Source organism: Gymnogyps californianus, chromosome 2, assembly GCF_018139145.2.
Source record: "Gymnogyps californianus isolate 813 chromosome 2, ASM1813914v2, whole genome shotgun sequence".
Lineage (NCBI taxonomy): Eukaryota > Metazoa > Chordata > Aves > Accipitriformes > Cathartidae > Gymnogyps > Gymnogyps californianus.
This window is the reverse complement of record NC_059472.1, coordinates 132,419,668-132,491,756: the sequence shown is the minus strand read 5'-3', so window position 1 is coordinate 132,491,756 and position 72,089 is coordinate 132,419,668. Positions and strand designations below refer to the sequence as shown.

General features: G+C 39.7%; 1 protein-coding gene across 4 annotated transcripts; it reads right to left on the bottom strand.

Moving 5' to 3' along the window:
• Positions 1-22,681: 22,681 nt before the first annotated feature.
• HYCC1 (hyccin PI4KA lipid kinase complex subunit 1) lies at positions 22,682-71,791 on the bottom strand. Of its 4 annotated transcripts, none has more exons than XM_050890990.1 (12): positions 51,576-51,738; positions 50,643-50,722; positions 49,639-49,740; positions 44,322-44,501; positions 41,246-41,326; positions 40,714-40,829; positions 40,275-40,370; positions 35,464-35,580; positions 34,624-34,711; positions 33,955-34,114; positions 26,060-26,274; positions 25,044-25,119 (listed from the first exon to the last, which is right to left on the bottom strand). In XM_050890990.1, the coding sequence occupies exons 2-12, from the start codon at positions 50,691-50,693 to the stop codon at positions 25,105-25,107; spliced, it is 1,221 nt and encodes a 406-aa protein (XP_050746947.1). In that variant the 5' UTR covers positions 50,694-50,722; positions 51,576-51,738; the 3' UTR covers positions 25,044-25,104. The 4 variants fall into 4 exon arrangements, with proteins under 4 accessions (XP_050746944.1, XP_050746943.1, XP_050746947.1 ...); XM_050890989.1 differs by having other exon boundaries at positions 25,055-25,119; positions 25,980-26,274; XM_050890987.1 differs by lacking the exons at positions 26,060-26,274; positions 51,576-51,738 and adding an exon at positions 71,759-71,791 and having other exon boundaries at positions 22,682-25,119.
• Positions 71,792-72,089: the final 298 nt, after the last annotated feature.

Genomic DNA, 72,089 nt, shown 5'->3' with positions numbered 1-72,089 from the left:
ATGACGGGCCCCGCTGGGTTCCAGCTCGGTGTGTACGGCCAGCGCTCACAAAGCCGCCGACACCAGGCAAACAACAGACAACCACAAAAGACCCCGAAGGGCCTGCCGAGACATCAGAAGATATTTTGAGTGACAGCGCAAACTGTTTTGATGAGAAATGACTTGCTTGGGACAGTAAGGAGTTGTGTATCAGACCTTGCTAGACTGCAGGTGTCTATATGTCTAGTCTGTAAGCGCTGCTGTGGATATAGTATTGCACATTGTATATTTTGTAGAAGGTATTATTTGATTTATTTTAATGGTAATCAACGCATTTATCTGAATCGTATTTTAGCATCATTGTGTATTCGCTGTAAGAGAATCAATAGTATAAGTGAGATCTATTCAATCCGCTATTTTTGTGGTCATACAGACCGGTATATAAAATGAAGAGGATAACGACCCTTTTAAGCTTGATTGGGTGTATACAAGCAATACGGGTGCCACCGCAACCAAAGACGAATGTGTGGGTCACGTTAGCGAATTTAACGGTACAAGATTCGATTTGCCTGTCTATTGCATCTTCAGGGAACCCTTTTTCAACGTGTCTTGTCGGGGTCCCGGCGGATACCTGGCCCAACACTACCCAGTCCCAGCATTTGTGCTCCAGTTTCAACGCCTGTGTTGACAACTGGGACGGGTGGAGTGCTCATTTACCCCAATTACCACAGGAGCCACAAGAACTTGAAATCCTGGGTTCAGTTAAAATGGATAGCTGTTTGCATTTCAATTATTCAGGGCGCAATCAAACGACGGCGCAAAATATCAACTCGTCTCTGTCCACATATAGAAATGATACAACCTGGTGCAGCTATACTAGCCCGAATATTTCCAAATCAAGCAACACGCTCCCTACAGTCCTAAACATTAACGCATTAATCAGTTTTCTGATAAGGTTGTATTCTTCCTACTCAATAGGGCATAAGGCCCAGTTCACAGAGGAGGGCTTCAGCATTTGCAGAGCAACCAGCACTTTGAAGGCTGAAGAAACATTAAAGCACAAACATTTTCTCACCAGCTGCCTGGCAAGTTGCAGTGTCCCTGACATCAAGAAACTGGTTTGTAACTCATAGGGAAGGTTGTGCTTGCCACAGGAATGATATTGGTATCCAGACTAGCTTGTCTTGAGTTAATTCTGAAAGCCTGCAGCTCACACACATACATGTATAGAGACACTTATGCATGCATTATATGTACAGAACTGTAGGTTTATCAGAATTAGTTTAAAATGAGCCAGCTTGGATATAAATACCAACACCATGTCCTGGTTTCGGCTGGGACAGAGTTAACTTTCTTTTTAGTAGCTGGTACAGTGCTGTGTTTTGGATTTAGTGTGAGAATGATGTTGATAACACGCCGATGTTTTAGCTGTTGCTGAGTAGCGCTTATCTTAAGCCAAGGACTTTTCAGTCTCCCATGCTCTGCCAGCAAACAGGTGTGCAAGAAGCTGGGAGGGAGCATAGCCGGGGCAGCTGACCTGAACTAGCCAAAGGGGTATTCCATACCATGGAATGTCATGCCCAGTATATAAACAGGGGGGAGTTGGCCGGGAGGCGTGGATCGCGGTTCGGGAACTAACTGGGCATCGGTCAGCGGGTGGTGAGCAATTGCATTGTGCATCACTGGTTTTTTTCCTTTCCCCCCCTTCCTTTTTTTTTGTTGCATTCATTTTCATTACTATTATTATTATATTTCATTATTACTATTGTTAGTATTATATTTTACTTTAGTTATTAAACTGTTCTTATCTCAACCCACGAGTTTTACTTTTTTTCCTTTGCTTTCCTCCTCCTCACCCCACTGGGAGGGGGGAGGGGGAAACGGCTGCGTGGTGCTGAGTTGCTGACTGGGGTTAAACCACGACACACCATCACTGAGTATGTATGTTTATGCATGCATGTGTGTATATATATACACATACATATAGGGAACCTCAGCTGCAGCTTGGAAGTACTCAGTGTTTCAGCTACCTAGAACCACATATGCAAATATTTGACATTAGAAAATTCAGAACATTTTGATTGGAGTGATTAGGTTGATACATAGGAGTTCTGTAGTAGAGGCAGGAACAGATAGTCCTCCTGAATATTCTGATTCCAGTTTCCACAACAAATTTTAAAAAAAAGTTTTTCATGCACTTACCTTACAATTGTGGTGAATGCTATACCAGAGTCCAGTCCAAACTTTGAAAAAGCCAGAAAGTGTGTGGTGACAAAAATAGTCAAGGACCATGGCTCTATGATTGCGTGCTTGGTCGAGAACAAGGATTCTACATTAAGATTGTACATATAGGACAGTGTGTGGCATCTCTTATGACATTCTTCTATGGGATCTTAACCACGTTTAACTTCCATTTTTAATTAGATCTCAACATTAGAAAAAAACCGCAAATTCTACCTTGTGCAAAATCTGGTTTATCTATCTCCAAATCGCATAAATCCAGCCTTGCAGCTTCCAGTCCTCGGGCTGTCCAAATACCTGTCCCAAGAAGACATTACCCTGCATTAGAACCCATGGAGTAAACTGTTAGATCAGTGAAGGTTTGTTCTCTTTAGGTATTGCATCAGGCATTTGCAATTTTTTTCTCCCCTTAGGGCAGCTGAAGTTTTCAGGCTGTCCTGTTTAACTGCATCTGTGTTGCAAGTCACTGACATAGAAAGCACATCTTAGGCCCAGTGTCACAAATGAATCCAGTTACAGAAAGAAGAACAAGGTTACTAAGAGAACAGATTTTAAGATTCTACTTCCAAGTCATAGCGAGTAGCTAAAATAGGGCTAAAAGCCAGGAGCTCCTACTGGTCAGTTTTCAGTTGATCAATACTGGTTTTTAATAACTAGCTGCAAAAAGACTAATTAGCAACTTTAGTGTGCTATCCAACATTTCAAAGTGTCTAATGCTATCATGTAGTAGCATGCTCTAACACTGGCTGCTGAACACAGACTCACCCCTCTTGACTCCATACCCAGCACTGATTATGACTAGCAAACCTCAGCTTCAAGATGTAAGGTAAAGTCAGGATTTCGCTTCCTGTCAGCGATAACATGTAACTTCCATTGCTGGGCACAAGCAAGAAGATATTAAACCATGAATGGTTTGCTTTTCTCCCACTAACAGTAGATTTAGAGCAGTAACCAGTGGGAGGAGTGTGTTCAAATCCTCCAGCACACGTCATGGGAAATACACACTATCAGTTTTCCATTTACTATTTTGGCAGGCACAATTTTATTCTTTTTCAAGCTGTTTATATTGGCCACCTCAGTGTTTTAATTATTTCACACATACTTCAGCATTTTAATAAGTCTGTGCTTCAGCAGACATAGGGGATGGAGCCCCCCCAGATTTTAGAGTTTTCTTTCACCGAGTATGATACCTTAACATTTACAAGCTTCATTCACATTTCAACAGAGCATTCATCTGCGTGCTGTCAAAGACTGTGTGTGGCATTAAATGATATATTTTAGAGAGATTATAAATCCTAATAAAAGGGGATCAGGAATATCTACAGCAGCTGTAGAGATTTGCAAGAGAAAAATGAAGGCTGGTATGAAAAGTATGAATGGAAATGTGTGCAAGCACCAGCAGGAACAGCAGAATAGAGGGTTAAAAGAATGGACTGTTTCATTAACACAGAAAACCATGCCCAACAGAAAAATTAAGGAATTGCTCTGTTTATGTCAAGGCCAAAGACCTGCACTTTGAAAACAGCCACAATACAGACGACCTGTCAGCAAAAGACCCAGCATCCTGACCCCAGGAGGATGGTAACAAGGCTGCAGCATCAGATACACCTTGCCTTTCAGGAAAACACACATGTTGAAAACAAGGAAAAACAGGCAACAGGCAGCAACCTGGCCTATCATTTATGGAGAACGAAGTAAGCGGGATTCTGAGGTAAAAGACGACCACGTACCAGCTGATGCCTCCTAAGGGATATGAAAGATCTGTCCAGAAGCTACTTTGTTGTCCCCAGTCAAGGGGAACCTTGGGCATGTAGTGAGGGCTTGGCAGTTGGCATCCCTGCTCCTTTGTGTCAAACACAAGTGATCCTGGCCAGGCCACTTGGACTTGTATGTCTGGATGCTCATGAATATATGAGTGTCGGAGTGTGAATGAATTAAATCTATAGGAGAATGAGTGTGAGTGGATAAAATGAACTTGCTTCAAGATTTTGTGAATAAGTACCCCCTTCCCCTTTTGTAAGATCTCACACTGAACTTTCTCACACTAATTTCTCTGTTACAACAATTTCCCGTTGTTATACAAATGAACGGTCATTCGTGTTGAGGACCATATTGTAACTCCCCCACAGAGGGGCAGAGATATTCATGACTTGATCTAACTCTTGTATTCATTCCTCGATGTGGCATAATAACAAACTGTATGTCAGTTTATCTACAAGTATATAGATGATAATGTTCTCCCGTTTCTTTTCTAAATGCCTGGTTTGCTCAACAAAGAGGGACTTTGTACAGCATTTCATGCCATGGAATTTAAGCTTCTCTGAGGACACCTGTGCACTACTGGAGTAAAATAATCATAAATCATAGTTGAGTAGTTATCGATAAAGAACAGTTACTCCATGGAAAGCCACATGAAAAATAAAGGATTGGAGAGAAGGTGAAGGAGGAAGGGTGAAAAAGTCTGCTTTAAGTCCTTAAACAATGAAAATGAGGAAATAACATGTTGGCCTGAGACAAGGACAATATGGACTTGGCCGAAGTCATAGTACGACTCAAAGTTGGTAGGATGCTTGAGTAATGCCTTCCAACACCCCACACTAATCTGGATCCATAGTGCCAGAGAAGGAGACTGCTAGAAGGGCTCAGTTACAATGAGGCTGGGCTGTAGCATGCAGAAATGGAGATCTGGATGTGTTGTTTCTTTCACAAGCTTCGATAGGCTTCACATATCAAGTCCTCTAAATGACAAGATGAGGGCAACAGACTACACTGCCTTTTGCACTCCCCAGTAAAAATCTGGTGGAGAAATAAATATCCTTGTCCTTCTCTCTCACCATAGTAGCATTAAAAGCAGCTACAGTATGTACATTCATTTAGCTGGTCACCCAGAGGTCAGTGAGGTTCAACATCCTTATGTTAAGTACTGCAAAAACCTTTCTCTCAGAGGACTAAACATTAGATGCTACCTGGGAGCCAGCTGTATTTGATCTTGGACAGTTATCACAAAAAGAGCTTAGATGTTTGTTCTGACACAATTATATATTTATTCTTTCAAATTTAGTTAGGGCTTTTGCAGAAAGCAGAAAGTCTACTGGTAGCTCACCAGCCAGTTGGCTTCTGCTGTCCCCAGAGATAACCATGCGCTGGTCTTTCTAAATGTTTATTGACAATATTACACTTGCTAGTTTAGCCAAGACTGGTAACATGCTCACCGCTGCATAACAGACTCCCTCACAGCAAGTGAAGGAAAAGAGGGCAGGTGCCATAAGGAATTGATGCTACTTAGAGATCAATGCCTGGCAATATTAACCAAAGGCCTGATAAATGTGAAAGCTTTCAGAAACTAAGTTTGTTTCCAAACACTCAAACATTTTACTATTGATATCACAAACTGGATTTTCTACCCAAGTAAAATGTCTTAAATCCAGAGCAATCTCACAATTGTCTTCTCTAGAGTGTCTCTAGTTTCACAGAGCTCAAGAGCAGAATTTCACTCCACATTTGTTCTCTTACAATTGATGTTAGAAGGCTTGCGAGGCTTCTGCCTTGATATATATTTGGCACATACTTTATCTCAAATCAAAAGATGAGCACCAGGGAGGGGGAAAGCCTGGTTTGCTAAGAACCGTATCTGCCAGATGATAAACAGTATGTATTTGTGGGGGGAAAAGTGGGCTAAATAAAACCTAAAAATAGGTTTAAACCTCATTTGCCCCCTCACACAGCTGGACCATTTGTCACCAGGGTAGGTGACCTGAGGGATACTCCCAATCATGCTGGCTACCAAGAGGTGCTAGAGGCAGGAGATGACCTGACTACAAGGGACCGCAAGAGGTCCAGCCTAGCCTGTGGTGACTACAAAAGCGGCTCCACTGGCAGTGCTCAGGACCTCCCATGCTATGTCTGATCCCTCACAGCCGACCACAACAACTTCTGACTTGCCAGGCAAGACAGGTCATAGCAGTCCAGCACAAAGAATAATCGACTTTCTAGGTCATCTCCAAGGATAAAGAGTCTTAACTCAGGCATTATTAAATTTCAGAGCCCCAAAATTACACTGTTGAAGTCTAATTAAGCTGTGAAAGCAGCCAAGCACCGGGTACTGACAGTAATTCAGCCATGCCACATGAGCTCAGTCTCAGTTCTGTGCAAGACTGCAGCATCCATAGTAGGCAGCAAGGCAGTAATCAGGAGCTGGAAGGAAGAGGTGCATGAGCCACTGCCAAAATGTAAAGAAGCTCCCATCCAGCTGTGTAACAGCTGTGTTTTGAAGCCATCACAGAGGTCTTTTCATTAGAAAATAAACAAGCTTATTGGACAAACCCTATCACCATCCTTAAAAGCCCCATGAACCTGCCTGCATAGAAGTACGATGCAAAGAGGCCAGCCCAGGCATCACTTGCAAATGAAGTCCAAACTACCAAATCTCCAAGAATATGAGGCACATGCTAAGGAAAAGGTTTGGGGTGTTTCTCTAGTGTAGCGGTTTAAGCCCAGCTGGCAACAAAGCACCACACACCCACTCGCTCACTCCTCCCCGCCGGCGGGATGGGGAGGAGAAAATAAAACAAAAGGCTCATGAGTCGAGACAAGGACAGGGAGGGATCACTCACCACTTATGGTCACAGGCAAAACAGACTCGACTTCGGGGAAAAATAAATCAATTGAATTTGTTACCAATCAAATCAGAGCAGGATGATGAGAAAGAGAACCATATCTTAAAAATACACCTTCCCCTGCTCCAGCATGGGGTCCCTCTCATGGGGGTCAGCCCTCCATGAGCTTCTCCAATGCGAGTCCTTTCCACGGGCTGCAGTCCTCCATGAACTGCTCCAGCGTGGGCTTTCCAGCGGAGTCATGGCCTTCTCCGGGCCCAGCCACCTGCTCTGGCGTGGGGTCCTCCAGGGGCTGCAGGGGAATCTCTGCTCCACTGCTAACCTCCATGGGTGGCAGGGGGACAGCCTGTCGTCTCACCACGGGCTGCAGGGGAATCTCTGCTCCGGCGCACCTCCTCCCTCTCCTTCTTCACTGACCTCAGTGTCTGCATGGCTGTTTCTCTCACATCCCACTCCTCTCTTCACTGTAGCTCCTCTTCTTCTTCTTCCTCCTCCTCCATCTTCTTCCTCCACCCTTTTTCTCAGCAGTCTTTCCTGTTCTTAAATATGTTATCACAGAGGCGCTACCACCGTCGCTGATGGGCTTGGCCTTGGCCAGAGGCAGGTCTGACTTGGAGCTGGGGAAGCTTCTAGCAGCTTCTCACAGGAGCCACCCCTGTAGCCCCTCTCCCGCTGCACAAACCCGACACATCTAGCTACAGAGGAGAGGGGTACCCTGTCATCTGCTGATAGGTACATGTTAAATATTGTTTTGGTTAACTAATTGCAAGAGATAAATCTGAGGGAAGCTAACCAAAAGACGGGCACTTCTAACAGTTGTCTTGTGAAGTTTATGTGAAGCACTGATAGAAAAAAAGTCATGGGCAGATCTTTGGCCATGAGGGCCAGAATTCAGCTACATGCACAGACATCTTTGGGAGCTGGCAAGAGTGGCCAGCAGATGGAATAGGAGATTATTTCCTTTTATGAATTTTATATCGAACACATAGAGGACAATGGAAAAGACACATACTAGTGTTTCTGACATATTTTTCCTTGTAAAATTCCCATTTAGGAACAAAGCATTTGAAAATGCTGGCGTTTCTGTGTAAGAGAAGTTCATGCTCCCACCCAGCCCTGTATAGATGGCAAGTGTTTCTCAGATTGCAAGGTCATGATTAGGTCTGGCAAGTGAAATACAAAACATTAGAAAAACAGCGCTGCTTAGCAGGAACACCCTTTTTCCTGGCCAGGCCAGTGAGAAGAAACTTCAATTATGGAATCAATGTCTTGACACTGTAACTATAAAATACCTTTAATTAGTTCGGATCGGTTCCCTTCCTCCAGAGCCAGGTTTGCACTACAGTCATAACTCTGGTTTGTTCTCACTCACCTCAGGGCAACTGAGTTTCTGTTAAAGCAGAGGGAAAGCAAAAAGTTTGATAAACGCTGCTAGAAGACTCTATATTATCTGAAAGCATGCAGTCCATCATGCGACAAGAAGAAATAAATTCCTTTTACCTCAAGCCGTAACACTGTGATGTCTGTGTAGGCTCTCAGTGGTATTAGTGCTGTTGTGTCTTGTTTTCAATCTCTTCACCTGGGATATTGCGTTTCCCTCCTTCACAGGAATCATAAATAGTAGTTGTTCCATATGCAGAAGGACTCTTTATTTCTTTGTTCTCTGTCACTGCAGCTTCCAAGTAAGTCTACAAACAACTAGATGGAGGCAGCCACCACTAACCCAAGAACAGCTGTCAGGAAGAGTTTACACCCGTGTGATGCTGTGAAAGAGAGGTACATTGCAAAATACCATCTGAGTAAAACGGAAAAGGCGGAATGGTATTTCTGCTTCCACTTGACAAAGCAGACCCATACCATAACTACACAAAGACAAAAGCAGGAAGTGGGATGTATGAACACTTACATTTTCAGCTCAAATACCAATATTTCTGGACATGCTGCCCTGAACAGTCTGGTGTTTGAGTAGATACTAGCTCTTGGATAGATTTCTGTACTTTCAGAAATAAAAATACCTCTCCAAAATTACATTCATCTTGACCTTTTGGAGCAGAGAGCCCCAGAAAGATACCCATTGGGCCTCTGCTTTTCTGCTCGTGGCTTCCTATGAGAGCCAAGGTGAGGGGGAGCAACCCAAGGCCAAGAGCAGCCAAATTAGAGAGGGCTCTTATGCCACAGAGGGCGTACATGGCTGATACACCTTTTGAGCAGCCACCATATGACTGAAAGGCGAGCTCCAGAGATGCTCCAAAACCGGAGCCACAGCACCAAAAGACCAAGCGCAGGACCAAGCAGAGCAAGCCACTACAGAAAGCTCAGAGCTCGCGTGTTGAAAGCTCTGGTTCCACAAGGTATCTCAATGCTGATCTGAAAAAAAAAGTTTGAAAGCCATTGACTTTCAAGTAATAATCTGCATGCAAGAGATGCTTATTTATGAAACTATGTACCCAAAGAAGGAAGGCTAAGGTAGGTGCAATAAAAACACACACTCTAAGACAAAGGATGACGTGCTGCTGTCACGGGCATGAACATTGCCACTCTTACTGAATTCAGAAGTCAAGGTGTTTGCTGATAGAGAACAGAACATCCACCTTCATTTCAGGTAAGTGGAAATATTGTGAAAGGATACCAGAGCCTCCCATTAAGTGGTGTAAACAGTGACAGAAGAAAGCAATACTGTATCTGAACTACGCTGTGCTCATGTGGCTAAGTTAATGAAATGTGTTTTTCTTGCTTTACATTGCACATGCTGCAATGTCTTCAGTGAGATTCTGATCTATTGAAATCAGATCAATGCTGTGCTGTCCTTTTGGAGCAAACCTTTCTGGCTGCAGCTATCATGAGGAGAATGTGGCATCAAGAGCTCTGGTCTAAATGGGCAAAGCATTAATTATCCTTTAATTTTCCTTAATTTTCCATCCATGCTTTTGAGTCTTCAGTGTAAGCTAGTGCAAACATTTAGACAGGTACCTAACTCCCTGTTTTCCAGACACAGGTGGATAAATGAATGTTTAAGTGGTGTGCTTTCTCCTCTAGTTGAAGGTAGCTGGATGCTTTCTCACCTTCAAACAACCAAATGTTGTAAAGACTCGACTCCCCTTGTCAACAAAGTACCTCATGTTACTCACCAGTTTTTATTTAGTTAATAGGGAATAAAAATGATTAAACACACTGGCTGCAGTATGCACAGTCTCATAAACTGGACTAATAATGGTTTTCCCAGCACCACAAAACATCACATTTTTGCATGATGTCCAATATTGAGCTCTCTGAAGCAGAACAAAAGACACGATTGATCTGTGTTGGAAAGTGCCTCCCTTTCACGATTAGCCTAGCTTGCTTCATTAAGCCTACTTCTCTACCATGCTGTATTGCCCTTCATGCCAAATACAGACTGTTACTTTCTGGTTTATCCTCACAGATGGAAAGTGCTACACGGGGGAAAGTTAGAAGAATGTCTGGCAATATATTCTGGTGCATATTCCTTATTGTCCTTTTTAAATATTCCCGTAACTACATCATTATCTCCAGTTCCTCGTGGCTGCAGGTTGCGGCCCCAGGTTCTATTGCACCAAACAACTGGCCTCTCAGGTTTAAGGCTTTGTCTTCATTCCCACACTCATTTGTGGTATCTGCACCTACACAGACCAGTCCTCTGGCCTGAAAATCCAGGAGAGGTGAGGTAGAGGAACGATTTCTGTGGGACACTAATTTGAAAACCATGCTTAGTTTCTAAGCAGTATTTTAAATCAGGCACAAGTATATTATCAAATTGGAAACAAACATTTGAGAAAAGCAGTCCTTTAGACAATTCTGCATTTTTTAGTGGGCAACCAAAGCTGCTATAGATTAAAAGTAGCCAATTTCCAGATACCTGGAGACATTAAATCAGTTTGGGACAGCTCTGCTTATCTTCAAGAAGTCTACAGAAAAATTGCACTTGGCAACAGCTCTTTTCTCAGTAATTCTGTGCCTGCTCCTAGGGGATATTTCTGCCACTTCATCTATTTTACTTTGTATTTAAGTCTATTTACAATAAGTAGCAATAATTTAAAAAAAAATTCACACACTAATACAGCACATGAAATGTATGTTAGATTCTGGTAGGATATTTGGCCTAATTTTAATTCCTACACTTTGAATGAAGATCAGTTTTATGCAAGACTGAAACTAATCAGAGTTCTGTAAGGCATTTAGCGCAGGGGTATAGCAGCTTTCAGCTCTACCAGTGCAGTGATCAATAATGTGACGCATTACTGTTATGCCAGAGCAAGTGACATATGGCCCTGTAGCTGCACATTATAATTAACCACTGATTTACAACAGAAAGAGGATAGACTGTTACATTCAATTAACTCGCCTCCCTTTCAGCTGACAGGCAGCTGAGTGCTGAACACTTAATATACTTTTTGGAAATTTCCTTCTCCACAAGCATTATAATTGCTGTAATTAGCACAGATCAACTGTGACAGCAAAACTCTCATTTCATCTGTACAATGCAGTAGCTTAAGAAAGTTAGGATTTATCAGTTTTATTAAGTAGCTAACCAGCATTTCTCTTTTATCATACATTCTCATATAGTTCCATGTCGTTTTTTTCAGATAATTCAGTCATCTGCTATATAACTCTACAGAAAAAGAAAATTTTCCCAAGAAATATGAATTGGGATGAGTTCAGTTGATGACAGTCACACACACCTAAGAGGTACAGCGATGTTGGAAAAGTGATACAGGTGCTCCATGTTTGCTGTTGAATGAGAGTCGGTATTTTCTGTCATGCTGTTTCTAAAAGCATTTGCTGTATATTAGTCCGTAGGAAAAAGGCTGTCTGAGCACCTTGAACCTCCTTTTTGACTTCCTTCTGTTTTCCATATGACTGTCATAGGTGCTCAGTGTTTTATTTGACTTGACATTTTGATTTGCCTGTCAGAATAGTGTAGAGGTTAAAAGAGGTGACTGGCAAGGCTAGGGGAGTTTATGCTAGCTAATAACTTGCCCACTGAGCAGATATTGAGAGATTTGAGCAAATGTGGTCAAGTCAGATCACTATGGGACATCTTCCTTCTGAACTGCTAGAAGGACCCACAGAGTGACTTCAGGACTGTAACCCTGCTGTGCTTCACATCATCTGTTCAGGTAATGAAAGCTGCAAAGAAAAAGTTTAATGCAAGTATTTCCGTAGAGCACAGCACAACAAACCACATGGAGGCTTCTCTTACATTTGCTAGAAGCCTCAAGGAAATGTAATCTGCTGTGACAACTGAAAGCTTATAAAGGAGATCAGCCACTGGCCTTGTGAGTCACTGGATTGTTCTTCTTGGCATAAGGAGTCCACTCTATTCAGACCACGTACCATGGCATGTAAATGAACCGGTGGGGTTTGCCCTGGTGTCTGCGGTGGGAATGGTGAACAGCTCAGGCTGTGCACTACCCAGGACGCCCGACCTTTCGTTGTCAATTCAGAGAAGCAGTTGTGACACTGGCTGTAGGAACGCAACCTTACCGGTACATTTTACTTTAGCCTTGGGATGTGTATCGCTATGTCCTTGTACTGACTGGCCATGGGGTGGCAATGTCAATCTTCTTGAAAACATTTTCTCACACTTGCTGGTCTCAGCCCCCGTTCCTGCTCCTCCCCCTTTGTGCTTTTTCCCTTGTTCTGTTTTTACAGTTAAGGAATGTATATTAATGTATTTTAATTTCCTTTGTATTTTAATTTCCTTTGCATTTTAATTTCCTTTGCAAGAGTTAAACTTAGTTTTGTCTTCTGGTAATTCAGTCCCTCACAAAGACTTTCTGATCCCACTAGACTGTATGCTTTCTTCTGCTCCCCCTTCATTCAGTTCCTTACAGGTGCTCAAGCACGCTTTTAAAGGGAATTATATTTCAATGCCAGCTTTCCATATAAGATTTCTCCCCTTCTTAAGGTGCAAATGCTAGAGACTCTGTCCTTTGACTAAAGTTTCTTTGAGCTTTTGTGGGTTTTTTCGCTTTCTCTCAGGCCAATAAACTTCACTGTCCAGCCATCTTCCTTTCTCAAAATTCACCCTTTTGAAATAAAAAGTCCTTTCATTCAAGGTCTATTTTTAATTGTTTGTCTAAAACAATGACAACAAAGTTATTTTATATAACTCTCTCTTACTTCAATGTAAGTCTTGCACAGTGGTACAATGAAGTCTTGTGTAGAAGTACCAGAGCCCCAGCTGAACAAGGTGGTTTACGTGCCAGAAGGGCACTCTCACCAGCAGAGTTCCCACCTAGGGCTGATTCACTTCTTTTCCCAATTTCTGGAATCCACTGCCCAGCAGTATGCAACATAAAGATGCTCAAAGCCTGAAGCAGCACACCCTATTCTTGGTTCGGAAACATTTTGTGGAACAAGCGTGTCAGTTATGACTTCCAGAAGCAATAAGGACCTGCAATTATTGATAGAATTTGTCCTCCAATCTCTAGCAAGAGAATTTAAGTCTCTCCTAATGACAGTTTCTGTTAACATTCCTCTGTGAAGATTACAAATGTCTCCCCAAAAGATTATAGCAGACTCGTAACACTATCCCACTAAAATGGTTTTACTGCTCTTTTCCCAAGAGATTTTAGCTCAAAGACCATATAGTCACTTCCTATTTTTTTAAACCTACCACATTGTTCGTGTGCTGCACTAGTCCACCAACCTTACCTTTACCTGTGCCTTTTCTCAGTCCTGTGGCTCTCTCCATGCTCATACTCCACTTACAAAAGCTATTACAGTGTATAATTTCTGTAGTAAACAGTTTTGCATGCTGCTGCATGAGTGGTCTCAGTTAGTCCTGTTATGCAAACTCCTTGCATTATTAAAAAAAACCCTTCTAAGTTGCATCACACGGGCCAAATCAGTGAGCCAATTGACAATTTTTTTTATTGGGATCTCTTGTAGAGTCAGATCTGCACCTCGTTCTTGCTCTTGGTGGACAGATCAGCTATGTCTCACCACATGGACAGCTTTGTTCCTCCATCACGCCAGACTTGCCCTTTCCATGTACCTTGTGAACTGCAGGCTCCTCATTCTCCTCTTTGGTTGGTATCTGCAAACCTTGAGATGTCCAGCTTCCAACCCTCCATCCTTATTGATGCCACCTCCTGTGGCAGGTACACCTGCCCTGATTGAGAGCAAAACTTCTCGCCCAGTGAAAAGAGAAGAAAAAAAAAAAACCCTAGAAGCCGCAGTTTGGGGGTCGAGCCGCCCCGCCCGCAGGGTGGGGTCAGGTTACGGCCGCCAGGTACAAACTTCGGTCAAGGACTAAAGAAGAGTTGGCCCTCGGCCAGCGAGGACTAACATCACCTTATTAGGCCACAGATCAGATTTGACTAGGGTATAAAGGCAGCCCTGCCGGGGCGGGTAAATGGAGTCGGTCCTCCTCGGAGCAGCGGGTCTGCAGTCAGGGACTCTCCCCTTGGGTCAGGATGCCACCCAAGGTGACTCCTGCAGGTTGAGAGCCCTCATCTTTTCGGTGAGTGATAGGCGCATTTGGGGTTATCATTCTAAAGCTTAAGAATGCTTAAGTCAGTTGTGTGGTATTAATTTCCCCTTACATCATTGAACCTTCAGTTTACTAATGTCGTCGGAGTTCTGAATGCTTTTGATTGAAGAATAAATTTCGTTAACACCTGTTGACTGTGTGATCCTCCGTGACACCTTCACACCTTGTAAGGTCAGATCTGACCAAAGGCTGTAGCCTTTGCACCCTCTCTTCCATAAACTCCCTCAGATATCCAGTTGGTGGCTAGTACATTCACCAAGTTCTCTTAATTCCGTTGTCTCCTCCAGTTTAAGGGGCACCTCAATAGCCAGCCTAGTGGCCACCCCCTTTAAGAAAGCAAAAAAATTCTTCACACCCGCTCACTGTCTCTCCTCCTTTTCTTTAACCGTCTGCCAGAAACAGTCCAGAAGTTCCTGACGTTTTGGCTTCAGGTACCAGTCACGCATTTCTTGACACCAAAGCATGACAAGAAAACCATCAACGCTTAAACCTACGTAGCAGAGCGCAGCCACCAGTACTGCCCACAAATGCTCTTCTAGTCCCATGTTAGGTTGTTTCAGCATTAATTTCCTGTATTTGTTAGTGTGGTAGTACCAGTGCTCAGGTTTCTCTCCAAGGAGGAGACAGAGGCACAAGTTTTAGGCAGAGGGAGGGAAGGGGCAGAACACCATAGCACAAGCCTTGCCTGATGGGAAGATGCCTGCCCTTGCAGCCAGGTGGGAGCCGTGAGATAAGAGGTTTCCTCCAAAAAGCTCTCCCCTCTCTAGTAAGCTCTCAGCTTTATGTCTCTCTCATTTTGTGCAGCTTCTTCATTCATTCAAAACTGCCTACAGAGGCAGGCAGCGAGGAAGTGTACTAGACATTTTGAACTGCTTTTAAATCTTCTGGTTTAGCCTCCCATTCACCTCTTTTCCCACAGCTCAGTACAAAGTGCGCTTTATACAACGTGTTCCTCCTTTCAAGCGTGAAACAAAACTATCCCTCAGTACTTGCGCTGTACAATGCCTGCTCTTATTAGAGTAGGAAGGAATAATTACAGGGATTATGAATGTAGTACTGAATGTCAAGGCGTATTAAAGCTGTTCAGTATCTCAAGATCAAATAAAGATTCTTCCAAGGCACAGCTTTTCTGCCTGAAATTAAATTATGGCATCAAATACCTTATAAGTGGATCTACCTAGTAACTAATTTTGTTGGCATATTTAAGAAGTTACTCATCTCACCATTACCAGAATGCGTCAAAACTCTTCGTGCTCGCAAGCATCACGGAGTTTTTTATCCAATACTGCTCCTAAGGTACAAAAACACTCTGTCATTCATCAAGAACAGAGCACATGAATCATGCTGCAGTATGTATCATGCATGCCAGGCTTTACGAAAAAGATGGATCATACAGTGTGGGATCTTGGAGAAATCCATTGCTCAGTAATTTCTTCTTCAAGTTATTTGTCTATAAGCACATTTTATTTTGGGTAATGATGCCAAAGCAGTGAACTAATCCATTTAGAAGCTGGATCACAGTGTTTCAGGAGATTGGCAGCTGAAGCGCTGCTTGGGCTCAACGCAGCATCCAGTCCGAGACTTCTGAAATTGTCTCTCCGGCTGGCCGTTTGCAAGGTCCATCCAGCCTCCTGCTATCCCACACCACAGAGGTCTGCCCATGCAAAGGCTGAGTATTGGAAAAGCCTTTGAGCTGGTGACTGCGCTGGCCTCTGTCCTCACTCCTGTGGCCACACGTAGAACTGGCTGCCGTACAAATGCCTCAGTACAAGGCTGGCAGCATTATAACACATCCGATGTTGGTCAGGAAGCCTGTCTTGGGCAGAGACTGAAGAAGTGATGAAAATCTCTCCTCGGCCCTTCACTGAGCTGGGGAGGACCTGAACACCTGAAACACATTCAGGCTCATGCTAGATTCAAGGGCAATGCTTTTGTAGCACGGCTTCTTTCACTGGTAGCAGGAAAAAAGTAAGTTCTCATGGATAACCAAAGAAGCTTAAAAGTTACGAATTTGATGTAGCATGCGAGGCAGTCGAGAAGCTCCTTCCCAGGCTGAAGAGTTAAGAACCAAGCCTCAGATTTGTCAGAGGATTCAGCTAGAGCTGAACAGGTATCATTCAGTTGTAAGGAAGCTTTAACAGCCTTGCTGCTATTCTACCTTTAAATTGAAAAGCTGATAAAGCTATTACATACTTTCAAGTGGGATCCTGAAGCAAGAATGGCAGAAACAGGAATGCTATAGAGAGATTTGTGCTCCAGTTCTTTCCTTCTTCCCTGCTTTAGACATTTAGAAATACAACTACTTCATGATTACTCAAATAATCCGAACAGATGCAGTTTGAATCTTAACTCCCAGCATCTGTCCACATTATTTCAAGCTGATCTTTACATCCTGGCCAGCAGAACTACTAAACCAGACCTGTTCTTCCTAGACATCTGCCTGCTTGTAAGGCCTTTAGTAAAAATAGGAAAGCTGCTGACATTCGGCGCTAGGCTGAAGTGACTGATGCTATGCTAAAGCTTATTTTGGCTTTATGCAGCAAGAAGGAGGACGTATGGATTCAGTTCCACAGGAAGCAGTAATAAGGCAGCAATGCTAAGCCGGTGGTTCAGGATGAGAAGGAAGTGAGAGATGGGATGAACAGTTTTCGGGTGTCAGAGAGGATCTCGCTGTCTCAGGATGTGCTGAATCAGTTTGACAGTGCCTGTATCCTTCTCCAGTCAATACAGGGAGAGCTGAAATTAGTAGCTTAGCTAAATAGCAGTTGGATTGGTTTTCTTTAATGGCTGAAATGAGGAATATAAATCCCAATGAACTAACAAGTGAACAATCTTCTGGGGAATATCAATGCTGTTACCTTGCAAAAGTCTTTCCGTGTTGTGATTTATTATAGCAGATTTCTCAAACACCAACATTTTAGGGGCAGGACAGTCTGCTGAAAGCTGACATTTGGTATGACAGTTGGCTTGCACTTGATTCCAAAATATTATCGTATATAATGTTATCCCAATTCAATTATTCAATCTGAACTATTAGCAAAATCTGAACTGCAGGTTATTAACAATAATGAAACCACAATGCATTTTAACAGCAAAAAATCAAAAGAAAAAATATGAATAGTCATTTTTTTTAAAACATATTTAAGGAATAAGTGCAAGATCCTTTACATTTATATTCAAATCAATTTACTCTTGGCAGATAATATCACAAGGAAAATACACCAGTGCCAGTACAACTTTTTAGTGCCTAGCTATGTTTATTTTAGATGGTATCATAGGTGATTGACATCAGTGTTGGTCCAGGTCTTTGCCAGCTTCAATAGTCTCCGGGACAGTTCTACAACCTCCATACCTTGACTAGCTGAAGAGGAAACCATATGTGTATATATAATGTATATACACACACGTATATAACATATATATGGTTTTATATGTATGTTTTAAATGAATCACTGTTCTGTTACTACTTTGATAGGAATCAAAGATGGTGTTCAAGTTTCATGCATAAGCAAAGTATCTTTTCAGAGAAAGCACTGAATGTTTGTTCATCACTTTGGTTCACTATTTGTATTGCAGAAACATCGGGAAATCCTATCCACACTGAGGGCTCCTCGTGCCAATACCTGACACTCCTTCATTTACTTTGTTGTGTGTTGTGGAGGTAAAAGCTGGTATTTCTTCTCACCTCCTCTGAAATCTGTCCTCTCACACTAGAAAAATGTACCATTATAGTCCAGACCAAGAAACACTACACAGAGGACTGCCAGTATTAGTCAGCATTAATGAACAACTAGGTAGCTTGTCAGAAGTACGGCGTGACTCAGACTAACTTCCACAAGTCTGTCCGCACCATTAAATTTCAGTATTGTTCCAGCACATTTAGAGTAACAGAGGATTAAACACAACCTCATTTTAGGAATCAAGTCAATGAAGGGAGCACTATACAATGTAAAGGCTTGTTTCACAAAGGTTTCTGGAGTCACAGTGACATTTTTCCCCGCTGTCCTGGATTAGCAGATATATTTATTACCTGGCAGCTGTGGATTGGGAGAAAACCCCTATACTGAAGTCATCTTTAATACAGAGGTAGATTAACATAAAACATGAAAAATAATTATTAGAAGCTCAATGCAGGCAACTAGCTGTAAAGTCTGTAGAAACAAATGTAATTTCTGTAACTGGTTACTAATTGCCTGTATTATCTTCAAACGTACCTCTCACCATGAATTGTCCAGCAGGCTCTCAGGTACTGTCATCCTCCATTAAGGGCTGTATTTTGGGGTACCATTACTTACTTTTGTACTCCCTACCACATTTTGGGAAGGGAGGAGGTATTCAAATTCACATTGTCTTTCACTAATCAATAACAATTCCAACCTGAAACCATGTAAGAGCCCGTTCTAAGCACTGCCTTTCACCCACTGTTACTGAAATGGCAAATCTTACACACTCACAGGACAATCACAGCATCAAATCTAATTCGTACCTTTTGGAAAAGAAAACTTCTAGCTTGTTCAAGTGAAATGTTAGGAATCTGAGATTTCCTTTCTCACCCATTTATATGAAGGGAAATTGAGTTTTAACCTGTTCTTTTGAATGGGCAAAGGCTGACATTTGAAAAAAATGAAAAATGCACAGTGAGATCTCCCACTGCTGCCATCTAGTACAGCTCTGCCATTCATCCAGGTTTCTCTACAGCATTGCACCAGAGACTACATTTGTAAGGGGAAAGGAAAGAAACCTTGAACAAAATGCAGGATCACAACCCTGGACCTGCAGAACAGAACTTGCCTTGTGCAGGGTATCTGCTCAGTAGATGCCCATGGGAGACCATCCTAGAGAGAAGAAGGGCCCAGGAGAGCTAGTTGATGTTCAAGAAGCATCTCCTCCAGGCTCAAGAATGGTCCATCCCAACACACAGAAAATCAAGCAGAGGCAGCAGGAGGCCTGGATGCATGAACAAGGAGCTCTCAACTAAACTTGTACGCTTCTTTTTCATGTCGAAGAGGTGGAAGCAAGAGCAGGGGACCTAAGGGGATTATAGATGCGCTAACCAAGCACACACAGATGGGGTTAGGAAAGTCAAAGCCCAAATGAAGTAGAATCTGGCAAGGGAGTTGAAGGGCAACAAGAAACGCTGTAGCAGAGGTATCATCAACAAGACAACGACTAGGGAAAAAGAGAGCTCCACAGCTGAGTGGGGCAGAGGACCTGCTGACAGGAGATATGGAAAAGGCTGAGGTACTCACTGCTGCCTTTGCTTCTGTTGTTACCAGCCACAGCAGCCCTCAGAGCAGACGATTGCCTCAATTGCCAGGCTCAAAGGGCTGTGACCAGTGGCACAAAGCCCAGCTGGAGACCTGGCCTCACTGGTGTACACCAGGGGTCAATACCTGCACCAGGACGGTTTAACATCTTCATTAATGAAGATGGGTGGTGGGACAGAGCTCACCCCTCAGCATCTTTGCAGATAACACAAAACCAGGAGGAGAGCCTGGTACCCCAGAGGGGTCCTGCCATGCACAGGGACATCAACAGGCAGGAGACATGAGCCAACACAGGAATCTCAGGAAGTTTAAAGGGCAACGCCAAGTCCTGCCCCTGGGGACAAACCACCCCCGGCACCAGCACACACAGGGGCCAGGCACCTGGAAAGCAGCTCTGCAGAAAAAGCCCTGGGGGTCTTCATGAACAAGGGGGACGTGAGCCAGCCACATGCGCCCTTGCAGCAAAGACGGCCAACAGCCCCCGGGTCACCAGCAGGTCACAGAAACACAGTGAAGACGGCTGGATAGAAGATCTAATAATAAAGACACATTGCAGATAATGGCTGTGTATCAAACCACTGTTATATCAAGACCATCAAAACCACCAAGTTGCCCAAGTAGCGCTACATTACTGACAGGACAGTCATCTACTTCTGCCATCAACCAGTTTACCACTGATCTGCTTGAACTCACCTTTCACCTGTCAGTCAGTGCTTCTCAGTTAAGTGCTTTAGGGATGGTGTCTTTAGGCACGGTGTCTTACCTGACCAGGCTGCATTTGCAGAGCCTATGCTCTGTAAAATGGGTATTCAGCATATTTTAAGTAATGTGGTCAGCTTTACTGTGACTTCTAGATGTGTAGAATGAAAGCTGAACAAATATATTGCTATCTAATGTGTATTTCAACAAAGCCTGTAAAGAGGCGGCAAAGGTTTCTGCTGTACAAAGTATTTACAAAAGCATACAACTTCAAAAAAATCAATTTATTTTACTCCCCAAATTATTAAACGCTAAAACAAGACAATCTTGTAGTTTATACATTAGGAATGTAAGTTTTCACGTACAATTAAGAGAACACTTCACTGTAAAAAAGGTGAAATACTGCATTACTAAAACACAGAACGGTGTCACACAACAAACTGAAGAACATGAGAAAGTGTGGCATGTTCATTTAAACTCAGGTTCTCAGGTGAAGACAGACATCTATAGACTGATGCAGCTATTCCACAGACTTTGGTGAATATTAAGAAATGTACACATCTAGTTGTAGAAGTAGAATTATACAAATACAAAAGGCAATATATTACACACCTATATACAGCACTGTAAGCCTCAAACACTCACAAAAGATATCACACATAGTAATTCAGTTAGAAATTTCCAGAATCCTCATAGAAATCAGAAGAGACCTCCTTAGAGAAGTGTGGCTAAAATAGCTATATATTTCTGTACCTGTCAAATCTGTCAGGTATTCAAGGTAATTCAAGGACATTTCACTCCCTTCAGAAAAGTCATTGCAGCTCTACAGCAAGTGGTTAGAGGCCATACGCTTTTTGCACAAATGTTATGGATTCTCACAAAAAAAATAATTCTTCTCAGCTTCAGAGTTTTGAAGTGTTGCTGTTCAAAGCCATCACGGGAAACAGTGCCCTTTGATTTAAAACAGTGAGGTCAGTTGTAGATGTCAGCATTAAAACAGCTTCTCTTATTATAATTTGAGATAGTTCACTCCTACATAACATTTTTCCTGCAGAATGGTGCAGCTGTGTATGATGTTTGGAGTGTATTCATCAGAACTACCCACTCCTGGGCAGAGTACAATATGGAATGTCTTCATAGGTTTTCCTTACACTGTTAGAAGACCTCTACTTCTTTAATATACATTTTTCATTCATCAGTCTAAAGTGATCAGATAATGCTCAAAACCCAAGAGCTTGACAATTTTAGAAACACCATGAGAGAATTAATATATCTGCTGCCTGCCCTACTCCCCCCCCTGCACCATGGATATTTGGACAACAAATAATTCTGCCCTCCCTCTCCCCTATCCTGCTTGGTTTTGTGGTTTTTTTTTTCTTTTCCATTTTTAAGAAAAGAAAGAAGCACAACTGAAAGTTTTATTACTCACATCAGGAAAGAAATTCTTTAGACTCGATCCGTATCAAGGTGTGATGTCAGTTCACAAAACATGCTTATTGTGTAAGATGCTCCAGAGACCAATACATACATATTTATATAAAGCCACATATGTATAGAAACAGCAGCCTTTAGTACCAAGAACCCTTCCTTTTATCATTTTCTTAGAAAAGTATGAAGCTTTATGCAATTTCAGGTGTAACAATGAGCCCACGTCTTGGGTTCAAGCCAGACCACAGTTAGAATAATTAGCTGGATAAAATAAAAGGATAAACTAACTTTAATTTAACACTGTTTGACTTGTAGCCAACAGTATCGTAAATGTTGTTACACATCTACATTTTATGGCATTTTAGATCCTTTGAAATTCTAAGTATTTCTAGCTAAAGTGACTAAATCTTCCCAGTATAATAAACATCTTTTATACCAAAACCCAGCTTGAAAATGTCTATTGTGAAGATAACAATCACAAACAAAACAAAACCAGTAGAATTACTTAAAAATTCTAGTCCCTTAACACTAACTCACAACTAATACCATCACAACAAACATTTGTCAATTGCAAATTTATTTATCTATTCTAGTTTATGTTTCAATTTAAATTGCTGTAAAGTGTTTCCAAAGTATTCTTAAATGCTACACTGCAAGAGCAGATCAGGAGGCAGCTCTAAGTTCTGCATGTTATTTCTTCATAACATCTAGAATAAATTTCAAGGAAAGGAAGAGCTCTACATTCAGTATGTGTAGTGCTAGCTGATGTCTGCTATCAGCTGCCTAAAACCCTTCTATTGCTTGTGGTTATGCATGCTCCAGCAGCCACATGTGTTAGTCCACCTCAAACAAACGTGCTGTCTAATGTGTATTGCAGAAAAACCTGTAAAAAAGAGGCAAAATTTTCTGCTGTACAAAGTAATTACAAAAACATACAACTTCAAAGAACCAGTTTATTTCACTGGCCAAAGTATTAAACACTAAACAGGACAAACTTGGAGTTTATACATTAGGAATGTAAGTTTTCATGTACAATTAAGAAAACACTTCACTGTAAAAAGGTGAAATACTGAATTACTAGAACAGTGTCACACAACAAACTGAAGAATGAGAAAGTGTGGCACATTCATTTTAAATTCAGGCTCTCAGGTGAAGACAAACATCTGTACACTGATGCAGCTATTCCACATACTTTGGTGAATATTAAGAAATGTACACATCTAGTCTGCAGTCTTAGAAGCAGAATTATACAACTTACTTGTCTATCAACTATGTCTCCTCATCTCTTTTCGTTAATTAACCAGCCTATTAATTGCTATAAACCTGAGTAACATTAGCTGCTTAGAAGTTACTTGTGCTTCAGTTTAAGTCAAAAAGGGATAGCTAAACTTACCTCCAGGCAAATAGGAAAGTCTCCCAGAATTTTAGTGTTTGTTTTATTACAAGGTTCTTGACAGTAAGTGATCACTAGCTGCAGAAATCTGGACAGTTGGGAATGACTATGCCTTAGATCTTCATCCTATTTCTCCATTTACAATAATATATTGTCTGTTTATCAGCTAATCACTGCTACTGGAGTGGTTTTGTCAGCTATTGCTTCTCCAAATTTCTGCATAAGTAGTTTTAATGTCCATTTTTAATTAAAATCTTAATGTTATAAAAGTTGGTATCAAACAAGGTCACTGAACGAACCGAAGGTTAAAGGTTAGGTAACCTCGAACAGGCTGCTGTTTTAGAATTTCGAACTAGAAAAATAAGATATAAAAGACTAGTAATTACAGTGTTAGTTATATTTACATTATAATTTCCCTTTGTGCTTGCAAGATACTGAAAGTACACATCCTTTGGTAGTATTAGTCTCAAGTAAGAAGTTCATGTTAAACACATTCACACTCCCGATTTGCCTGAGTCAGTGCAAAGGGCTCATATCTTATTTCCTACATAACATTGTTACATGAGCACATCTCTTCCCCATAAATAATAAAAATACTGATGACAGTGACTTTTCAATGAGTAGCCTTGTGCCTGATATTTAAGAATCTGAAAGAAAGACAGAGTCTGTCACACAATTTGTAAGTCTAAAGATAACTACTATAGCAACTGATAAGAACTCCCATCCACAAGTACTTATGCTGTATGACTTTTGGCCCAGTTTCAAAGACGTATAGAAAAACCAAAATGCATCTATAATTCAGACTCATATAGGCATAAAGAAGTATGAACATTGCAACGTGTACTACCTACCATGACAAAAACTGCCATAACATCCAACACTGAACTGATGCTTCTAGTTTTAACCTTACATGTAAGCACAGCTTTCTCATGGCTAACATAAGAGAACATTTGTTCTTACAATGCTGTTTCAAAATTGCATGCCCATACTGTGAGACTCCTCTTAAATAAAACAAGTATTTGCAGTTTTGCCTATGCCAAGTGGTAGTGAAAAAGTAGAATCTGGGAAAGAGGCTCTATTTGTTCCCATACTGTGCATTTGTAAAAAGCCACTTGGTCAGTGGCTAAACAACCAATCAATGCTTGTTAAATTGGTGAAGCTGTAAACTTCACATGAAGCCGTAAGCAATCAGGTGCATAAATACAGTAAGTCAAAGAGGAACTTTCCACGCTATTAGAAGTTGATGTAAAATAATTACAACTGTTTTCTATTCACTATTACTGTCAAATGTGAGCCAAATAGGAATTTATGGGCTTGAGGTTTAAGAAAGTAATGTATAGCATAATAAGGAGCTTAATGTACCAATGCACCAATATCAGCATAAACCCTCAATATTTGATTTTTCATACTTGCCAATTTAATATCAATCTGTTGACAAAGTTATGCTAATACTAGGAGGTCGCTGCTGATTAGCTTGTTTGCTTAAAATCGGAAGATCTGTTCTTTCTGTTCCATATATCAGTTTTTCCTCCTGAAGACTGCAAGCTGAAAACCTGTTTGCCTCTGTACCAGATACACCACCACGATTATTTGGAACTGTGACACCACTGACCTGTTCAAAGGATTTACTAAACACAGTAGTGGTCGTTCTGGCCAGACTATGGCTACCAGGCTTAGGTAGGGACTGGCTAGTTGTCAGTGTCAGTCTCTTCAGAGAGACAAGCTCTAGATTCTCACTCATGGCTCTCTGAGTTTGTTTTCGTGACAAGTGTTCTCTGCAGGTTTCTCCTTCTTTTTCTTTTCCTCCAGCTTTGCTTCCTCCAGACCTTCGTTGGTTCTTCCCTAAAAGGTTCTTGCTGCTCATGTTGCTGCTGTTAGATAGGGCAGACTGACTTGTACTAGAAGCAGCCCTAGAGTAAAACCCTTCATCAGTTTCAGACACTTCTATCAGTTCTTCTTGAATTGCTAAATCAGTATTACCTGCATGGTAGAAAAAGAAATAAAGAATTAGCAACTGACTTTCTCATATTTATTGATTTTATGTATTACTAGATTTTGATATTCACAAGCATGAAGCCATACAGCAACAGAACAGAAGACAAAACACTTACCTATTCCATTACATTTTGGAATTAAGGTTCATTAGGATATAAAGTTACAGCAAATAATGCTGCATTAACTAGATCAAAAAGCATGCCCACAATCTCATTTTGTAGTGATTTTGAAAAAAAAAAAAAAAAGCAGTCTTGTTAATTCATGCAGGAGATTAGAAATTTACAAATTAGAAGATACCACACAGAACAAAAAAAGTGTAAATCTTATTTTGAGCAAGTGTTCCAATACATGATTTTGCAAAGCTCGTTAATTATAAAAGGTATGTGATCAATGCCCCAGGACACCCAATGTGGCACCTGCACGTTTAGCAACCCAAGAATGCTTTAGGACTGAAAGGTCACCTTCTGCATCATAGGTCTGGTGGTATGAGTGGAAACTCAAGCACAGCATGAGATCTCCAGTATACTGTGAAAGGTGGAATTTGGGAAATCTGAGGTACACAGCGAGATACTTTTCACATCCATTTTGATGGATTCTTCATACCATTGATCACTGGATTTTGTAAACCCAATAAATATGCTTAATAAACTCAAAGGTATGTTGAGTCTCACAGTGTATTTTCTCCAGATTAAATAAATCTACTTGTAAGTATGTCGTCATTGACTGTGGCACAGAGGAAGCTGTGTGCAATACATGCATTTGTGTTATTACACATGCAAATATATTAACTGCATACTTTAATTCTCCAAACATGCAGCAGTGACCCTTTCAATCAACAGTGGTACCTTAGAGTGCAGCTACAAGTGCTCTGCTAAAACTGCACTCTGCCAGATGAGTTTATTCCATCCTCCATCATTTTTCTTACAGATTTTTGCCTCCTGATTTCTGGCATGCCTTTGCTGTCAGTTCTAGGATCTGCAGCTGTTTCCTGTACTCCCTGTAAATGCTGAACATCATTCTCTGCTAGTGCTCTGCTCTTTTCCCCATTCCCGGTCCTCTCTCCAGCCACACTTGTGACACTAATCTCAGGTATGATAAAGTTGCCCAATTCAGTAGCATCATTACCACTCTCTGGTTGTTCTAGAATTAAAGATGGATAAGAAAAAAAAACAAATGATATCTGAAACAAAACATGAAAAAAGCCAATAGATACAGATGACTAACACATTATAAATTAACAAGAGGTTAATATGTGAACATCTGCTTTAATTAGCAACATTAGCGAGTATGGAATTTTGCTTTATTTCTAAATTGCAGGCTTCAATCTTCCAATTATTGGCCTGCACCCACATACTGGAAAGTCCCATGCTTGATATTTCAAAACTGAAATTTCTGAGGATCATGAAACAAACATTCAGAGATTATCAGAAATCAAAGAACTCTCCATAATTCACTTTTATGACTATATTCTCTGTAACACCACGCTAAAGCGAAACTCATTTTTACAATGAAATGGCATATCAGCTTCATGTCTTATCATGTAAGACTAGAAATTCTACACATACAATGTCATTATGCTGCACAGTGGTCAGCCTGAAAACTAACAGTGAAACAACTAAGCCAGCTCAAGCACACTGACTTCCATTTTCTTTCTTCCCTTCAAAAAACTATTTTCAACCAGAAAGAGATTTATAAGTAGGAAAATCCTCCAGTTACTAAAATCAACTTATTCAGATAAAACTTATGGAGTTTTACTGCAGTTTTTGCCACCTGCTAAGAATATAACATAAATGCTGATCTCCTCAGCCTTTTTAAGCTTCCTATATAAGCTTACAACTAAATTAGTTTGCAATAAACTTATTTGTGTCACACAAGTCAGTTACTAAGTACAGCTGAGAAAACAGGGATTAAGCTGGGGGGAGGGAAAGCACCACAACTTTCTGCAGCACTGGGGAAAAAAAAAGAAATTAAGGCAAAAACCAATGCAGCTTGGTTCTAAGATTACTTCTTTTCATCTGGGTAAGCCATCAACAGCAAATATGCAAGTGCTCAGCCTGGCCAAAAAATTATTTCAAGACAGTCAAAGATTCCTGCAGACACAGCCAAAAATCCCCAAGCAAACAGAAAACTCCACTGCTACTCAAAGTGTGAGAACGATGGTTGTGTGTAAGCACAACAGATATAATAATGGTATTTAGTGATAAGAATGAAATAGTTCCTACAAGGTCGTGGTAAAACAAAACCCAACTCAAAAGATGCCTGCCTACATTAGATGAAGACAGGTTTAAGAAGGATGAACTCTTGAGAGGAAAAAAGTGAAAATAAAAATGGGAGTTGAAACTTTATGGAAATTCCAAGCATATGCAAGTAACAAGTTACAATCCTAGTGACCTGTCAGCTCCACAGTGTTTGAAGTATTCTCAAGTATCTGAAGGTCTTTTAAAAAGTATTCAGAATTGTTTTATCAGCACTAGCTCTACAACCACAAAACTGCATTTAGATGACCTGGAGAAGAAAAAAGAGAAGCCATCAGTTACAGATAGTCATGGCACATCCTCCATGAAGATGTATACCATAGAAATACAAGTGAAGAAGAGCAAGAACTACACTATATGCTATATAGTTACATATTCTATATGTGTTATATATGTATACTATATGCAAACACTATGGCCACAAACTTGACAATACTAAAAATGTACTAAAAGCACAGCTAAGAATAAAGCTCGACTGAATCCCTGTGTTTTATTCATAACACAGCTCTATCAGACCTGATGATAAGTAAGGATTGCCCAGACTATACTGCCAGTTTGCTACTGCACGTGACAGAAGCTGGCAGTACAGACATTTAACTGACAGTATGAAGTCCAAAACCAGAGGAATTTATGATGACATGATTTTTCACAGCAGCAGCTCTAATGCTTTTTAGCTGGAGGGGATCCTCTCCTCCTCCTGTCCCTGTACTGAAGACTCTTGTGCGGGCACAGTGTACTTCTAGGTCAAGCAGGCTACAGCACTGGGCTTTTCACTAGCGTTTGTGCTGTCTGCACTTATCACGACAATGAAATAAGTCTCAGAGCTAGAAGGCTATTCTGGCAGGGATGGACATCATTATCCCCTGGTGTAGGAGCTATCCCTGATTTTACCTGCAAATGCTAAATATGATGATTCTTTCTGCCTAGTCAACTACTAATGAAAGTATCTATTTAACAAGTTGTACTATCCAAAGGAAATGGCATTAATAATTGCTGTTGTTAGCCACTAACTTCCTGATATTTGGCAGGAAACTCAAGTTAGAACTGTTTCCAAGTGTCATGCCTTCTAACAGCACTTTCTGCAAAAGTCTTCTGTCATCAGTAAGAAAGGTAACAACTGAGCACCATGAACTGCAATAGTAATAATAAAAAATAAACAAACAACAATAATGATAATAATAACAATACCACCACCACCAAATATAGCCTTTTTTTGTAAAAACATGGGAGCAGAAAGGTTAGTGAGAAGATCAACACCCTGATTGGCCTCATCGGTCTAATTTTACTAGGGTGAGGTACCTGTGCCTCTCCTATGGCAATCTTCAAACTCCTCCCTGCTATCCCATCAGTGCAGCTACAGGCACTTTATTTCAGCAGAACTTCTTCCCAGGATCCACTGATCTCCATACGTACAAGTCGATTCTGCTAGAAACTTCATTTAGAGCCAGGACACCAGACAGAGGAGAAGGCAGAACAGAGCTCACTGTCAGTCCCTTCCCCACCAAGGGCAGAAAAGCACTAACTAACAGCATCCAGCTCCAAAGAAAGGAGACTCAGAGTGCACAGCAGAAATCAGAGGAAAAGAGGAAGAATTTTTTTGTCACAGATTTTGTATAACAGCAATAATTATTGTTTGGTGGTATGCATTTCTAAATGTAATATCCTACTGTGATATTAGCACTTTACCCATCATTGCTGCATTCCCACAGCTGTGTAACCATTACCACAATGAACTGGGGGAAAAAAAAACAACCAAAAAACTTAAGAGTTTTACTCAGCATAATTATGTCTAATCTTTCAGTTAAGTGCTATTAACTACATCTAAGGAAAAGGAATATACCTTTCTCTGAGTTTAACATTGAGCTACAGGAGGAAATTAATGAAAAAATTGGATACTGGGTGTCCCAACTCCTACTAACACTGTCTACCATAGCATCTACAGTCTCATGGCAGGGATAAGACTACATGATCCATGTGCTTCATAGTAGGACATGGAACCTTATTTTAAAACTTTTAAGAACACCTAAAACAAACCTTCAGCTTCGTAGTGTTTGGTTTTGAAGATAATACTGCTTCAAGCTGGACAACTCTGGGGGTCTATCCTTTGAGAAAGAGATATTAACACCAGTGCACAAGGCAATGTAGCAAAAGAGAAAACAAAGGACACTGCTAAATAGTGTAGAGACAAAACTGAATAATTACATCAGTTTGAAAGTTAATATAAATATGCCCATAGCAGTTGAAGGAAAATGCATTTGGAGTCACACTTCTGAATGTTTTGAGTAGTACAACCAACGTTGATAAATGCATTTCATTATTACTAGCTGCTAAGAATTAATTCAAAAGATATTTCAATCATACTCTACCTTATTATTATGGTTGCCTACATCATTTACCTCAGATTGCACAGGCAAACTGTCCATTTGGATTGTAATTCAATTTTAACCACCACAAGCTCAAGCTGCATTTCCTGCACAACAATGTTAGCATTTTGAATTATTCACAAAAGCATCAAGCTTATATCCCAAAATTAACATTCATTCCAGATTCCTAAAAGTTATAACTATTTCAGGAATTAATACTGTTTCGAAAAAAGTAAGAAAATTCTCTCCACAGAGATTCAAAGACTAATGTTTCTAAACCTTGTGTACTACATGAAAGTCAATTTCTGCAATGGGGAAAAAAATAACATCTTGTCCTTCTTCTCTAGTTGATGTCTCTGTTTTTATGTTATGTATCTTACCAACATCTGCTTAGCTCTTACTTGGTCTGCTACAGAGTACTTCTCTTACATGCATTACCTCTACACACAGGAGTTTTCCCCGAGCAACTCTTTTATAGGGCAGTTTGGCATATTTTACAGTAGTAAGGAAAGTGTTGCTAGGGCTTGCTTTGTTTTTTTCCTAGCTTCAATAAATAACCATTCATTTAGGTGTTTATGTCCCTTACACACTTTATGATTTTTCCAGTTTTCCTCTATTTGTGAGTGGAAATGGAGACGCCACTCAAGGCTTGTTTTTAAAACACGAAAGCTACAAAAAACTAATGCTAGATAGCTTTTTTAAGCTTTATGATTTATAGGCAATCCAATTCAATAGCACTAAATAATTTGTTGATAAGTGGTGGCTAGTATCAACTGACTCTATAAATACTATGCATTTGTGATTAGATGGATCCATTTTGCAAATGACCTTCACCTTTAGCACCTCTAAACTACCTACCTTAGAAGTCCAAATTCAGAATACTGATTTGATTTTGAAAAAGTCCTTCTAAGTAACAGCTGTAATGAACGAGTTACAGGGTTGAGTATCACAACAAGATTAAATGTAAAATGACCTTTTTTCAAAACTGGCTTCAATCTAGAGTTCTAGCAAAGGCTAGCAAGATCTAGCATCTGAAATCTTTTATAGTAAACTGAATCTTTTAAAAGATAAAAAAATAAAGCCCATGCTTCTCAGCTGGAAATGTGATTGGTTGTAATTCTTTTATTTATTTTACACAAATAGCTAGTGATTGAAAATTGCTGCCCTTGCTTCCCCAAGGGGTACTTTGCTTCATCAGGTCTTCTGGTCCACATAACGTATAAGATCAAACTACCTCTCAGCTGTCTCGTCTAGCTTCCTAATCCATTTGTACAACTCTTTTTATACTGAAGCACAAAAATAAAACCTATGAATACTTTTTTTCCCCCTTACACCATGGGAGAGAGAATAATGGTCAGGAGGTGTAAGGTTTGTCATCTGATTTCTACCAAATCCAGTATTTAGTTTAATTCAAACAAGCATCTGTCAAGCCTCATTATTCTTTCTGCATGCTGACCCTGAAGATCTATTCCATATGTTTCTTTCATCAGGAATTGTGGGGCACTGAATTATGTTATTAGGAATTTTGAAATCAGGAGACCATCCACTCTGACTTTAAAAAGGCTTTTCAAGTCACAAACAACAATTTTGTTAGTATTCTATGATGAAAATTTTGAGGAGATTAGCTGAAGTAGTATGTGCATGGAATATTTACCATTTAAAACAAAACAATTGGACAGTCAGTCAAAGATACCATAGATTCAGTTTTGGCCTTTAAACTAGCATAACATTTACATGGCCTTCAAACTTACAACTACTCCCACAATCTGCTGTAAAAGTTCCCCTCCACCTCCGCCTTACACCAAGTAATTTTCTTCCTCTTCATTAAATCCTGTACCATCAAGGCAAATCCAAAGTTTTCACAATAACCCAAACAAAATGTTGACAAGAGCTTTTTTGTAGAGGTCCTTAATCTTTCAATCCTCATCCCTAAACACTGACTACTCCTCACTTGGATCATACTAACTAGATTATCACTGTTTCTCTCAACTTGTCCTGCTTTATGAGACTCCCATAAAACAGAGCATTCCACCCCTTTTCTATGAGTCCTACTATTATTCTCATTTCCCTTTCACCTTACTGTTATCTGCTGCAGGGCACACTTGTCCCACCCATTTTTGCTTGAACTTCACCAAGCATCACCCCCTGCAAGAAGGCAATAATTGTAAAAAACTTCTAGATTTCTGTATTTGCTGAAAAATTTGTAATCTTAGAAGAATGGTTCCAATACTGATTCTGTAACATTTTTATTCAATTTTTTCTGTAAACAAAAAGACAAAGGGAATGTTTATTTTAACACACTTTCAATTCCTCTCCATGAACTAGCACTCAGTATCCCTAATCTGTGTTCCCCTCCACCACTTCATTTGAACAAGCATCAGAACCACTAAGAAATAATAGCTGACAAAATTGCCAAGCTTCAGAGGGCATTTGTCCATTTAAAAGCTGAGCTATCATACAGTTTTCTTGCACCTGGTCAATAATCCCTGCTTAACAACTGTAAGCCTGAAGAAAGGAAAATAAAAAACCGACTAAAATGGTCCTTAGCAGTCTTTAGATTTCAGTAATGACTTGCTACTGGACCTCACTCAAGTTAGAGACACTAATGTTTTACTCCTCAGCTTTGTCTGACAGTTTTAAGCAGTTTTTAATCAATTGAAAAGAAGTCTGGTTATTTTACCTTTCTTTGCCCTTCACCCCTTCTGGCAGCTTACTATTGGTACTACTACCACCAATGTGTACCATTACTGCTCAGAAAGCTCTATCATTATTTTAAAGCCATCTTCTACCAGCATATTTATAGATAATTTTCTCAACACTTACATGAATTACCTTTTGGTCCTTTATGACAAGTAACTTGGCAATATTTTTCCAACCAAACTGTCCATATACTACAAAAGCTCATATAGTACACATCATACAGGAATTTTTTATGATACTACTTCAAAATCTTTATTGAACCTATTAAAAGAGCATTCTTATCTACACTCACTCGCTTAGCCTGTCATCAGAATTACAAGCCCAGCAGAACAAGCCATTGCCAATTTTGATCGCTGGTCCAGCGGCTCCTCCCTCATCTGAAGATGGTAGAAGAAGTGGAATATAACATTTCTCCTTTTGCAGTACATTCAGCACCATTTTTTCTACTTCTCAGCCCAGACTTGTGCTCTACTTTGTGGAAGCCCTTATATTAGTTTGCCCAAATGTGCTGGTTTTGGCTGGGATAGGGTTAATTTTCTTCATAGTAGCTAGTATGGGGCTATGTTTTGGATTTGTGCTGAAAACAGTGTTGGTAACACAGGGATGTTTTAGTTATTACTGAGCAGTGCTTACAAGAGTCAAGGCTGCCTCTGCTTCTCACCCCACCCCACCAGCGAGTAGGCTGGGGGTGCACAAGAAGCTGGGAGGGGACACAGCTGGGACAGCTGACCCCAACTGACCAAAGGGGTATTCCATACCATGTGATGTCATGCTCAGCATATAAAGCTGGGGGAAGAACAAGGAAGGGGGGGGGACATTCGGAGTGATGGCGTTTGTCTTCCCAAGTAACCATTATGTGTGATGGAGCCCTGCTTTCCTGGAGATGGCTGAACACCTGCCTGCCAATGGGAAGTGGTGAATGAATTCCTTGCCTTGCTTTGCTTGCGTGTGCAGCTTTTGCTTTATCTAATTAGCTGTCTTCATCTCAAACCACAAGTTCTCTCACTTTTACTCTTCTGATTCTCTCCCCCATCCCACTTTGTGGGCGCGAGTAAGTGGCTGTGTGGTGCTTAGTTGCTGGCCAGGGTTAAACCACAACACCAAAACACAGTAATTTATCCCTCTACCCTTAAATCCAATTTTTAAGTAATTTAAGACAGGTGAGGTTCTGCGGTAAAGTTATTAAATATTTGCTTTGCTTCAGGTACTATAAACTACTTTTCAGAAGAAAACAGGAACATCAGCCTCTTTAAAGAATCAGTAATTTTGTACAGCTCCCTTTAACAAAAAGGGGGTTTTGTGTGGTTTTTTTAAAACATGATTAAGGAAATAAAGAATATCTTCATCTGAACTGCATTAAGATTCCCATTCACCAGCCAAGAAAATAAAAACCTCCAAACTGCTGCTTTCTTACTAGCAATGAAGATGTGCAATAACAGAATTCTCAATACTATTTTAAACACGTGTAAAGTTGAGAATTCACGGCAAAATGTGTTTCTTACCATGCCTTTTCCATCTATGCCCTCGGATAGACATGCTAGTCACAGCATTTCTTGATATTCTGGATGAAGTAGGTGTAATTTCAACCTGAATGCATCTTGTACCTTCTTTACTAGATTTCATGGCACCCTGAGGCAGTGAAGCTTTTATTGCATTAGCAACCTAGAATAGAAAAGATGCAGTTAAGTTATTAACTTGAAGATCCAGATTTTAGAAGAATTCTGTCAGGGGATTCTTATTACTCCAAGAAGAATACTGTGTACAATTCCAGTTTAAGGTCAAAAAGCACACTAGCTTTTTGCACAGGTTATAAAGAATGCTGGTTGCAATTACCTCTCAGAACTAATACTTGCCACTTTTTAAAACAAAGTTTCCAGTTTAAAGATGTGGCTATTACTTCAGAGTGCTTCTGCACTATCATCTAAGCTTTCAAGACTTAGAAGTGTTCTACTGAAAATAGCTTGTTCACTAGGGAAGATGACAAAATAAGTACATTGAAAATACCTGTGCGTGTGTGTGTATACTTACAGATCTAGCTATTCACACGAGCACAGCCACATAGACCTCGTGTAATTTAAGCTCCTGGTGTGATGTTGCATCATGCGTGTTCACAGGAAGGATTTCCTAGACTAAAAATTCTACTCAAAAAAATGCTGAAATACAATACCTACCAGCAGAGGTTCTGGATACAATTCCAGCTGTGCTCTATACAAAACGTCATCCATAGCTTTACGAGCCAGATCCCATTCTCCATTATAACTACAAAGGTAAATATATACATAATAATAAGCATCTGTATCAACAGATGAACCTTCTTGGTCACATAACCTTCACAGATTTAGTGTTCCTTGAGAGCTCAATTTAGAGGAGTTGAACTACTTGTGTTCATTAGCAGTAAGCCTGCTATTTAAAGAACTTGTTCTGAAGTGGCATCTATGGAGACAAAATTTTATTTTCATTGGCCACCCTGAGCAGTTTAAAAATGACATAATTAGTTATTGATCAGCTAGTCATGAAATATTCTGAAATTCAAACAGGATTATTTTAATATTACTCCACCTTTTGAGTATTCTTGTGTTAGTAGTCTCTAATTATTTCAGTGAATAAGAGAGCTTCACACATTAACTTGACTATCAAAGGGTAGATGACATCACAGCATTTCAGAGAAAAAGTGATAAGACCTTTTTTCCTTAACTTGACTGATGTCAAATCTAAGTATACAAAAATGTGGACAGCAGACAACGGTTGGAAAAGGTTTTTTGAAAAGATTTTTTTTCACATCAGCAGTTATACCTATTAAGTGCTGTTCTAGCCCTCTTTCCCCAATATGATATAGGTAACTTCAGCCAACTAGTTGGAGAACTATGTTCTCTTCCTGAGGACCTTATTGCTAGACACAGCATCTGTCCACTAAAAAAATAAAATGTTTCATTTAGGCATGCTACCTTTGAATGTAGAAATTAAGTTGACATTTCTTTATTTTGTATGCATATTTAAAAAAAACAACTTACAAGGCATAATAAATCCCTGTTAGCATTTGCACCATGAATTCAGATGAAACTGGAATCCTACTGTTGATTCCCTTGTACTTTCTCACTTGCTGGCGAGGATATCCACAGACACAAATTCTAAAGAAATCATGCATTTGTCATTAGCAAATAATGTAGAACCACCTTTGGATAGAACACTACAAAGCTAGGTGTTTAGTATGCATGTTAATTACAATAGACCCACAAGAAGGTATCCATCAACAACCCTGTGCTGAAGCAGATTTTCTTATTATGAAAGAAGGGTATGCCCTCTACCGGCAGAGTTCAAATCCTTCAAAACAGAGACATCCCAGACACTCCTGTTACATTTATACTACAGTGGAACACAAAAGCAAGCTGCCAGTAAAAGCCATTCTGAATCCATGCATTTGCTGCGGAACAGACAAAAAATAAGTTATGGTATTTAAGGAAATAAAGCAGCATAGCAACTATTAATATTACAGACAGAAACATAAGCGTCACTGCATATAATATGAAAGTTGCAGACAAGTTTTCAAGCAAAGTGAGCAGAAGTGTCACATTCATAAAATTATTCTAAAATCCAGTAAATGTCAGCTTTAGAATTTAGTTCTGAACTAAATTCCACATCAGGTTCTGTAGTCAAAACATTTTGGAAATCAAAGATATTGGGTAGTTAAATATTCAATGCATTGGCTATTACTGGACTTTTGGAACGACCTTTAATGACATTAATCAAAGTATTTCCTTCTCCAAAGCATAGACTAGAAGTTTAGTCTCTGAAAGCTTCAATTCTTCAGCTTCAATACCAGAATGCTTGTAAGATTCCTCTTAAATCTATTTTTTTTCCAGAAAAAAAAAAAATAGAGTTAAGACTGTATTGTAGCCTTTCAAATTACATCTGTAATAGAGATTTCAGGAGATTTTTTATTAATACTAACTTTGCCACTAACTCACTGCACTTTTTTCCTCTCCTTCTCTATCCCGCAACTTATCTTCTGCTTCGGCTACTTAAAAAAAAAAAAGCAGACAGCACCCCCAAGATCTCTATGGCTCAGCAACTCTCCCAGTATGTACTTTGCACCTAGTATGATCTCAATTTGACTCTTCATGCTGATATCACCATATCTCCAAATAAAAACCAACAAAAAAAGATTTTAAACACTTCATCAGGAAAGACAGGAAGCCACGCTAGTGACAACATGCAAGGAAACAAAAACATGAAATGTTTTATAGAGGAAGAATCATAGAACAGTTTGGGTCAGAAGGGACCTTTAAAGATCAACAATTTCCACACACCCCCCACCATGGAGGGGACACACAACATCTTCCACTAGATCAGGTTGTTCAAAGCCCTGTCCAACCTGACCTTAAACACTTCCAGTGATGGGGCATCCACAACTTTTGGCAACCTGTTCCAGTGCCTCATCACTCTCACTGTAAAAATTTCTTCCTTATGTCCAATCTAAATCGACCCTCTTTCAGTCTAAAACTGTTGCCCCTTGTCCTGTCACTATAGGTCTTGGTAAAAAGCCTCTCTCATCTTTCTAATAAGCCTCCCTTACATATATTGAAGGGCTGCAATAAGGTCTTCCTGGAGTCTTCTCTTCTCCAGGCTGAACAACCCCAACTCTCTCTGTCTTTTTTCACAGGAACAGTGTTCCAGCCCTCTGATCGTTTTTGGGGCCCTCCGCTGGACCCAGAGGTCCACGAAACAAGTCCACGTCTTTCTTTTACTGAGGACCCCAGAACTGGCTGCAGTACTTCAGGTGGGGTCTCATAAGAGCTGAGCAGAGGGGGAGAATCACCTCCCTCGACCTGCTGGCCACACTTCTTTTTATGCAGCCTAGGATAGGATTGGCTTTCTGGCCTGCAAGTGCATATCGCACTGTATCCCCAAGCCCTTCTCCGCAGGGCTGCTCTCAATCCATTCATTCCTCAGTCTGTACTGATATCGGGGATTGCCCCAACACAGGTGCAGGACCTTGCACTTGGCCCTGTTGAACTTCAGGTTCAGATAGATAGTTAAGATACCTACCCTCTATGCGCTCATCTGGTATTGAAGGTAATTCCATAAACCCTAGGCTTGTGCTGCCACTTTATCGAGTTGGTCAACTGCTGCTCTGAGCATCAGTATTTAGTCATAATTCTCACTGAAATTTACAACCCTAAATACAAACTTCTCAGACTGGCCTAAACCAAGATTTAAGTGACTGAATTCAACAATTCAAAGTCATATTTCTAAAATAAAGAAATTATTTTGCTTAGTTTTGAATTTTGATTTTCAAGAGTAGCCAAACATGTTAATTTGTAACTAACTGCAAGTTTTCCCCTAAATTTGATATTGTTGTTGGCCAGAAGCACAGACTATTTAAGTACTCCTTGCTTATTCATTCAGATTTTAAACTCCGATTTTATTATTGTTAGGAATACATTACTTCAGATTGCATGGTGATTTGTGTCTTACTATTCAAATACCTTAAAACTCTAACTTTTTAGAAACCAGAATGCAAATAAATTTGTATCTTAAAATACAGAGTTCACCTGCAAAGTATATGCACAGCTAGTTAAAACAAAAATCTTACTTCCAGTTAAGTGAATCAAATTGACTCTTCTGTTAAACATCCTTAAGATGTTGGAACCAAATGAGTTCATCCTCTCAGATTTCGTTTTGTCCATACATGGTAAAAGTTAAAGCATGAAAGCTGTTTTTCTGACTCTTACCGAGTCCTAAACCACATGAGCCAGTTATTGAAATTAACTAGGTTGAATAACTCTCCCACAAAAATCCCATCCCATTTTCCTCCTCTTTATCCCCCACAAGAGGCTATTATTATGCAACTTGGGCAACACTTTAGTTCCAGATAGTCCACAATTTCTACCAATGGTTTGGCTCAAAGATGACACTTATAATCCACTAAAATAATAAGCATTTCAGTGTTGTGTAAAGCCTGTGGGGTGGAAGCAGCAGCAAGTAAGTGTCCAGTTTAAACAAAAATGCTAGTTTACACAAAAACCATCTAACCAGGTCATTTTTATGCCGATGTATATATTTATGCATTTACTAGATGCTACTGCATAGTGATACAGTATTTTTTGAGGAAAATAGTGAACTCGCAGTAGGAATGTGATCAGTTAACACTGACAGTTATATAGAAAAGACCTTAATACAGATACTGTTAATGCCAGTATTGATTAGTTTTAAAAAGCCCCACTCTAATCTGAGTTGCTTCCTCTAAAAAGGCTACAATGACATCAGCAGAAGTGTTTCGCTTTACATCAGAGTAAGATAATATTCTTATGAAAAGAGACTTAGTAACTGAAGATGCCCAAATGCAAAAAATCTGGATTTAAAAACACTTCAGATCAGCACAAAATATTTTGTGCTGCAATTGTCACATTCACAGTTCATGTTTGTAAATAAGAAGTACTAGAAGCTTTTGGTTCTTCAGAACATCATAAAAATGGAATTAGACTTACTAGAAGAAAGCATATTCATTGTAGATTGCTTTCATACAGATCTTCCAAAAGAAACCTAAATTCAACACTGCTCAAACCAATTAAAGGAGTTATTCTATAGATTCTTCTGAGAATTTTGTCAGCATCACACCCAAACAGGATACTGAAAGATATTCTGGTCTCCTGACACATATTCCCTTGAATCCCTAAAATGCTGTCAGGGCAAGATTTTCAGTAAGCAGAGAAACATGGGTGCCAAAACCAGTAGGGAATGAAGAACTAAGATAAAAGTCAAATTGTATAGTATCAAATAATTCAGTATCCAAACATTCAACATTTTGAAGTAGAAAGACTTGCTTGCATCTACTGGTAATTTGCTTGGGTTTTTTTGCAGGCTTTTTAAAAATTATTTATCCCAAATACAATCAAAACCTAATCAAGCAGAATAAGCAACATCAGTCTCCTGTCCACAATCCTTAGCTTCCAAATATTTTCTGCCTTAAATTTTAGACCAGCATATCTAACAAAGATCTTGTAAAGACTCTTGTAAATATTGCCAAGTGCTCCAATGCTCTCTCACCTCCTCTGAAGAGGAGAGGATCTTACAGGCATCCATTACCGTGTTTTGTTTGTGTGAGGAACCTGGGAACTATGACTGGTAAAAAGTTGCTGTAGTTGACTTCTAGGTCTCTCTTGGGTTTCCCAGGTAACAAGAGCATTCTAATTTTTTCCTTAACCCAAAGTCCACTTTCAAAAAAAAAAAATCTAGAGATAGACACGTTTACTACCAGTTCTTCCTCTTTGAAAAATGAAATGGATCAAAAATAGACACTGTAATTAAAGCTGAGGTGGATTTTTTGGGGTTTTTTTGTTTTGTTTTTTGAAGTAACAGCAGATTTTGGAAATACCAAAGTATCTGTAAGAATGGATGTATTTCTAGTTTCAAGAGCTACTATAATTTCAAGAAAGTTTCAACTCGCACAGCATCCAAATACATTTAGTAAGCTGGCAATGCAAAATTTACCAAGTTTTTAGAAGACATTTCTGATTTTATACAGTTAACACACCTACAACTACTTTGATTAAGAAAAAACAGTTCCCTTGATTTGACTTCTCCACTTAACAGCACTGCATATAAGCCAGGTCATTGCTTTCCCCATTTTGAGATCTCAACCCAAAGTTATATAAGAGACACCTTAAAAGCAAGTAAGGCAGCTGTAAACACTTATAAAAAAAAAGTCAAGTTTACAAGCAGCTTTTGGGAACCTGAAGCTTTTTTTTTTTAAAAAGTACAAACTGATTGCATTTCAAAGTTGAACATGCCATTTTAAGTGTAATCAACCTACAGAAATTACCTTGAACAAATTTGACACAATGACTGAAGAGAAACTGCAGGCATGTAGCTTAAGGCAGCATTGTAACAGAGCAGAAGGAAAGTCAGCACTTCAAACCTGGGATTTACAAGAAACATTAGAATTACATTACTAATTTTCTTTTTGAAAAGAAAACAAGTTTACACAGAAATTTGCAACAGTTATTTCAACAGATTTGGTATTTCGTTTCAATAAAATTGACAATTGAGTAGTTTGGTTCTGTAAAGCTTTTCCTCTTCACATAGTAATATGCGCTGCTAATCTTTCTGCATCTACATTTACACGTTTTGTTTAAAAACAAAAAAAAACACCACAAAACACAGCATACACCTATCCATCTTCAGTCTATAACTATGTTAAAAATTACAAGAAGTTAGATTAATTAGTGATACTCAAGCAAGTTCCTATTATACAATTTCACCTGTTCTGTGCTGTTAACATCTCCCTCTGAGGATGAGGTCCACTGTATACAACCCTGGACAAACCATGCTGCGACAAAGCTCCTTCAGTGAGAGCCATGGAGCCAATGCTGGAAGGCTAAAGAAAAAAGGGTCATTCAAAACATGTCCGCCTGAAGTCTTGCTACAATGCAAGTGAAAATAGACAACGATCAGCATCACCATATTTGTACATAAATTTTCAACAGGCTTAAGGTTATCTGACTGCTTAGCTATCTTAGATTTGAGAAGTTATTTTACACTAGATAATGTATATGCCTTCAGAATAGAAAAAAAGAGACATAGTTGGTGCATGGATATTATGGAGTTATGACTCTTCAGTCTTGAAGAGGTCTCAGAGACCAGTTAGTAGTACTCGGAAGACTGAGAAATATGTTCCTATGTTATGCAGCAACATGTTAAAACTACTTCTCACTTTTATTCTTAACAAACAGGCCCCCAAAGTACACTGCCTTTCTCAATCAGTAACAACTTTATGTTGGAGATGTCACTTACTTCATGATAGACTGAAGGTTTGGACAAAGATGGAATTGTGAAACTCAGAACTTTGCTATGTCCCTCTTTGTCAACTATCTCCTGAAAAAGACAGAAGATACCAATGGTTACACTCTCCTACTGAAACCAAACAAACATTCAAAAATGTTAAATGCTGGGTGCAGGTGAATGGATAAAGCAAGCCAATAAATTATTATAGGGACAGATAGGGATACTATAACCATCTGAGCTACAAGCTAGAAATTATCTCTGTACTTGCTTTCTATCACAGTGCATTTGCTTTGTTTCTGAAAACGATTCAAATGACTTGCAAAGGGTACATGCATTTGCATACATAGTCCACCTTAAAAACACTAACTGGAAATCTCAGTATGTTTAAGCAGTGTTATCTTTTTTTAATTATACGCTATTTGCTAATTGTGAAGGTTAATGCTCAATAATTCTGTTCTGAAAACTATTTACCCATCAAGTAATGACTCTACAAGTAATTTGTTTTGGAAATATTATAGCTCTGGAATGATTGCAGCCTCATATGGTTTGACAGTGGCAGACATCATAGTATTGCAAAAGCCCAAGTTTGATAATTCCATACTTATAGAGTTAAAAGAAGCATGGATGCAAAGCTTTACAGAAGCTACTTTCCTGCAGGATACCACTATAGCAGTATGTGGGCAGACTTCTCACTCCTGTAAGTTAGTGGAAGACTAATGGGTAAGGCAAAAAAAGATGTGCCTATGTATCACAGAAGAGCACTGAAGTACTTCAAATAAAAAACTTCAGAAGTTCCACAGCAGACCTGACCAATAACCAACACCACACACAAGAACTTCCCCCCTCCCCCTAAATTTCAGCAGCAGATTTCACATATCCAAAGGTAGAGATTAGAGAGGAGCTTCAGTGCCTCCTAACACCCATGCCTTGGAAGGCCGAAGGACTAACTTCACATAGTAATTATTAAAACTCATGTCTTAAAGTAGAATATGAAGTGGTAAAGGAAGACTGAGAAGTATCAAAAAGGCATACAGAGCTGTTCTGTCTGAAGAGTTATACGGCTCCTCCACTCTCCACATTAACCACTGATACTTTGATTTTCAATATTGCTTCTGCATCCATGTGGAAAACAGTTTCCTCAATATAAGGGAGGAGAATGGAAGAGAAACTGGCTACATCCAAACTTTTAAAAATCTAAAAATATCAATATTTTGACTCTTCATTTTAATCAGATTTGTAATTAAGTTTCAGGAGTGCATTTCAAGATCTGAAGCGTATTAGAAAAAACTGATACCTACAGCCAGGAAAGCCAAAAATATCAACTGTATGCATTACCACTCTATGCCTCCAAGCTGAAGGTAGTTCATGATCTCAGGGTTTAGCCACAATAATTCCATACCCCTGACAACAGAGTGAACTTAAAATTATTCTGAGCAATACTTAATTTTTCAATTTCCTTCAGTAAGGAACTGTAGGACTCTGTTGAGCATGTTAATTCCCTCAAGTTCCAAGAGACCACCGTACATATTTACAGAAGGATTACTATTTGTATTAGGCTACATCTTTCCTCTTGCTTTTGAAAACAAAGTAGCTGGTTAAAGAGAAAATAAGTATCTAAGCAGGTCACCTACCACCTTTTCAACCTTGTATACTGACAAACAGTACCATCTTGATAAGTTACAAGTTTTATACGACATCAGAGGGGATGAAGTCAGCATCAGTAACATGGCATTACTTTAGCATAAGCCTTCATTATGACTTAAAGCAGAAAGGCGGGGGGGGGGGGGGGGGGGGGGGGGGGGGGGGGGGGGGGGGGGGGGGGGGGGGGGGGGGGGAGGAATGTTCCCAAAAATCAGGTTGATCTACAGCTTCCTACAGAAGCTTGCTGTAAAATTCTTATGACCCCAAGCAGCTGGAGACGGATGGCTATGTTACTAATTGAGGAAGAAACTGTTCATAGCTAAGAGAAGACATTACTGGACTGGTTTCAAGCTTAACTGTAAATGTAATCTCTTCTAGGAGAAAGACAAGTGATTATAGCCACATCCATCAACCATTTTAGATTACTTCATCATGGAAATAAAGGAGTGAATTGACTTAAGGCATAAGATTATATCAAATCATTTCTAGGAATGTTTTTCTCCTCAGATACAACTAAGCACACAGAAAGCACATGAAGTCTGTACTCTGTCTAAAGAAGAGTTGAAGATAAGGGCTCAGGTCTTTTTAAGTAGACTGCTGGGTGAAAAAATGTTTTCACTTGCTTGGTAAAGACACTTGATATTATTTTTAGAAGAAGGATGGGAGCTGCCTCCTCCAGATTTTCAGAATGGGAAGTGGAGACTTGAAGTTCATCATTGTTTCACTTCCCAAAAAGCCTTCCTGAAACATCCAGAACATACAAATTACACTGAAGAGAAACCCAATGGACATAACACCACTAAGTTTTTTATAATAGCCATAAAAAGACTAAATGCATAACTAAAATATGGTGCTCTTAAAGGATCCTTCATAATTCTGTTCTTCAAAGCAGTAATTTAGTAACAAACAGTATCTTTTCATACAAAATATGAAAAAAAGTCAAGGTTATTAGAAAATGAAAGGAAACCTTTAATTTCTCAAAGCTAAGCAATCTGTTCAGCAGTCGAGTACTAAGAATTTGTTGAAAGTGATTTTTTGTGTTTTCTAGCCAAGATAGTCAAAATACCCCAGAAAATATGGGCAACCACTTCAAAAGTAGTGCCTCAAAGCTCTCAAGCAGAATGTAAGTTTAATTACCATACCAAGAATTAAGTTACAAAAAAATTAAGAGGACTCCTTTGGCTCCTTCAGCCATAAGTGCATCAACACTTTCCAGGAACCACAAAAAAAGCAGAGAAAATATTCACCAAAATAAAATAATAAAAGTTCATGTTGCAGATTTCTGACAAGGACACCAATCTGAAGAGTCAAAACTGAGATACTCAATCACTTCATTTCAATTCTGAAGCAAAATTGTTAATTATTCCCCAGTAAAATACTCTACAGTATCCCCCAAAAGCACAATAATATTTTTAGGTCTGAATAACTACATGCGAATACAAACCAAGTTATAAACTCCTAGGAGAAGAGCCTCTATGCATCCACTGCTCTGCAAATCTCTGCTGGCTGAGACAGCAAGATAGCACCACATCAATTCTGGTAGAAACTGCAGCGTAAATCGTAGCAATTGTTCCTCACCACTGCGATAGAACTCAAAGAGCTGATGGCAAACTGGCTCCAGAAGCTGAAATATAAGTTACAATTGTGAATGAATAAAACATTACAAGAAACTGCAGCTTTGTGTGGATCAATCATTTGGACAAAAGTGTAAACTCATAAATGTTACATTTTAGCTGTTAGGGAGTGACTGATAAAATAACTGCCCAAGTCACCTTTTACACTTTTCATCCCTTATAACATACTTTCAGATGACAAAAGCAGAGCCTTCCACCCCATGTGAAGAAAGAATTCCAATCGCTCCTTTCTCTCATTTTTGGCTCACTTCCTCTAGCCTCAAAGGCATAAATAGAGGATACTTGTTATCACCACACCTCATACCATGCCCTCAGTATCTCTAATATACAGGAAAAGTACCTGAACAAAAGGTCTTGCTATTCTAGAGCTCCAACAGTGTACACACAAATTGCTAGAAGCTTTTACCCAGAAAGTGAAGAGCTGCATAACACTCAAATGCAAAGTATTACAATAACTTAGTATACAGTAGAATTAGTTCACTTTTCCACTCTCATTAAAATCTTCTAGAAACTTCAATGTATTTATAGCTTTGAGACAGAAACGGGAAGCCTCAAGAGTAATTTTACAATCAAATTTGTTAAACTGATATAAATGGAAGTAAAACATTGAACTGGAAGTAATACATTGAGCTAGAACAAGTTAAAAAGACTTAAACAATTAAGCAATCAGCTTGCACTGTGTTTCTGGATTTAATGCGTATTCTTGTGCTACCACTTACCTCTGCTAGAGGACAAAACATAGTGTTAACCATCATGTGTCAATGTATGGAAGTTCTATTTTTATTTTGTCACCTAGATAGGAGATTTCCTAACCCAAGTGGAAAATACTGTCAAAACCAGTAGGCACTTTCAAAGCCAGCTGAACTGGACACTGAACTCTCAAGCAAAAACTCAAAAGCACATAATAAAAATACTTTTTTGGCAGCAAACACAGCAAACCATTGATAAGAGTTTGGAACTGTAATAGGATTTCTTCTAAAAAAAAGTGGGGTAGGGAAGGGAAAAAGGGGATTTTTAATCAAATCTTCTCAATCGTTTATTTGCAAGTTATAACAAGTAGGAGAACCCTATCACCTAAGAAACTACTCCCTGAAAAAGAATCTAGGCAGTTGATACATTTATATTAGCGAACTTTACAAAATGAAATCTCAGATTCCAGCTATTTAGAATTTGTTTTATCAGCTCCAACTAGTATATAAAAAAAGCATTACATAAAATGTGACGTTCTCCAATTGCAAATCTCTGAAAGACAGGATTCAAATGTAACATACCTAAAGGACCTTGTTTCTTGCCTCCAAGATTTAATGTCTTAACAGTTCTTCTACATGACCCACAGAAACAGACTCTAAATTCATTTCAAAACCAGGAATGTTCAGGCTAGTAATAGACCTTCACTGAAATGTATTCCTGCACAAAATCTGAAAGTTTCAACCTTAAAATTATGGAATCCAAACTAGACATGCATTTTAGAGTATTTTAGAGATTGCACTGAGAAAAGATACTATAATCATTAGAATTGCCACCGCACTTCAGTTCAGAAAGCAAAGTATTACTCAACACCTTTCTGAAAATCCTTAAAAACTGGAATATAGATATGTACCTTACTGCTAGTAACATGCAGATCATGTTTTCCGTTTTATTCTAACTACAACACTCAGTTGTTCTGCTATTTGTCTAGGTCACACCTTCAGTCTTTCAATGGAGCAAGCTTTCAAAAAGGTAAGAAACCCACTCTTCTATATTTTCCTCCCTTTATTGCAGCAAAGGAGGCACCACCACCAGAAGAGCATGCTAGAAAAAAAATCTGCTTGCTTTCCTAAGTTTTTCCTCCTGACTACAAAGAAAGTTGAGTCAACATTTCTTACCTCCCAAAGTTACTTCTGAAGCCAAAGAATCTTAGCAGGTTTTGGTTCTTTTTAAGAAGTAATTTGGGACAATCTGATCCATTCAAAAAACAGAGGAATTTTTAGCTTCTGACAGGTATAGCTTCTCTTTGGAAAAATCATTTGTGAAAAGTCTACAGCAAAGGCAAAAAAATCATGCCAAGCTAAACCAGTCATCAGTTTTAAGAGTAGATTATCAAAGATCCTTCTAGAAAACTTTACCAGCACAAGTGCTTTCCATCTTCACCTTACATATTTCACACAATTTGCATGGTTCCTTTAATGAAGTATCAGTTCAGAATGATGTGCTTGAACTTTAAAAGGCACATAAATAGCTATGACAGGTATCCACGTTCACATCGTTATCTCAGTTGAGACAGCTTTATATCAGCACATTTAAATGCATAATCAGTACAAAACCAGATTTTCTTCCTGAAAATGCCACCACATGCTACAACCTAATATCAAAACGCACTAATGATTGTTGCTGTTTCAAGATACTGTTTTTTAGTATAAAACAGTTCTAAAAGGTATCTAGGACTGAAACAATTTTTAATGCTGTAACAGAAGAATGTTCAACCAATTTCATCCCTCTTCCTTTTAAGCTGCATCCAAATGTGTTAGACACTCCCAACACTTTCTATTTCCTAATGCAAATGCCTGCATGGCTACTATCTAAAGAGACAGCAATAGTGTTTTACGTAGAAAGCAAAAATCTTGAATTTGTGAAGAAACAAACCACAGAAATTTTTCTTTTTACTGTTGGACTCTTGAGTCAATTAAAAGTCCTTTAAATCTTCACATCTACTGAAGATTCTCCTTGTATTGAATTACATTTTTCACCTATCAGTGGCCCAGGAACCTCAAAAGTAACTAACAAAGTCTTTACTAACAAAGCTACTATGAATTGGATATTTCTTTGCTACAGCAAAGAAGTAGTTCATTTATCTCACAAATTGATTATTAAATTTTTGGAAAAGCAAACCAAAAAACCCCATATGAAAAGCAAACAAACCAGCAGAAAAATGCAGTCACAGGTGCAAATACACGGTTACTTTTCAAATGCTTAAAAAAAGAACACATCCACCCCCCAAAACGAGATTAACCACAATTTTAAGGTACAGACAATTATTATATTAGAAGTACATATATTCAAAGGTATACAGGTGGGGTTGTTTGTTTTTAATCTCAGCAGTATTTGTAGTGTTCACACATTAATCCTTCCCATTTGCATTACATACATCTGAGAAGAAAGGACTGCACATATCCTACACTGTAAAGCAAGCTGTCATTGCACAATGCAGCTAATAGATCTCAAGTAACAGCTGAAAGAAGTTACTTGTCTTTTTAACTGCTAGTTTATAAGTATTTTCACAATGTGGAAAGCTCCAAGTAGCCCTTTCCACAAAGTGACAGGTACTCAGACAATGGTCCAAATAAAGATTTTAGGACTGTTCTCCCAAGGTAGCACACTCAGTGTCAGCATTGGCTTTTCATTTCAATTCAAAGTCTCACTAACAGGCAAATCTTCGATACCTTGCCCCCAGAATCATCCCAACAACCTTTTCGAACAGAATTTGCAGGGCCTTGACCACCCTGCTACTAAGGTCCCTGACAAACCTAGTGATAGCCAGAAGCAGTAAGAAATCAAAGAACATATGAAAGTATCAATTTGGCTATCAACAGAGACTCATCAGATTAATTTACATGTTGATACGCATTCTGAAGACCAGACAGGCTTGACTCAGTAGCTGAAATGACTCAGAATGCCTTTCTGAGCAGCAAAGTAAAATTACATTTCTTCTTTGCTGGACAACCTGGGAGTTTCTCCACCAGCATTCTCTCTAAAAATGTATATACTGAAAAATTTTATCCTCTGACCACTACTGGCATCAAACTTTGGAAAGGTTCCTTATGCTGGGTCTTTTCAGAAGAGAAATTAAGGACTTGGTGCAATTTTAAAATAACACACAAAGGGTTGCTGGAGGGTAGAAAGTGAGACAATACAGTTAACAAGACAACTAAAACCAGCTCAGTATGTCTGAACTCACCTGGACACTTTAAAACAAGTGCAGTCATGGCATATGGAACCATTCCTGTCACAGGTACAGAACAAACCTGCTCCCTTCCCCCCAGTTTTTTTTTCTTTTTTGCCATCATTTCAGCAAGGGCACATCCACTGTATAAATGCATATGTTTACATTGTATGTATTTAAAACAACAACAAAAACCTTAAAATCTAAGCAATAACTTAAAAGAATTGCAAACCTATCTAACATTGTTCTCTTGGGTTGTAATAGACAAGCTTCTGATAGCTATAGATTCACATTCAAGTGATACTGAATTACAGAAAGAATTCTGTCAATCTCAAATATCTTCTCAATTCCTTAACATATTTCTCAATTCTATACCCAAGTCCTGAAGCCCATGAGTATGATCTACAAGCTTTGCTATGATCAGTTGTCCTGGTTTCAGCCGGGATAGAGTTAATTTTCTTCTTAGTAGCTGGTACAGTACTGCGTTTTGGATTTAGTGTGAGAATAATGTTGATAACACGCTGATGTTTTAGTTGTTGCTAAGTAGCACGTATCCTAAGTTAAGGACTTTTCAGTTTCCCATGCTCTGCCAGCAAGCAGGTGCACAAGAAGCTGGGAAGGAGCACAGCCAGGACAGCTGACCTGAACTAGCCAAAGGGGTATTCCATACCATAGAACATCATGCTCACTATATAAACTGGGGGGAGTTGGCCGGGAGGGGCAGATCCTTGCTCAGGCATCAGTCAGCAGGTGGTGAGCAACTGCATTGCCCATCACTTGTGTTCTCTTGGGTTTTATTTCTCTCTTTTTTTTGTTATATTCCTTTTCATTGCAATTTTTATTATTATTATATTTTTATTATCATTAGTTAGTATTATATTTTATTTTACTTTAAACTGTTCTTATCTCAACCCATGAGTTTTACTTTTTTTCCCCCCATCCTCTTCCCCATCCCACTGGGAAGGGGGAGGGGGGAGCAGCTGCATAGTGCTTAGCTGCTGGCTGGGGTTAAACCACAACATCAGTAGGTTACAAAACTTAGGAATTGTTTCCATGGTAGTATGTCATTGCTAAGAACAAACGTTTTGATGGAGACTCTTCATGTAGTTCCATAGTTCAGGTAGTCAGAACACAATTAACTAGCAAGGTCTTATTTTATTATGCTGGTGTTATGTCAACATTTTACATGAGAGATCAGATATACTCACTTCACTCTGTGGCTCCTGAATTACTTTGTAAAGAGATGAAATCAAAGCACTCTTATCTTTCAAGTTTGTAGCATAGCTGGATATCGATGCTTCTGGCAGTGTCTGAAATAAAAATATTATAACTACTAGAAAAAGCAATTTTTATCATTAAAATATAACAGCTATTTCAACAACCATTTTCGATTACAAGTTACTATTTATCAGAGTTCACTATAAAGTAAAACTTGTTTCACCAAGAAATCCTTACTATGGAAATCACCACATTTTCAGGACAACAAAACTGCAAAATGATAAAATACAGTGTCTTCTGGCAGACAGTTTCATACAGAACATAATGACAGTGGATGGGAATAGATAAAACCCAAGAGTTTCACAGGTGCAATTCCAGTGAAATTTCACTGTGAAATTTCAGTACTGTGAAACTTAACAGTTTGCAGATCCATACTTTAAAGAGTTTTCTCAAGACTGACTGTACACGGCTAGTGAACATTATTACAGGATATAGTATTACTCTGAAAGAACACAAACTCCAGTGGACATGAACAGCTCTAACAGTAAACAGATTTTCTGCCAATACTTAGGAGGGTAAAAATCTAATTTTTTTAACAACCCTTTGGAAGCTGTACATTTAAACTTACTATTCATAGCTCTTACAGTACTTCTTATCTGCAGGCCTTCAAAGGAGATCATACTCCTTTATACAGACAGGAAAACACATTCCCAGTGTATCTAAGCAGACCACGAGCAAAACCTATAGTCAAGTCTAGTCCATACTCAAACCAACAAGACCATTCATCTGTGATATGCATTTTCACTGCTCTGTATGTAATCCCAAAGAGGACAAGGAAAACAATCCTTTCAAACAAGACATTTGCATATATCACATTATCTCAGCAAAATCCAAGGTTACTATTTTTCTTCATTTTCTACAGCAACAAAGACTCTTGCATACTGCTCCAGCAGCGATTCAAACACTACTGGCTCAATATCTGAGAGTATATTACCTTGAACTCTGATAACCACTCCTCCACAACCCCAGTATCCACAGCTAACATCTTCCAACATCCGTTCCAAAACCTTCAGCCTGAAAGAATAGGCAAACACAGTTTGTGAAAACTATGTAGTCACTGCATTAAACAGATGATGAAAATTAAGTCCCTGTGAATATTTAAAGAATCTTATCATGCTTTTACTTGTTAACATTTCACATACTGACATTACTTTGAACTTTTATTCTACCTCACTTATGCAAGCTGCTGGAAGCATTAGGCATGGGAGTCTTCACACAGCAGTTTAATAAATTCCAAATATGTATTGCGTGGGAAGCTCAATAAGTCAAAGACTTGCAGAAATGGCATTTTGAAAACAGAAAATATTACCTTCTCAATTTCAATTTATTTTTCAGCTTACAGAACTTGAGAGAAAACTGTATGGACTCACTGAAGAGAAATGACTGTTTAGGTTTTTCCTAGTCAACTGCTATTCCTAACTTGGAAAAGGTCACTGAAATAAAGACTGATGGAAAACCTTTCAATCCTCCCCCACCGTGGCAACTGCAAGACAACGAGCCTGCTGCCTCAGCATGTAGCCTAAGATGGACTCCCCTGTCCAACATCCCGCACAATCTCAGACAGAGCAAGATCACCAGCACTAAGACTTGAACAGAAGAGATGCAGAGTGGCTTTTGAAACTCATTTCTGATTTCTCTTAATTTTTGAGAAAACACTTAAAAACAACTGTCCTTTGGAATGGCTTATTCTGAAACAGAGAGCAACATATCATTAAGATACAAAACTGTTAAAAGAGCAATACTGTGGGGGGTACCCTAGGCATAGGTAAACTATTCAACAATACACATTACCTTATCCAAATTGTGACCATGGATTTCAAATAATAACAAAATTAAATACTCATCTGTGGAAAAAATTAACACTTACTTGGTGAAATGTTCAGTCATGTGAGATATCCCATCAAGCTTTGCTTTGACAGTTTAACATTAGTTATGAAGTACTGATATCCAAGTATGGGCTTGCTGATGAATGACAAGCAAGGAAGAGGGGAATGGAAGAACTGCCTTGTATAACACAAATACAAATATTTTGTTCTGAAATCCAGACTGTAGTGGAATATATCCAGAGAATTTTAAGAAGCCTAAAGGGAGAAGAACCAGACATGATAATAGTGAGATCTCACTGTAACCCTCCAAAGCAAGGGGGAAAAAAAATACTTAAGTAAGGCTTTACTTAAAGAGAAAGCAACGAAAATCTTTCAATGCATAGGACATGGTTGTGAGGAAATGACTATTCAGACATGCACGGCAAAAGGAATAAAATTGAACAGGCTGTCCAGCAACTTCTTGAATCATTTTAATACAGAATAATAGCATAAGCAGCCAGAGATTTCCTCCCCCCTTCACTAGCACTATGATTTAATAAATGACCTGGTCAGGTGAAACCATGGGGAGCCAGGTAGGGCAATCTCCTCTTACAGCACCAGAAAGATACGCAAGTCTGCGCAAAGCATGCAAGAACAGTGCTTTCTGAGGATGAAAGGGGAACAAGGAAGGGCTAAGGAATTATAAGCCGCACAGGGCTAGATTTAATTTCTGGAGAAAACAGCAGCAGTAGCTGTAGACACCTAGCAGGTACAATGCAGGAGCAGCTCCACTAAAAGGCTTCTCCTGGCAGGTAGAGGGTTGGGGCAGCTCCATGAGAAGGATACCAGCAACATCAGGGGAGGTAGATGACAACCCACAGCCAAGCGAGGAAGTGGCAGACCAGGTTGGCAAGCAAAGCATACAGAGTGATGTAGGCAAGAGATACCTCGTAAACAAAAAACCAGAGCTAACCAGGGTCCCACCTCAAATGTAAGCACATATATAAAGCGCTGCCTGCAGGACAGCATGATGGAGGAAGTCTAATACCTTTTCTAGCAAATCAGCATGACTGAGTGCCTCTGTGAAGTGCCCATACACCAACACACAGGCAGCATGGCCACCAAGCAGGAGGAATTAGTGGTCTGCATGCAGTTGCAGGGCTATGATCTCAATGGGATCACCGAGACACAGCAGCATAGCTCACACGACCAGACTACTGCCATGGCTGGATATGGGCTCCTTAAGGACAGTCTGGGATGGTGAGGAAAGAAAGCTGCCCTTTATTTAGGAGAACAGCAGGGATGCATGGAGCTCTACCCTGTAATGGACGATGAAACAGCTGAGAGCTTATGGGTCATGGATGAGGGGGCAGACCAACATGGGTAACATTGTGGCAGGTGTCTGCTACTCATCACCTGATGAAGACAAAATATGAGAGACCTTGTTCATACAACTGAAGAAGCCTCACATTTACAGGTACCTGGTCCTCACATAGAACATGAACCACCCTGCTATCTCCTGGAAGGGCAACACAACAGGGAACAAGCAACCCAGCAGGTTTTCAGAGTGCACTGATTATAACTTCCTGAAAGAGGTTACTGAGGAGCCAACAAGGGCAGGCACTCTGCTGAACATCATAATTACAAACATGGAAAAACCGGGCAGTGATGTGAAGACTGGGGCAGCCATAGCTGCAGTGACCATGACATAGTAGAGCACAGGATCCCAAGAGGAAGAAGGATCAAAGCAAGAAGGAGGATCAAGAATGCTCAAGAATGGTTCACAGGCTTTTGCAAAAAATATCATCAGCAACAGGAAGACTAGGGCTCCATGGCTGAGTGGGGCAGAGGACCTGCTGACAGGAGATATGGAAAAGGCTGAGGTACTCACTGCTACCTTTGCTTCTGTTGTTACCAGCAACAGCAGCCCTCGGGAAACCCAGGCCTCAGAGCAGACGATTGCCTCAATTGCCAGGCTCAAAGGGCTGTGACCAGTGGCACAAAGCCCAGCTGGAGACCTGGCCTCACTGGTGTACACCAGGGGTCAATACCTGCACCAGGACGGTTTAACATCTTCATTAATGAAGATGGGTGGTGGGACAGAGCTCACCCCTCAGCATCTTTGCAGATAACACAAAACCAGGAGGAGAGCCTGGTACCCCAGAGGGGTCCTGCCATGCACAAGGACATCAACAGGCAGGAGACGTGAGCCAACACAGGAATCTCAGGAAGTTTAAAGGGCAACGCCAAGTCCTGCCCCTGGGGACAAACCACCCCAGGCACCAGCACACACAGGGGCCAGGCACCTGGAAAGCAGCTCTGCAGAAAAAGCCCTGGGGGTCTTCATGAACAAGGGGGACGTGAGCCAGCCACATGCGCCCTTGCAGCAAAGACGGCCAACAGCCCCCGGGTCACCAGCAGGTCAAGGGAGGTGATGCTTCCCTGTGCTTGGCCCTGGTGAGACACAGTTGGAGCACTGGGCTCCCCAGCACAACAGACACATGGACATACTGGAGAGAGTTTGGGAAAGGGCCACAAAGCTGATGGACAAACTGGAGCATCTCTCACAGGAGGAGAGGCTGAGAGAGCTGGGACTGTTAAGCCCGGAGAAGAGAAGGCTCAGGGGGGGTTTATGAATGTAGATAATTACCTGATGGGAGGAAGTAAAGAAGATAGAGCCAGGCTCTTCTCATTGGTGTCCTGTGACAGGACAAGAGGCAATGGGCACACACTGAAATACATTAAAAAAAGGGTTTAAATGTAATTTCATGTAAGGGTTATTGAACACTGCAAAAGGTTGCCCAGAGTGGCTGAGAAGTCTCCATCCTTGGAGACTTGAAAGTGAGGCTTTCAGGGATAATACTGTGTGCTAACACAAAGGCTAGTCCTGCTACAATTATTGAAGCAACAACCTCATCAGTTCCTACAGAATCACACAGCCTACTAGCCTTACTTTCATTCCTGTGAAGGCGGACAAAGGCTTTTGCAACATCTCATGCTTCAGCAGGGTTGACAATAGTAACCATTCCCTACTGAACCCCATTAATAGCACAAATGCCTGTGCTAATATTGACTGTTCAAAGCAAGAAACCCATGATTTAAAAGTGTCCAGAGGAGTCCTCAATACTCCAAGTCCATAGGTGAGACCACATTTATCAAAGAGATGCCTTTTTTTCCACCTATTTCTACTGATCCATCAAGCATTATTTTCAGATTAAAGGCTCCCAGAGAACACAGGATTCATTTGACCAGTAAAAACAATAAAAGCATCCTTGGCTGGCATTACCCACTGGATTAAGGACAATACTTCAAGCTTTTATGACTGTGTATTTGAAGGCAAGTCTTTTTTTGGCAAAAGCATGAACTTTTGAAACGAAATCCATAAAGCTGAACTAAAAGAAACAGGACAAAGTTTTTGCTGATCAGGTCTTTGATTTTTAAAGTAGCAGAGACATTCCATTGAGAGTTAAGGCAGTTGAGATGCACAGAAGATAAGACTGTCCTTACTTTACCTTCATACATTAAAAAAATGCATATACCCTTCTGAATACACTGTTTAACCTCAAGTACATATGCATCCACAGCAATACACGTTTGAGTGTCACAAATAAGAAATCTAATTTTATAATTATTTTCCTTGAAGACAAAAATTAAGATTATCTGTTAGACTGATCTCTCCCTAGAAGGGAAAAAAAGCCTCAATTCCACACATTTTGTGCCAGTTAAATAACAGATCAAGCTGGACTGCAACAATGTATGGACGAGTCAGCAAACCCAAGGCTGTTCTAAAGGAAGGATTAACAGATTTCAGTTAACAATACAATTTTTTGTGAAGCCCATAGAAAGTTTACAAAAAGTAACCCTAAATTGGAATTTTTAAACACAAAGTAGGCCAAAATAAGGCCTAATTTATAGCATCTGTTAACCTTTTACAGAAAAAATTCCAAAAGTGTTAAAAAAACATGCCTTAATTACAGCTCCATTCGAGTGGATTCAACTACAAGACATAGGCCGCTGTGAGCATTAGACGCCCCAGTCACTATGGAATTGAAGCAACATAAAGTGGATAAAGTAAATACATGCTACTTTAAAAAAAGCTGTAAAATTGTATTGAGAATGTACTTTATAAATACCAAAACTGTAATGAAAATTCAAACAATACATCAAGCACTACACAGCATTTCCTCCAAAAAAGTATGGTTTTAAGGTGCATCAGCATGTAATTTCCTTTGAATAGACTTTTTTCCTTGGTCTCTTCCTCTTAAGTCCCTGCAAAGAGTTCAGATAAGTGGAGTTTGAGAATTTCTTTAAAAACTAATTGCTTTTGTCCCCACAAATCAAACAATACTTTGACTAAAACTGACAAGCAGCTTCGAATGTCCCCATGCTCCTCATTCCAAGAGATTAAGACACAGAGTCATTTGGATGTCCTGATGGAAGACAGTTGCAGGTAAGAGGAAGATGACTCAAAGAAGATTCAAATGATACCACAAAATTATTTGTGACAGATCTCAGTAATGGTCAGGTTGTCACACCTCTGTTGAATTTTTATTAGACACATATATATTCTTAGCTGATATCATACATGAAGTAAAGCAACTTTAGGTGACAATTTCAATGCAAGTCTTACCACATTACTTCACATTTGCCACATGATGAAAGCATACAAAGCTACCGCAGCCCAGCTAACACATGGCAAATTTATCTGTGTGTTTATGCCTTGTGAGTTAAAAGCACTTTGAAGTATTTTCCACAAGACTTTCAACTTTGATTAGCAGCAAGAAATATGATTTATACTAAACAATGATTAACAAACTAGCTTTCCTAGTAGAACATCTATTTAAAGTAAGCATACATAAAGCCATACAGCCCTTACTAATCTCTAACATTGGAACCCTAGGACATATGCAACTTGAGCTCTAATATCAACAAGAGGAGAATAAGTCTAACTTACATTCCACTCAAAGTCTGCAATCCATTTTGATATAGCTTGAGGTAAGACTGTTCTCTGGATCTGTTCCCAAGTAATAAGCAGCCTCTGAGAGCTGTAAATTGATCTTGCTCTATTCTAATACTATAATAAAACTCTCCTTACATAGGAGATACCAATTTTTTGCTTTGTTTCAAGATGAGTAGTACAACTGGAATAGGATATCAAGCAAGTTTATCTGACAAAAGCAAGTCTTGTTTGGAAGAGACTTCTACGAAGTCTCTACAAAGACCATTCCTTTCTCCATTACAGCACATATACAACAGGAACTTAGCGAACTTACTGTTTTTAATAGAGGGGGGAGAAAAAGTTGCTATGTACTGAGCTGGTGGTGAGCAAGCCAAGATGAATTAAGATGTATTCTCTGGCAAACTTATTAATGGATCCATCTACTTAAATGGCTTCAGTTTTTCATACCTGTCACTCAAGACTTTTTTAATACAATAATATCAAATCATAGCCTGGAATGAAATCACAGACAACACATGCACAGGTTGTTCTTTAAAAAGAAGTTCTCACAATAGGTAGCTTTCCTATTCTTTAAAGCTACCCAGCCTTTGTAGAATTCATCCACAGAATGCATGTGTGTAAATGAAATTTGGATTAAGTACAAGGAGGCTGGACTTGGATGAAGAATGAACTCTTGAGTTCTGCAGAACTGACCTTCGGGAACCACAGTATTAGGCATTTGCTAGTGGAAGTCACAGAGCTGGAAAAAACAAAACCAGAAGCCAAAAACTGCTCAAGTCCCATCCTCTGGGAATTGCTGGAAGAGGAGGGAAGGCACATACTGTGTTCTTGCCTAATCCAAAAAGTATCTCCTTGGAAGTTTGTACTATTTGGTAAGAAAAATTTTTTTAGCCTAAGGAAAACATGGAGCAGAAAGTTAAGATTTTTATGAACCATCAGCCAAATTTGTCAACTCATTCCAGAAGATGAACAAAGTAAACTTGTGAGCATTCTGTTAGGATGTACCAGACCCATAAGAGATCAAGTCCCTGGTATGTGTTGATCTTGTATTCTATAGTAGTTTGTATACAAAAGTAGGGAAGGGACAATTAGGACTCAACTTTTCTTACCCTTTGAAGTGGTATAAGTAGTATTAAAAACTTTTTAATCAGCTCTACATCATACATCAAGTTCACTTAAGGACTACAGTCTATACTTAAAATTCATGTTGCTGAATCCTCTTCTCTCCCAGCTTGTTTCAGAGACAAAGATACAATCCTTGGTAAGCCTCAGAACAGGAAACAGCACTCAGGCAAGTGTATTCTTGAACGAATTGCCAAAGAAGAGAATGTATTTCCCTGATGCTAATGCACAACTCGTTCTAGTGATACAGAGATCTGTTCATTCACTATACAATTTTGAATATGGTCAAGTTATCCTGTTCAAACAGATACTTGTAGGTGCAGTAATGGGTAACAAATCATTCAAAGTCTCTTGAGAAAAGAAACTGATGCTACTGTGGACTCCAAAAACCACTCTGGCAAGTTTCAGAAACCACAAAGGCCAGGTCTGACTTCTTGACATTTTTCAAACTTGCACAAAGAAACAAAAACCCCATTGTGCTAAGCCTGAAACAGTCACATGCTCTATTCAAACACACAATGCAAGCAGTGCTCAAAGACTCAGTATCAAATACTCTCTGATAATTGCTATCTTCAGTGTAAAATCAGGCAGTGTCAACAAGATAGCTACGGTGCACCAAGAATCACTGACTCAGGCTCAACCAAATTCCTAAAACAACAAGAGATGGCTGTTCAGCATCTTCTAACAGGAGAACTAACAAGCATTAGGTGAAACTATAGGTGACAGGCTCAAAACAGAGGGATTTACCAGAAAACAATGTAAAGGAAGTATGTGTTGAGTCCCAAGTCCAAATACATGAACTTTACATAAATGCACAGAAAAAAGAAGCCTGGACACATTAATGAAAGAATCCATCCACAGCCACTAAATACATAGGCACTTCTTCCAGTTCAGAAAGTTGAAGTCAGAAGTTGCTCCCCCAGAACGCTCTTCCAGCTTCCTGTATCAGTTCCTTTCTAGGCCTCTATTAACAGCCACTGTTAGACAACGAGGTTTCAGAAATTCTGGTGTGATTCAGTATGGTCATTACTGCAGCCTTCTTCACAATATGGTAGTGAACCTATAGAAAGATAACTGTTTTGAACATGTTTGTTCCCAGTGGTTTGTAAAGGTTATTGAACCTTAGGAACTGAAACTGCAGTCAATTTGAATTTCATATTGCCAAGGGCATCTTTCAGTTTTGCTGCTTCCGCACCACCACCTCTGTCCGTGCTGGAAGCAATCACCTTATTTGCAGCTTACACTTTATATCACAATGTGGAACATCAGCCTTGAAGAGTCAGGGATCAATTAACCTTTCCATTATATAGATTTAAATAAGATTTCCTGATCTTGTGCACGTATGCTTCTTGACCAGTTTACACTTGGGAAACGACACAGTGACAGATATTTGCCCATCAAATGGAAAAGTCCTCCTGAATGACATGCATTACAAGTTTTTAAGATCATAGGCCTAATAATATTCAGCCACAGACAACACACTGCAATTCAGTTTTGATGACAGCAAATAAGGAAAAAAATTAATTACTCTAAAGAAAAAAAGTATATTAGACTGTATAGAAACTATAAATAACTGTCTTAAATGCAGTTGCTTCTTGTGCAAAGGATCCAGCACCATAGAATACTGACGCTTTGCAGCCTAGAAACCTACACACAAGTATTTGGCATATCAAACTATAAATCAGCCTTCTACAACCTTTCAATTCTCTCAATAGGAAAGGAAAAAAAAAACCACCAACCACCACCGACAGTTGAGGTCATAACGCCATTTACAATGCTGGCAAATAGTCATATGGGCACACATGACCCAAAACATTCACGATGAAAGCTTTTTAGAAAGTCTTGAGCAGAAGGTAGGATCCCTATAAGCACAGGCTTTTGAAGATTTTAATCCTGATCTTTGACTCCTGCCAATTATATTTGCTCAACTTCAGATTAGTAAACAACAATCACAAATCACCTTTGTACGTAACTAACCTTGTACTTGCCCTTTACCAGCAAGGAGATAACTCTTTCAAGACAACCAAATGACTCATGCTAGCTAAACAACTCACCAAGATAGAGATATGAGATTACACATTAATATATTCACTTGCATTTATACAAGCCATAGTAAGTCAGATTTATATTGTTAAAGCAGTACAAAAGTAGCCCTAGCAGTACAGTGCCAAACTGAAGTAAGATGAAGTAACTTCCACGCTTGAATTTTTTTTTTTTTTTATCCTACTTTACTATTTCTTCCTTGCTGCCGTCTGCACAAAAGCACACTGTAAGTACAACTGCCATACTGGTAACCGCAGAGTCAGCCAAAACTGACCACCTGTAAGCCAACTTACTCCGGTTACATCCCATTCTCCAGCTTGCAGAAGCCCTACTCTCTTTCAAGCTATTTCATTTGCAATATATCCTCAAGTGTTAGCTTTTCTTATCACCTGTAATATACCAATAGTTACATTCATTATAGAAAAATAAAACAAGAGCTATTACTTTCAAAACAGTTTTTCTTAGCAGCTGAAATACACTTCCTCTTTTGTTTTACTCCATGCAAACACTACTGTTTACATCTTATTAAATCTTTAAGAAAGAACAGATATAAACAGCCTAGCCTTAGATAAAATAAAATACATGTAGTTGAAAAATCTTGTCTTAAAGTATGTTCTTACTTATTCTGGATTAACATAGTTAACCATTTAACATATACAAAGAAAAATCAAGGTAATAACTATATGCATCATAAGGAAATAGAATTTAAAGTAACATTAAAGTGAGTACAAGAACAAGCTTAACCAAACATAACTGAAACAACAAAAAGAAATGCGTAAGAGGGAACAGTGTGCTAATACTACAAAAGTGACCTAATCCACACAGGTTTTCCAGTTTTTGCTTTAGCCACAAGATTCCATAGTATTAAAATAAAGGTATCTTCTTTATGCTCTGATAAGAACATAATAGAAAGCTTTAGAAATTTTGTCTGTTTTCTATGTATCAGCACTCCTGTAACTTGTGTCAAGAGCGTCTATGAGCAGGCAATACCGCAGTGCATGACACAGTGCTCTTACCACTTCTGTACGGGAAAGCAGTGCTGCAGAAGTTACCCACTTGCAAGAAACATTCTCTACAGCACCCCAAGCAAAGTAAATTTACTGTTCTCATGCATCCTAGTTTCCCTAAGCCCAAAGTACGCTACATCCCTATGAAGTCAGGAAGTTTCCCTGAAACCCAAAGACAAATTTAAAATAGTGAAATAGAATAAACTATGCAGAAAGAATAATTATGTTGCAGTGTTGCATACAAGTCTTGAACCAACCAATGGTTCTTCCAAGAGCACAGAGCATTATTGTGGTAGCAATGCCATGACATCTAGTTCCTTGCCTCCTCAAACTTCAGTGCTACTATAGTATACCTTTACTAGTAGTTACTTATTTATTCTAGCTGTTTGTGAAGTCTGTTTGCTGCAAACTAATTTTAAAAACAAGTTTTCCTTTCTAAGTGAAAATTGCAAGTCATCTCAAGTTAGAGTTTGTTCAGAACTTTCAGACATATCAAAAAGAAAGGTGTCAGGTAATTCAGCTGTTGGAAAGACTCTCAATGTAAAGCATGCATAAGCAGACGCTGCACAATAGCTTGAGTATGACCTAAAAAGCATGTGAAGAATTGAGCAGAGGCTGTACTTCACCTCTGAGCATCAACTGTTAAAGGCACAATTCCAACACCTTCTACCATTACAGCATGTAGTTTCAGCTGGAGCAAGTGAAGAAGCATTCATCCGACAAGTAGTTTAGCAGTGACTTATTAGAAGGAAAAAGACTCAGCTCACAAAGTAGGGACAGGAGTTTGAGCAGGCTCTTCACCTTCCATTTTTAATACTCTTCACCTTCTACTTTTGAGTAGCAACATTAAGAATGCAACACTATTGGCCAAAACTTCCCAGCTCCACTGGCTGAGAACGAGATTTCGGGAGATTCTGCCTATTTCCAACCCTATTCTAGGTATCTGCACCTCATTTAATTTGAAAGGCAGAGATGCCTACCTGCAAGCCAGAAACTGACTTTAGAAGATACTACACAAGCCCCATGAGGAAGAAATTTTGCAGCAGCTCTTGAGACTTCATTTCAACTGAATCCTCCTTCTGCCTCCACAAAATGCAGGAAGCCCCACAGAGAATTAGGTTGCAAAAGTCACAGGTGCTTCAGAAGTGACTTATTTTTATTTGCCAAAAATTAGTTATAAGTGCCAAGAACTTTTAAAAACAGTATTACTAGAATGAAAGCCATTTAAAGAGAATTCTGTCTGCTTTGAAATCATACTCTCCTTCGCCAGACAGTAGCACGTGTCCATTTAAAACTTCCCTCTACAACCTGGACTCCTACTCTGCAAGCATTCATAAGTTTTCACGTACCCACAAATACGAATTATCCTTTCAAAGCATTTCCACTTGTAGCTGAGGAAGTCCAACACATTGTATTTGAAACAAGCATGAAACCATGCTTTTGGCATAAGTCCTGGGATAGGTCAATGATTTGGATGTCCCAGAAACAGGCTTTAGAGAACTTAATACACTGCAAGAATAATCATTATGGCGTGTTTACCCAGGGTAGATTTAAAATATAGTGTAATAGCATCAGACATGATCAAATATGACTGCAATGGAAGGGTTTGATTTTACTTTTACTCCAGAGCATTTATTTTAAATGAGTGCTATGATACATCCCATCACCCTAACTCTACCAGTGCAGCAGCATTAGCATTCTTGATAACTTAATATTTGCAAAATATTATCTCCAGTATACCATTCTACCATTTCCCCAAAGATCATGAGAGAAAAGCAGGAACCTTGCTATTAGGAATACACCACAGATTTTATAGCAAAAAAGAGGGTTATGGTGGTCTAGTGATATGTGTTTTGGTAGCTCATTTTGACAGAAAAAAGCTAAATGAAGGTGCATTTTCCAGAGGAGGGGTACATCAATACTGAAAATCATCTTAGGATTTAGTTTGCTTTGAGTGGTTGACAATTGCTCCCTGTTAAGTTACAGAATTAAAATGATCCATCAACACATGCACATAATGCTGTGTTAAGCAGCTTCAGGAAAAATATGCTTTATCTCTCCATGGCAGTTTTCTCATTCTTCCTCATCCCTTCCCTCCCCCCTGCCCCCAACAGTCCTCCCGCACAAGCCTGTTATACTCACAAGACTGGACACGTTAATTTGAAAAACAATTCAGTGCACCTAAGAAGAACTCTGTGTATTTTAAATACTTTATAAGCAACAGAAAAACATGACTTCTTTAACTGCAATTTTTAAAAAGTAACAGCAGGACCCACACTTCCGTCTCATTCAGAAAAGATACATCCAACACATGAAATGCTCTATTGCCACATATAATTTCAATGCTGTAGTACAAAGTGTATGTGACTTGAAGTCTCAGACAATTTACTACCCTGTATGTCTTGCTCTGTATTGTAATTTAAAAAAAAAAGTCAAATCCCAAAAGCATAATAGTGGCAAAGCAGAAAAAAGGTGTTAATTGTCTCATTGTAGGGCATATTAATTTAGGTTGAATTCATATTAGATTAAAAAGCCCTTCAAGTAAAAAGTTCCCACTTCATGGAAGCATCTGAAGCTCAGAATATTAATTATTCCAAGAAAGAAATATAAGTCTAACGAAACTCAAGTTACACAGGTTCTAGAGAGACTCTTATTTGAGCAACTCATGTACAGATTTCCAGGGTAAATGGTATCACCAAGTAATCTGCTGTTGTTCCAAAGCCATAACAACAGAAAGTTTCTAATGAATTTATACTGAATGAATAAATTTATAGTGAATTTATCACTTAGGTAGCAGAAAACAGTTTAAGATTAAAAATAACAGAGCATGCATTAATTTTCTTTTCCTGTTTCTTTTATTTGCATTCTCATTAAATCTCAAGATGTCTTCTGCTCAAGACAGGCCTGATTTCTAAGTGCATTCTTTAAGACTTACGTATCTAGTATTTCCAGAATAAGCGAGCAGTACTTCAATATTCAGTTACAAATTCAGAGCCCTGTTTGGAGCACAGACTTCATGATTTAGAGCCTGACAAATATTTCTGTAGCCTAACAAAGTAGTCAAAATTTGTTTATATAATAATCTGAAGTCTACAAACTTGGAACTTGATTTAGTGTATTCTGCTTACAAGCGGCAACTGAAAAGTCACTTGAATGGCAGATGCAATTATGACAATACATGGAAATTGGTCACTGACCACACATGTATTTGGGACACAGTGGACTCAAATGAACCAGAGCTGAACGACATCAATACAGCTTAACAACCCTAGGAAGCAACATTATGTTCATAAAAAACTGTCATACCCATAGGAAAGAGGAGTTGCAATGAACCAAGAGCAAAGCAAGCTATATCACATGAGAGGAAATAACAAATATAATTTCAGTGAATGGCCACTTTTCAAACCATATGATATTTGGGAGGTGGGAGTTAATAACTGCACAACACAAAAGGATCATACACCTATCATTTAAAATCAGTAGACACATTTAAGGCACCTCTTGAAGGGTAAATGTGGCATCATTTGGTTCCTGTTTCATCACTCAGTTAACTTCCTATTCACACTTTTGGCAGTTCCTCTGCTTACTGTACAAGCAGGGACCTTTTGGGTGTTCCTTCTTCCCTTCATGTCAAGTATACCCACATCCTACTGCTGCTACTGAATTTATACAGGACTTTTATTTTACCACACCGAAAAGCAGTTATAAATGGTTAAGTGAGTTAGTCCTTGTCACTGTTTCACTGGATTGCTGCAACTTCATGAACAGAGGTGAACTATCATCCACTTCTTTGCCAGAACAGGACAAAACATCTAAGACACTTTAAAATACCACTAAAATGGGAATGAATCAAAGATTTTCATTACTTCCTTAAGGAATGAATGAATGTATGCATTATGCATGCAAAGGAACTGCACAGTTTAGAGATATTCTCTGATTAAGTTTCAGGTGGAAAATCCTTATCAGTTTTAGCTGTACAGCTACAGCTTGCCAATAACAACAGTTTGGGATAAAATATCACTGCACAAATAACCATTACATTCTAGTAAGAACTCTTGGTAACCAGTGCAAATGCATACACTTCAGACACTCTTAAATTTCGGCATAAAACAAAAAGAATAATATTGAAAATACATATGCCAAACAAAAGTCACTAAGGCAGCAAAAAAAATTAAAAGTAGCAGAGATCGCTAATCTACTCAGTCAATCTCTAACATGATGCAAAAGTGCTGGAAGCGTAGTTCTGCTGTATTTGCACACATCACTGAAAATTCAACAAAACTTCAACCAATTCTAGCTGAAACAACAGAATTCTGATACTTCAAGCAGTATCATTAAGTACTCTGCAAAACAGATGTTCCCTTTGTTGTGTTTCACTAAGTAACATGACAAATTTGATTGTCTGAAGTATAGTGTCTCATCACAACGACACTGTGGTGAAAATACCCATCATTTACAGTACTGACACAAAATGCTGCTGAGAAAACAGGTAGAGGGGAAAGAAATGTGAATTTTTTTCCTCAGCTTTACAACTAAATGTAAATCACATTCTCTCAAGACGGGCAGGAATTAGTAAATACTACACCAGCACTGGCAAAGCTACAGAATGCATGTGGAAGAGGATGTGCAGAATTACTGTCAAAAGCCTCTCACCTGCTCCTCTGGCTGCTGCACTGGGAATTTAGTTCAAAGCAGGAAAAAAAACACAGGAGCCTATTAGTCTTTCTAGACCTGACATATGGAGTCAATATAATTAGGAGCATGAGAGATGTCAGTGGAAAGACTACAGCTTATTGAGCCTAAAAGCTGTAACTGAGTAAAAGCAGTAGCATGTCCACAGCACATGACATGAAGCAGGTAGGTATTTTGGCACAACCTAAAGAAAGTCAGTAAGAAAGGTATTATTTTAACTGAGTAGACAGTAGTTGGTTCAGCCAGATGCACTGCTAACCACAAACTGTAGGAGAATACTCAGAATTTCACTGACAAAATCCAGTGTAAAGTTACTGTAAGGAACATAAAATTGTTGCTTTAGCACTAAGTACCAAGAGCTAAGGAATTCCCTAATATCACTCTTCCCTACGCTTTCAAAAAAATTTCCCTTCATCAGCCTAACACAAAATATATGACGTTGCAGTCTGATTTTGCAACCTACTTCAGCTCTGGAAGAGTAACACAATTTCCTTCAGCCAGCAAACACTGAGAAGGAGCGTTACTGGGGGAAAAAGTTTTCATTTTTGTACCTGAAGATCCTATAGCCTGCTTCCTCAGATAGAGATGTTACTATAGTATACCCAACATGTCTTACATGATAGATTGTTTGAAAATATTCACAGTATCCTAATTTTCAGAGATGGTGGCTGGTATTAAAAACCTGTTAAATGCAGTTTTTTAAGATTTATTAGGTCAACTTAACACTATTACACATATTCCAGTCATTTCCTTTAATATAGCAAATACTGTAGGATTAAAAAGAATTAAAAAAACAAAACAATTGTCTTTACATGAGAACAGGATTCAAGTACTTGAAAACAAACTACAGTGATATAGTACAGCCTTGTCCATTAACCAGACATCCATGAAGACCTTATATTATCCAGCACTAGCTTCTGTACAATACTCAGACTGCTAGATAGCTTAATTATTGAGTATTAGATTTAATTCTCTATCGCATATTTAAAGTGTAACGGACTTCTTCCTCCCTTTCTAAAAAAAGAATTGCACTAAAATATAGTAATAGTCCTGAATCATGGTGTTTAGTGTTAACAAAAATATTAAAGTCATATGCACTATTCATCAGGTTGAAGTTAATGCCTTGCTGAAGCATAAATATTTATCCAGTGCAAACAGCAGGAAACCTTAGGAGACAGCATGGCTTTAAGCACTGAAGTGAGTTAATTAGTATCCAGTGTGGCTTCAGAGCATACTATGCTATTTTTAATTAAAGGTTAGCTTCCAAATAGAAAAAAGTAACAAAATGTAAAGGATATCTTATCTCCTACCTAAGAGTCTTTAATAGCTATCAAAAGTGCCCAAAATACACAGTTTCTGTCACTAAATTTAGAATGAGAGCTCTTGTGCCAATCAGGATGCAATACTGATGCAAAAGCGACTTGCATCAGCAATAGGCATGTTTTACTACTCAGCTAGTACTGCTTTTACCTAAATTTCTTCATTATGCTTAGATTGCTACACAGCATTTCATATCATCAGAGGTTCGAGATGGAATAACACAAACATACATCTGTTTTGGAGAGATAACCCATTTCCAGTCTTCCTCTCAGCAGCAATGCTTGTCATTTGAAATAAACTAAGAAATGTTTTCATGCATGCCCTTGCTTTTCATGGCATTCTCCATACAGAAGAGTGATGATTATTAAGTATCTGTCCAAATTCCACACGCTTTATCGATTCCAGTTCTAATAAATAATACTCCTAGTAACGACTGTTTATTGAACTCACTTGTATTAAATTTGTACACCATTTAGAAGTTACACTGAAGTCTTATAAACAGAGCCCTTAATTTATCACACTGAAACAAATACACCAACAACTTCCCATTTCTGGCACTGCAATGACAAGAAAGGGTCACATTCAGACAATTTCAGTACTCACTTGGGCTGTAAGTTATGCTGCTTTCATTAACTACCTTTCCAGTTGTTACCAAAGCACTTAAGTTCATGTGGGGATGCGTCTAAAGAAATCACTGTAAATAACAGCCTCCCTCCCAGACTAAGCTGACATTCTATTTTTATTCTGCTGCTCTTGAACATGGTCCCAATTAGGACAAACGCTTCACAACAGTTTCACCAGAAGTACAAGAAAACCCTTCATATCCCACATTACTTTAGATGCACTATAAATTGAAAAGTACTATAGTTGTTGGACCTTTCAGATGTTGGTTATTTTTCTAATCTAATCCAGGAGTATTTGAGTTTTCATGCTAACAAAGTTCCAGCACAAATTCTGATAGAAATCTGATGATTTACAATAAGTACAAATGCAGAAGCATTTCACCCCTCAGCCTCATGGAGAACTTTTTAAATTTCACCACTGTTTTCAAATAACTTCAAATATTTTAAGTGTCAGTTATTTATAAAGAAAATCTTGAGAGCATGTAGAAGTATTTAATCTTAAAAGCATGTGTGTGTACACTTACAATATACATTATAGAGTATAGGGAAGATTCTGGTCAATGCAGGAACTAATAAAACATTTTAATGGCATGCAGAGCTTGAGCAGCCTAGAAGCTTTAAACACGGCCTTGCAGCTATACGCAGTGGCTTACACATTCAAAACATTTTCATACTTCAGTATTCCTTGTCTTCAACGACACCAGTCTGACACAGATTTCAGTCCTTATCCTGACACCACTTTGTTATTGCCTTCCAAGATTATCTCAAGAAGCATTTCAAACAAATTAATCCAATTTAAGTTCCTAATTAACTGATGCTAATAAAAAAATGCTTTAATTCCAACACTTTCTCCACTCCCAAATGTGCATTTAATAGGCCATCATTTCAATTCTGGCAACTGAGGACAGCTAACTGCCAAAATGGACATTTTTTTCTGGAAAAGAAAGAAAATATGGATTTAAAGAAAAGCTATCATGCCTACAATTCTAAATAAGGGGGGCAGGGTTATACTTGCATAATTAAACAGAACAGCATTAACAAATTAAAAGCCACAATTTTGTTGAGCAGGAGAACTATTAGATTCCAATAAAACAACAAATACTTTCAAGTACATCCTACCAAGTACAAACCAAAACACTGAAAAACGCTGCATACAAAATGCAGGTTTTAAGCACATTGTATTTTCACAATACCATGGAAGAAGTCTTAGCGATTACACAGTCACTCCAGTCATCAAGCTATTACACCTCAGAAGATAAATACAAATTTGCAGTCTTCAGTTTTTTTAAAGTGTAAGAGATTCAGATTCTAGTTCTCCTAAATTCAAAGAAGACAGAGCATACACACAGTGATGGTCATATCATCAGGCTTCTCGTTTCCTATACAGCATGACAGGATCTCCTGCTTAAACTTCATGCATATTGCTCCCGGAAGACTGACTGCTTAGTAACTGGTAACACTGTAACACACAAGTGCAGTGATTCATACACGTAATCTCCATTTATGCTAACGAAACTACCCGCACAAATCCTATGGCAGACTGAAGTATAAGCTTTGTACCCAATCTTGCATTTGCGAGAGAGGAAGCACGCCAGGTTACACAGAGAGCATATTTGCCTAAGCGAAGGCTTGGGAATGAAACCTGACCTGGTGATCCACCTAACGGATTTAAGTCTAAGCTGTTCCCAATATAGGCTTTGTATGTTTGCAGTGCCCAGGTGATCTTTGTTAAGAGTCCAAGTGCTACTGCATTTTAATATTCTCATCAACATAAACATTTAAGCCTCATGAAAGTTTTATTTGAAAGCCTCAAATATAAAGAGTACTCCACAGGCTCTTAGTCCCAAAGGAAAGCCTGGGAACTGTGACTTTTCTCTTACAAATCACGCAGATTTCTCAAACTATGCATCTTCCACAAAACCTGAAAGAAAACGGTGTCACATCGGGCCATAAAATGTATGTTTATTTTCTAATTGAAATAGCCAGACGTTAGCCAACATTTGATAACTAATAATATAAGTCTCCAGAATGAACAAGGTGATTTTCACATTGCATGTATTAAAGTCAGTGACAGGTTAAGAGAGAACCTAATATTTACCTTAAGGCAGGATTTAATGAAAATGCATTTCGTGACACGAACATAGAGAGAAGGTTCAAGATATTGGGGTTTTACAATAACAGGTACTAAGAATTAGACCTTAATTCAGCAACTTACTATTAGGTTTGATACAGTCATAACATACGCATCAGTAAATGGGCTCTTCTCCCAGCTTAGAGCCAGCCCCATTGTGCTAAGTAAAATACAGATGACACATACCATTTGTAGTGCCTAGTCTTGCAATATCTCACGCACATGCTTGTTTGCGATACAAGTCCTTGCAAAATTAGAATCCAAGTGACTTAACTACCCAGCTATGCCTGTGAACATGTCTACCATAGACTCTCTCAAGTGAAAGAGAACCCTCCCATTCAGGAGACTATGGCAGAAGTTCAACATGATTCTGCCCATGAAAGCCTTTTTCCCTGTAAGAAGAACTCTGAATAAGTTTTACTGGTACCTTTAAAACAGCTCAACACTGAAAGGAAGTGAATTGCTACAGTTAACAAATCATCTGAAGCACTACTGAACTTCCTCAAAATTCACCCCTCTGATAAAAGGCCTGTTAAAAGTACCTTGTCTCACAAAGAGATTATCACAGAAGAGAAGCAGCCAAGTTTTGCATTTCAAAAGTAGTATTTCCATATTGTCTTCTTACTCTGGAGGAAAAAATATGCCCAAGAACAGTGCCAGATGGATCTAAAACTCCACTTCAAAGTATATTACTCTTACCAAAAGTATTCCACTGATGAAAGTAAAATAGATTGGAAGTTAATTTGACCAAGCATTACAACACTACTTTTCACAACGTAAAAGAACTTGTTCGAAGGTGGAGAGGACAACAAAAGCAATGCACTGTCATAGAGGAAAGTATTCTGTGGAAACCACAAGCTTCTGAAAAGACACTGTAGCATCTAGCCGCATTATTGGAGGGAAAAACTGCAGAAAAGCCTTTTAGATGCAATGAAAAGCAATCACCGATGTCATTCTACACTTTGCTACATAAAACTGCTTTTTGCTTCTTTGCAGTGTTCAAGTTGCTTTTAAAAAAAAAAAAAGGCTAATCACCAAATCTGAATTTGCAGCTAACAAACCTAACAGCAACCACTTAATAGAAACTTTATTTTGTTCTTCTGTAGTTGTCTTCTCATGCACTAGCCGTGTATATTAAAAATTGTGAAAGATCAATGCTAACAAGACTTAATAGTCCTCGAGTACACAAATCTTTTCCTTGTGAACTTAAGACTTCAGGAGCTTTTTCAGGATAGAGTTAGAATTCAATTGGACGGGAAACAAACGTGATGGCTTTCGGGACTACAGGGAACAAGACAAGTCCACGGGCATTACCTCTGCTTTTACCATTACCTTTAAAACACAAAGCACATGGGAAGTTCCTTCAACTTAACGTACGTAAAGTTAAATAATGAAGCCTACACAGGCACAACCCCTTGCAGTCTGCGGCACTTCCTACTTACAAACGTCAACCGCAAACTCTCAGCAATTATAACTGTTGCTGCCACCTCTCGCATCTCTACCCGCGGACACCGAAGTCAACGCGGCAGGAGAAAAAAAAAAAAAAAAACATACAGAAAAGATGGGTTAGAATGTATTTCAAAGCACGCCACTAAACTACGTCCTAAATCTTCCCACGAGCAGGCACACGCGCCCAGCACAAGGAGCGGGAAGTCTGCTGCCAGGCACCACGCTGTCTGCCCCCTGCTCCGGGGAGACGAGCGGGAGCAGCTCCTTTGTCTCGCCCGCAGCCGGCTGCTCGCACCCCCAGCTGCCTTCTCCAGGCGACACAAGTAACCGCTGCCCCGCCAGCCCCGGCGGGGCCGCCGCCGCTTCCCCCCTCTGCTCTCCCCGATAGCCGCCCGGGAGCCGAGCGAGAGACTGGGCGCGGGAAGACCCCGGCAGGCGGCCAGACGCGGCCGGGATGCCGGCGGCGCCCCGGGGGGACGCTGAAGCCGCTCCCCGGAGCACCATCCCGCGGCCCCGCCCCACACCGGCAGCGGAGACCAGCTCTCCCCGGCAAGGTGGGAGGGGGCCCGCCGAGCCCGTCACGGCCCTTCCCCCGGGCCCGCCACAGCAACTCCGCCGCTCCCTCCCTCCCCGCGCCCTTCACCCACCGCCGCCCCCTCCCTCCCCGCGCGCGAGCCCGGCGGGTAACGGCCGCTCCAGCCGCGCGCCGACGGTTGCCCCAGGGCGGGGCGGGGGAGCCCGCTACGGAGTCGGCGCGCGGGACGCGGAGCCAGAGGGGCTCTCTTCAGCCGGCCGTTAGTTGCCCAACGGCCACAACCGTCCCGCCGGCGCAGAGGGCTGCCCCAGCCCCAGCGCGGGAAAAGTTGGCTCCGCGGGAGCGGCCGCTAGTCAAACTCACCCCTCCCGCCCGGCGGCTCCTCCGCCGCCGCGGTCGCTCGCGGACTTACTCGCCCGCCGGGAGCGACAGCGGCGAGGGCGGGCAGCGGTGGGCCGACACCGCCCGACCCCGCCGCTGCCTGGCGGCGGCCGCAGCCAATGAGAGGGCGAAGCGCGGTCACGCCAGCCAATAGGATGGCAGAGCGGACAGTGCGGGCGCCCGCGCCCTCCTCTCCCCCAATGGGTGGTGCTGCCCCGCTCCGGGGGCGGGCGGCGGCGGCGGCGGCGGCGGCGGCGGCGAGGCTGGGCGGGTGGGGGCCGCCGGTCTGTGAGGGCGCCCCGGGGCGGGGCGG

Excerpts from the sequence above, each read along its gene's own strand:
- HYCC1 (XM_050890987.1), bottom strand. The coding sequence starts at position 50,693 with ATGTTAGCTGTGGATACTGGGGTTGTGGAGGAGTGGTTATCAGAGTTC. Across the intron at positions 40,371-40,713 it reads ATGTTAACAGCACAGAACAG|GTTTGAAGTGCTGACTTTCC; the intron begins GTGAAATTGTAT and ends TGTAAATCCCAG. Across the intron at positions 35,581-40,274 it reads TTGTGTCAAATTTGTTCAAG|AATTTGTGTCTGTGGATATC; the intron begins GTAATTTCTGTA and ends TGATTTCTTTAG.